The 72089-nt window shown below is 37.6% G+C and overlaps 5 protein-coding genes and 1 pseudogene across 6 annotated transcripts; all 6 read right to left on the bottom strand.

The window, feature by feature from the left end:
- Window positions 1-36806: 36806 nt before the first annotated feature.
- On the bottom strand, window positions 36807-44636 carry LOC147482884 (uncharacterized). Its single transcript, XM_086576466.1, has 2 exons — window positions 43435-44636; window positions 36807-37370 (listed from the first exon to the last, which is right to left on the bottom strand). The coding sequence occupies exons 1-2, from the start codon at window positions 44146-44148 to the stop codon at window positions 37182-37184; spliced, it is 903 nt and encodes a 300-aa protein (XP_086432592.1). The 5' UTR covers window positions 44149-44636; the 3' UTR covers window positions 36807-37181.
- Window positions 44637-45128: 492 nt separating this feature from the next.
- Window positions 45129-47061, bottom strand: LOC147482883 (uncharacterized). The gene is made up of 2 exons (XM_086576467.1): window positions 46059-47061; window positions 45129-45517 (listed from the first exon to the last, which is right to left on the bottom strand). Exons 1-2 carry the CDS (start codon window positions 46794-46796, stop codon window positions 45329-45331), a joined length of 927 nt encoding a protein of 308 aa, XP_086432593.1. The 5' UTR covers window positions 46797-47061; the 3' UTR covers window positions 45129-45328.
- A 985-nt stretch (window positions 47062-48046) lies between these two features.
- On the bottom strand, window positions 48047-50623 carry LOC147482882 (large ribosomal subunit protein uL1). The gene is made up of 5 exons (XM_086576468.1): window positions 50484-50623; window positions 49989-50208; window positions 49272-49437; window positions 48691-48896; window positions 48047-48311 (listed from the first exon to the last, which is right to left on the bottom strand). Exons 1-5 carry the CDS (start codon window positions 50486-50488, stop codon window positions 48258-48260), a joined length of 651 nt encoding a protein of 216 aa, XP_086432594.1. The 5' UTR covers window positions 50489-50623; the 3' UTR covers window positions 48047-48257.
- Window positions 50624-51308: 685 nt separating this feature from the next.
- On the bottom strand, window positions 51309-52056 carry LOC147482881 (glucosamine 6-phosphate N-acetyltransferase pseudogene; annotated as a pseudogene). Its single transcript, XR_015203998.1, has one exon. The product of XR_015203998.1 is annotated as a glucosamine 6-phosphate N-acetyltransferase pseudogene (transcript).
- A 7582-nt stretch (window positions 52057-59638) lies between these two features.
- LOC147482880 (uncharacterized) lies at window positions 59639-63437 on the bottom strand. Its single transcript, XM_086576464.1, has 3 exons — window positions 62707-63437; window positions 60107-60902; window positions 59639-60011 (listed from the first exon to the last, which is right to left on the bottom strand). Exons 1-3 carry the CDS (start codon window positions 63148-63150, stop codon window positions 59947-59949), a joined length of 1305 nt encoding a protein of 434 aa, XP_086432590.1. The 5' UTR covers window positions 63151-63437; the 3' UTR covers window positions 59639-59946.
- Window positions 63438-64126: 689 nt separating this feature from the next.
- Window positions 64127-69106, bottom strand: LOC147482879 (ubiquinol-cytochrome C reductase UQCRX/QCR9-like family protein). Its single transcript, XM_086577659.1, has 3 exons — window positions 68918-69106; window positions 68800-68847; window positions 64127-64421 (listed from the first exon to the last, which is right to left on the bottom strand). Exons 1-3 carry the CDS (start codon window positions 69047-69049, stop codon window positions 64371-64373), a joined length of 231 nt encoding a protein of 76 aa, XP_086433785.1. The 5' UTR covers window positions 69050-69106; the 3' UTR covers window positions 64127-64370.
- Window positions 69107-72089: the final 2983 nt, after the last annotated feature.

Here is a 72089-nt window from a genome sequence, read left to right as displayed (position 1 = left end):
GCTTCAGAAGATTCAATTTTTTCGCCAACACCCCCAAGAATCCTTTTCAGAAGCATGCTCGAATGTCCCCATCATCAACTAATCTGCTTCTCGAATTCGTCCCATCATTAATTGTCGACACCATCAAAAGGAAACATTAGATATTATGAACGGCTCATTCTTTAATTGTCTACACTTTCCTTGACCAATAGGCTTCACAAACATTAGATATTATGAAACGGCAGTTGTTTCATGGACTAAAGACACTCCTACCAAAGTTACATCTTTCCTTCGAGGTCAAACCCAAAAAAAAACCCATTGGGTCCCTAAACAAAAAGGTCGATTCTTCGGATCTTCTAAATGATCATCCTACCAAAGTTACATCTATGTTCGAGGTCTACCAAAGTTACATCTAAAGGCACTCCCTAATCTTCTGAAGAGGCTTGTGCTTTTAACATCCCTAATGCACCTTGGCGACAACATCCGAATTTGGCTTGGGCACCCTCTGCCCAACAACAAGCTCTTCCGGGTGTCAACAACACTCCTGTACGACCACCCGCAAACTATAATTCCTACCATCAAGGAAATCCTCCACAATTCCAGCAAAGGCAAAATAATTTTCCCAACAACGCAAATATAGGGTACCAAAACAACCGCAACCTTGTTCCCGCTAATCAAGGATATAGCTACCAAAATTAACCTGTAAACAATAACCGTGAACTTGTTCCTACTGCTCCACTGGTACAATCCGCTGCCGATAAAACTGCTGAAACTTTTCTGACTTACATGAATCAACAAAATCAAATCTTAACATCTATCCAACAGTCTCTTCAGGTGTTAGCACAGGATAAAAGTCAAAAGGGCGTGTTCCTTGGCCAAGCAAATCCAAACCCTAAGTCTACAAACACTGCCTTTGAACTCAACAATGCACCAGGATCTAGTAATCTAAGCCAGGGTAAGGTAAATGCCATTACCACTCTTCATTCTGGCCGAACCATCAACAATAACATACGTATACTAGACAAAGAATCAACGAAAGCCACGGCTAACGTCCTTCCAACTCCTACCTCGCAACCTATAACGGACGAAGTTGTTCCTTCCAAATCTACACCCACGTCCCTAAGGAAAGACGCCACTAATCCTTATGCACGATTCCACCCAAAACCTCCGTTCCCTGCCCGTTTGGCAAGGAACAAACGTGACGAACATTTCGATGAGATCCGTGAAATCTTCAAAAATTTGACCATAAACTTACCTTTTCTAGATGCCCTTAAGCATTTGCCCAAGCATGCCAAGTTTTTGAAGGACATGTCCACCACCAAACGACATACGAATGTTCCTCAACAAGCGTTCCTCACTGAGCAGTTTCCCTCAATCACTACTACCAATGGTGTGGTTAAATACAAAAACCCAGGTCGACCAACTGTACCATGCACGTTGGGCGACAAGTATACCGCTATCGCACTTTTAGACCTAGGCGCCAGTGTTAACCTACTTCCCTACTACTTATTTAAGTAGTTAGGTCTTCATGAATTAAAACCTACCAATATGAATCTACAACTCACGGATCGCTCCATCAAGTACCCAAAGGGCATAGTAGAAAACGTCATAGTCAAGGTCCAAGATTTTTACTACCCCGTTGATTTTGTCATTCTAGATACCAAAGTGGCCAGTGACTCCATTCCTATCATCTTGGGACATCCATTTCTTGCAACTGCTAACGCTCTCATAAATTATCGGGACGGTTCAATGACGTTGTCTTTCAGGAACCTTTCTGTCGAACTCAACGTGTTCAAATTAATAAAACAATTTTCCGATCCAATAATGGAGGGTGAGATTAGCTTGGTTGATAGCCTGGCACACAATTATTTCACAAACTTTTTTCCCGAAGACAAGGTACATCAATTTCTTTCTTTTGATAATCCTGAGTTTGACGATGACTCGTACATCAAGGATGTCCACGCATTATTAGAGTCAGTACCACTATTTGATCCTACTACTGCGGTGCCAACTGATTTAGAAGAACCAGACTCGATCTTTTCCATTGAAGAGACGGTCGCTCACAAATCCTTAATCCCCAATCCTCCAACTCCAGATTTAAAACCTCTACCCTCTGATTTAAAGTGCATCTCGATCCCGATGGTAGTCACCCTATAATAATTTCTGCTCACTTAACTATCGACGAAGAAGCACGTTTGATTCGTGTCATTCGTGAACACCGCTCTGCTATCGGTTGGTCCTTAGATGATATCAAGGGAATAGACCCCTAGCGTATGCACGCATCGTATACATCTCGATGATGGCTCAAAGACATCGCGAGAACCGCAATGTCACCTTAACCCCGCCATGAAAGAGGTGGTGAGAGAGGAAGTTTTACATTTACTTGATGCGGGTATCATATACCCTATCTCTGATAGTGACTGGGTTAGTCTTGTCCACGTTGTTCCTAAAAAGTTCGGCATTCAAGTTGTACAAAATGAAAATGGTGAATGTATTTCCACTCACAGTCCATTAAAATGGAGAATTTGCATTGACTATCGCAAACTTAATGCCAGAACACGTAACTTCCCTCTCCCATTCATTGACCAAATGCTAGAATGTTTAGCCGGTCATGCTTACTACTATCTTCTTGATGGCTATTCCGGCTACTTCCAAATTGTCATCAATCCCACCGATCAAGAAAAGACAACTTTTACATGTCTCTTTGGAACCTTTGCATACAGACGAATGCCTTTTGGTCTTTGCAATGCCCCAGGCACCTTCCAACACTGCATGCTTCACATTTTTAGTGATATGGTGGAACATTATATGGAAGTCTTCATGGATGACTTTTCCATTTATGGAAATTCCTTTGACGACTGCCTATCCAACCTTTCTAAGGTGTTGACGCGTTGTGAAGAGAAAAATCTGGTACTTAATTGGGAGAAATATCATTTCATGGTTACCAAAGGACTTGTTCTAGGTCATATTATTTCAAAAGATGGGATAGAGGTTGATAAAGCTAAAATTGTTAAAATTGCTTCGCTACCTTTCCCACGTACAGTTCGTGATATCCGTGCCTTTTTAGGACAAGCTAGGTTTTACATGAGATTCATTCAGGATTTTTCTAAAGTTGCTCGACCCTTAACCAATCTCCTGCTTAAGGATGTGGTATTCGACTTCAATTACAATTGCAAACAAGCTTTTGAAACTCTAAAAACCGCCCTGACTACTACTCCTATCAGTCAACCCCCTGATTAGTCTCAACCATTCGAACTGAAGTGTGACACTAGCGACTTTGCTATTGGCGTCATACTAGGCCTACGACGTGATGACAAACCCATTGTCATTTACTACGCTAGTAAAACTCTTAATGATGCTCAATGTAATTACATAACAACTGAGAAAGAGTTCCTAGCTATTGTCTATGCTTTGGATAAGTTTCGCCCTTACCTAGTTGGATCATCCACCATCGTATATACTGACCATGCCGCACTTCGATACTTACTCGCGAAAAAGGACGCGAAACAGCGATTGTTCTGCTGGATCCTTCTCTTGCAAGAATTCACCCTGGAAATCAAAGATAATAAAGGAACCAAAAATGTCGTGGCCGACCATTTATCAAGGCTGGTTAGTGACATTGATAATGATTCTAAAGCCATCTGTGATTTCTTCCCAAATGAATATTTGTACTCTATTTTTTCATCTCCATGGTACGCGGATATCATTAACTACCTAGTTACTGAGGAAGTTCCTTCCTCTTGGTCACGTCCTGATCGTAAAAAGTTTTTATCCACTATAAAATATTATTTCTGGGATGACCCTTACCTCTTTAAGTATTGTTTCGACCAACTCATTCGTCGCTGCATTCCCGACTGGGAGCACACCGACGTATTATCCTTTTGCCATGAACAATCTTGCGGAGGTCATTTCAGTGGAAAGAAAACTGCGGCCAAAGTGTTACAATGTGGTTTTTATTGGCCTACCCTTTTTCGCGATGCACATGAACATTGCATAGCCTGCATTCGTTGTCAGCACTTAGGTCGAATTACAAAATGCAATATGATGCCCCTAAATCCTATCTTGATTGTGGAAATTTTTGATGTTTGGGGCATTGATTTTATGGGACCCTTCCCTATTTCTCAAGGTTTTCTCTACATTCTAGTCGTTGTGGACTATTTGTCCAAATGGATTGAGGCACTCGCATGTCGCTCAAATGATCATAAGACTGTCGTGAAATTTGTAAAAGAAAACATTTTCTCTCGTTTTGGTGTCCCCAAAGCTATCATCAGTGATGGGGGTACACATTTTTGGAATAAAATTTTTGGGTTTTTAATGAAGAAATATGGAGTTACTCACAAAGTTGCTACTCCATATCACCCACAAACGAGTAGCCAAGTGGAAGTCTCCAACAGAGAGATAAAGTCCATTCTTGAGAAAATTGCCAATCCATCAAGAAAAGACTGGTCTCTCCGCTTATCGGATGCCTTGTGGGCTTACCAAACAACATTTAAGACACCTATAGGGATGTCTCCTTACCGCATTGTTTTTAGAAAACCTTGTCATCTGCCAGTTGAACTTGAGTATCGTGCCCTTTGGGCCATCAAAAGCCTCAACTGCAATATCAACAAGGCAGGCGAGAAGCGCAAACTGCAATTAAATGAGCTTGAGGAGATTCGGAGTGATGCTTATGATCTCTCGAAATCCTACAAAGCTAATATGAAAAGAGTGCACGACAAGCATATTTTGCATAAGGATTTTAAAATTGGCCAAAAGGTTTTACTATACAACTCCATATTACACATTTTTCCTGGTAAATTAAAAACACGATGGTCTGGTCCTTTCATTGTGTCAGCTGTGACACATTATGGGGCAATCTCTTTGTTTAATCCATAAGATAACAGCGAATTTCAAGTCAATGGACAACGCCTAAAACATTACCACAAATTACGCTCCCCAGATGTTGAACAGACTCTTCTTCAGGACCCGGTCTATATATACTAGATGTTTCGTTTGGTGTACTCAATCTTGTTTCTATAGAGGGTACGCCATTTTGGTAGCCGTGCCATCTTCTATTTTATGATCTCAAAAGTTCTTTGAAATGTGTGGTTGCAAGTGCTCTGGAACCTTAGTCCACAAAAACTCTATTTCAGAACTGAGTATAAATGTCTTCTGCAACACGAGCAAACGTGTCTACCGGTAAATGATGGGTACCTAAAATTTCACTTCCTTCCTTCCCTTCTCTTTTCTACTCTCTGCCTCGCGAACTTCAGCTAATCATTTGGTGTAAGTCTCACTCATCACGAATAGAGAATGGTCATAGTACTTTTGCTCATAAACGACGCGCGCGAAGAAAAGGGTGGTGTATGCATTGCCAAACACCCTTCTATCACGGTCTTGACTTCCTATCTGATACTAGCTAGTTTAAGGTATACTTTTGTCTGACACCAGCTGCGCAGGATAATCTTTGGGAATCGTCTTGAAGATCTGATGTTAAAAGACTCACCTTGTAGATATGTATATATTGTTGACAAATTCCCTGTGCTTTAAGTTGTACACATAGAGATTTGTGTTCAACCTCAAATGTTGCATACTTGGAACACAAATGGGCAATGGATTCCACCATACCAACCCCTAGAATTGGTTACTTTGAGTTCCCTTTGGGGCTGTTTGAGGATAGACGTATGTAATAAGGGCAATATTATTAGACCATAGCGCTCACGGTCTAGGATGGTACCGTCCTACCCCTAACCCCATAATACATAGAGGTAAAGCCACAGTCTAGCTGGATTAGGTTCACTCCAGAGCTAACATGACAGTTGCCTATGAATTTAGATGTTGACTCTTCTGGACGTCCTGTGTGTTTCACGTAATCTCCCTTGTATATAAATAAAACATTTGTTTATAAATAAAACACCCTCCTTTATTTTCAAAACTCTTGTGACCTTTGAGAATGACTCATATAATTGGATAGCATTTTTTGTGCCGATCATTTCGATATCTCGTTCATCCAATTCGGAGTCCAAACGAGTCGTGGGTGAGCGTTTAGATTTTTTAGGCTTAAATCGGGATTTAGGCTTGATTTGGGCTTGGGAAAATTTTTGGCCCAACCAAATCTCGAAATCTCGGGCCATTTAAACCCGACAAACTTGACCACACGCGTCACCATCACAAACTTCGTCTTCCCCAATATCTGGATCTTGTCCCCTCTCGATTCAGTCTCGCACGAGACAGGCCCATGTTATAACCAGGTCTCGCGCGTGACTCCTACCAACTCCGATTTCAATTCCCTTCCATCAGCAAGTCCCATTTCTCCCCCTCATCATAAATCAATAGCCAGCCTCTCCCTAAGAGCAGTAATGGCTGGAAACAGGCGAATTTGTGTGGAGAAAATTTTTGGAAATTTATTGGAAAATGGGATGTTTGCTCCATTCTTTGATAATGAAATTCACTCTAGAGGATGGGAATACTTGTTATATGCTAATGGCGGGCTTTATTCAAAGGATTTGGTGATGAAATTTTACGACAATGGGAGCTTTAATGGCGACCATTTTTGGGTTACCGTCGAGGGTGTGCGCCACGAAGTCACACCCGTTTTGATCTCCGGGATCACGGGCATTCCTCTAGTCGACCATGTACTGACTCAGCAGCAGTCCGTGTACCCATGAACTTACAACCTAATGTTCGACACGCTAATCGAGGGAGAGTACAACATAGATGGGAAATGCGCGTATCAACGCTCGGTGAGACGGAACCAGCTGGATGTGACTCAATGGCTGGGACTGAACGTCATTGGCACCTCAAATCCCTCGGACATCAACAAGACCTTCCTCCACCTTCTCTAGATCCTCCAGGGGCGAAAGGGTAACTTCTGCATGGTTACCTTTCTTTTTTATATTATTATGCATGCCACTCTTAGGTCAGCCCCTCTTGTCATTCTTGTAACGCAAGTTATGATTAATTTGGGTTTTCTGTCCACCACCCCGCTACTCCCTATACTACTATATGAGAATATGTTTGTCTTCAAGAAATGCATACTGACCCCTTGGGAACCCACAACACTAATGGCTGTTGAGCACGCTAACGTAGGCCCATCTCACCCACCCTACTTTGATGAGACTGCTATGAGTAAGATGAGTCACCCTATGGATGCCTTACGTGCTATGAACAGTGGCATGAGAGACATGTACACTCACCAGGTATCGATGAAACATGCCTTGGGCGAGTTAAGGACGAATATGACCACTCGCCACGGGGCGCTGACAGACAGCATGGGCAAATTTTAGCAAGAAATGCGAGCTTCCATGAATGCATTTCAGGACCAAATGACTACTCGCCATAACAAGTTCTAATGAATGTTCATGGCAAACCAGCATCAGTTTCAGGCTCAGGTGTTGGATACTCTGGATGATATCCAGGAGCAGTTAGCCTCCATAGGAGCTCGTCCTACACGACGTCGCAGGACTCCTGGTTCTTCTTCTGCAGCCCCGAGGATTCTCCTGCAGCCCCCGAGGATTCTCAATAGACAGTTTATTTTCACCGTTCTTGTATATTAATTATGTCGGATATTTTATTTACGTGTTTGCATTTTTATTTTCTAACTTAGGATGTCTGTCAATTCCTACATTCTCCAAAATTTATGCCTTGTTAAATAGTATATTAATTATTTCCAATATTATATTATATAGGTAGAAACATATATAATAATATTAGTAATAAAAATATATATAGATATATAAAAATATATACATATATTTTTAATGTCACAATTAACGACAAAATTTTACCATAAACCAACGTTTTGCAAAACGGTCATGAAATCGCATCCTAAAAACTGTCAGAAAACGGTCATGAAATTGCATCTAAAAACGGTCAGAAAACGGCTCAATTTTCTTCTATAAATAAGTTCAACACATTCTTCACATTTCACTTCTTTCACTTTCTCCCCTCTCCACTTTTTATTCTAAAAATCATTTTTAGATCACTCTAAGTTTCAAGATTCATGGATGCACTAGAAAAATTTGAGTAGCAGCAGATTGAATATGCTACTCAAGTCTTCATGCTCAGTTGTTTTATTATAGTAATGTTGTTAATGTGGCATATAGTTCTATCTAATATTTAGGTTTGTATTTTATTTCACGTATCATTGTGATGTGTTTCCACTCCTCTGTATGTTCTTACATCTTATTGTAATAATATATTTACATCTTCATTTGCCTTCTACTTACGCTATTTCTTTTTTTTTTTTTCAAAAATGGGCACTCCTTATAGTCACACGCCCCATTCTTCTCATCCACACTACATCTTTTGCATCATATTTTAGAAAATACACGTGGTCTAACTACCCTGTGACACCTCGATCCGTATTTTCTACATCTTCGGATTGGTGCCTATTTATAACAAGGATAGACACCCTTAAATACCAACTTCCCTTTTTCCACTAAAAATTTTCTTTACCACTCCATCTTTAATGGCCCTCACTCGAATTTTTGTGCCCAAGCAAAATTTTATGGAAAATTTCCAAAACGGTCTTTTTCATCCATTTTTTGACACATAAATTTTACGTCGAGGATGGTACCCTCTTATACATCATAAGCAGGCATTTTTTTTCTAGAGAATTGGTCATGTTGTTCTATAAACACGGTTATTTCCAAAACAGGAAATTCTTTGTCCATGCAAACGAATGCAAGAGTGAATTGACTATGGAAATTATCTCTGAGGTACTTTGTCACAGCCCGAATTTCTAAACAATTACAAAGTAAATATTTGAAATATAAATATCTCAAACATCACTATGTTCAATTGTCTAAAAACCCAGGCTATAACGGGGTGGATACAACACAGGCCAAAACCGAAAATACCACATCATAACAGAATCAACTTTATTAAAAGACTATCTTCCGTTCAAAAATCATCAATATAAAACTCTAAGAATAATAGGTCTTCAACATCGTATTCTCATGTCATATGAATATGCAACTACGTTATTACATACTTCCAAAAGGATCAGACCTATTAAAAATAAACTCCCGAACTGCTCCAGAAACAAATCCAAATCAAACGCCGCGGTTCCACTACCTTCCACCTATGTTCCCAAGAACACATCCACGTTGCCAAAACAAAGCAAACATAGGTCAGCAAAATACAATTTGCTGGTATGAGTAGATTAACCATATATAACCATTTCCATCCAGTCTTTACTTATCATAACTAACACTTTAAATATCATAATATAATCATTCTCAGCTTGGAAGATAGGTAGTTCCGTCATCTCAACCGGCATAGTTTCTTCCCAAGAAAGACTCCCATTTTATTAACTCGTTATAATAACTTGTTTTAATAACTAAGTAATTGAATTAAAACTTACCGATATCCACTGCTATATAAGGGTAGGACTGGGTCCCTGCACAAAATATTATTAAGTCCTACCCTCCTGCAAAAGAAAGTTAGAAATTTTATATAACATATGTAGATATCCTATAGGTATTCAAATGCAAGTCCAAGCACACCCGTACAATCAAAGAATACAACTAACCCACAAGGCGAATACCTTAGTTCCTCTCTAGGGCAGTCCAAACAATCTGGTCATTCATGGCATATTCAATGAATACCCATATATAATACTAACGGACCATTTATGGCGCATTCAATAAATGCCCACCTAACATATGACATCATCAGTCATAAAAATCAAATCCAAAACTTGAGGCATGGAGAGTTCTAAAAGGGTGCGGTAAATTTGTTTACGCATTATTGAATTTTATTGCATATATTATTTCAAAGAACGTAGGAGTATCTTGTTTCATGTATTTTTGGTTTACGCGTTATTAATTAGATTGATGTCTAAATGTCATAACGTTGTATATCATAAAATACTGAAATATCACATAGTAGTTAATACACGTACATACGTATATATAGAAAGGTCTTAACCTAAAGCCAAGCATGCTAATAGCCCTAGACCTATCCTAATAGACCGAATCATAATCCGAGTTAAAAGGTCAAATTTGGTCAACTGGTCAAAGTCAACCCTAGTCAACAGTCAACAGTCAACCTGCCAAAAGTCAACATTAGTCAACCAGCCAGGTTAACAGCAGTCAACCAGCCCCAAACTCTTCTAACCCAAAAGCCCAAAGACTAGGGTCCAAAGGCTAACACTTAAGCCCAAAAGTGAAATCTGAAATTTAAAACACTCAAGCCCAATACTGAGTACGGCCCAAGCCCAACAAGGAACAATGAACAGGATCGTCTCTGTCCCTTCTTCTTCCTCTACTGCGCACCTCCACCACCGATCAACCACCACAACCACCAACCTAACTCCAATATAAATCCCACGGTTTGACTCATCATAAAAACCCCAATCCACCGATACCCTCAAACTTCAATTCCATTATACTGTACAAGTCGCGATTGACCCGCCATTAATGGTTTATTCGAGCTTTAATCGCCCTCTCTCTAGCACCCAATCAACCACCAACAATCCACCTCAACCCAACAACATAACCTCACAACAAAATCAGACAAACAATCAATTAAACAACACAAAAATTCGGACGGTTTGGTTCTTGCTTGAACGCCATTAATGGCTGTTCAAAGCTTCACAACTTCACAGCTCTCATATAACAATTCCACTACCACCAATCAGTAATCAACCAACACAATCAACATAATAACAGTTCACAATATTTTTTAGGATGATGTTTGTGCGAGCCACCACCATTAACACCTGTTCAAGCTTCAACAGCCCGTTTGACAACCTCCATTACCCAACCAAACTAACATTAAACACATAATAAACATTCAAACAATATATAGGTTTTTAACTCCTTCAGAGACGATTTCTCTATCCTGTGGGCTTAGCTTGCGCAGCCATTAACTCTTTCCGCCCAATCAAATTCAATACGTAAAACCGTTTTTAACAATAACAAGTAGAATAATCATAGGCGAGAGGAAGAGTAGAAAAATAAGCAAAGAACAACATTGTACTACAGTAAAACTTAATTTTTTTATCTATGTATAGACGAGAAAACTAAACTACTCACCCGTGATTAGCTCCGACTGTCAGCTAGCTATTCGTAGATTTCCAGAAAAACTTCTCTCCTCCCTTTTCTCTCTGTGAAACTCTCTTTTCTGTAAAACTCTCTGTTTTTGGCCCACCCTATTTTGTTTCTTTTCTGTTTTTAAAAAAAAACCCCGAAATAGGGAAGAAGGTTTATCCCATAAACCCACGTCTCCTATTTCCACTAACACTTATCCTATTTTATTTTATCTATTATCCATTATTATTATTATTAGAAAAAAAAAGAATAAAACACGAGGTGTTATATACTTCAAATTCCCATTACAAACCGAGGGATACACCTTCAAGATTCACCATTCGACAATATCAGGCATCTGATGTTTGTAACTATCCTTCACGGTGAATACAACAGGAAAAACCGTGTTGTTTATCAACGATCCTTGCAAAAGAACCAATTATCTGTGATCCAATGGCTGGCTCATAATGTGCTCGACATGTCTAAGACTTCCGAAATAACAAAACCCCTCCTCCATCTACTATGGGTCTTGCAGACTAACTACAATGATTTTTGCATTATTAAATTTATCTGGAACGATATCGCACTTGCCAGGAAAAAGGCAGCTCCTTTGCTTACCATTGTGACACTTATCATGATGTGTTGGGGTTTTTCTAGTACTTCTCCTAATACACCTCTCAGAACAGCTAATATTCTTACCATTCACTCAGTTTGCAGGAACAGTTTTTGGAATCCCGACGTTGCAAAGAAGTTTGCCAGTCACAACATGCACGATAGTGAGGACGTACTTCCCACATTTTGCGGCCACCTTTCAAGACTAGGTTAAGGTCGACTCTATGTGTCCAATGATAAGCACCCAAAATTGGAATATGAAACCCCATTGAGACATATAAATTTGGTTAATTATGTGTTTAATAATCATGAAATAAATATATTTTCATACTTTTACAGGTATTCGCAGTAAATATGAAAATATTTGTTAAACCTACGTTAAAGCACGAAGAACGAAGTATATACAATTCTTCCAAATCAGCCATGTAAAGCCCAACAAATCCGTACAGAAGCATCAAACTTCCCAAGCTCCTACCTCTTGAACCAGGACTCCGAATGCGACAAGTAAGCTGCTCAGACAATCAGGGCGATGAACTCTACGCATAGGCGGGAAGTTATAAAATTGCCAAAAGACCGGACCACCACTGGACTGCATATGGACCCACTATACGGGCCCACAAGATTTGATGAGTCATCAATCATGGAGCATGTCAAGACAAAAATGCCAAATTATTGGTGCAAAGTTGACACCTTGCATGTAATTAATTAGATTAAGAGTTAATAGTGAAAAAAAGGCAACGTGTCACTTTGTTTTAATGTAGTGGATAAAAATGAAGTAAATGTGGTTTGGTATTTCACGTGGGAGGAAATGAGATTTCTCTCAAATGGAGAAGAAAACAAAACAAGGGGGGGGACAATCCATTTACTCCCTTGACTTCTTTTCCTTTACCATGTATTATTTTAGTTCCTTAGCCTTAGTTTTTATTTAGTTTTTAGTTTTGGTTGAAAGCTTGTAATAGTTTTAATGGAGGTAACCTTGTGTTCTTCTTGTTAAAAACAAAATATAAATGCAAGTGAGTTCATCTATATATTTTCTTCTTCTTTTAGTTCTCTCTTCTTTTAGAATTATAAATTGTACTTCTCATTTTTTTAGCCCAAGGATCATGAGCTAAACCTTCCCTTTGTGGGGAGTTAATAATACTCATGTGAGGGAAAATCTTTGTTATTTGGTTTAGTGAGTTGTTTAGGAAGAACAACTAGACCTACATCCTATCCCAAAATGATAGTTGGTGTAGTGTCTAGTTAGGGATCAAAGTGATGAGCTTAGAGATAAGTCATTGCTTTGGTTCTACATGCTAGCATGTATGAGCTTAGAGATGAGTCATATATGTTAGGGATCAAGTTTTCTTTTATTAGGACTTGTCTAAAAGTTCTAGGAAGATTAGATGCACTTACTAAAATCAAATAACAAAAGTTATCTTCACATGAGGAGAATTAACTCTCCACTTTTTTTATATTAAAATTTTATCTTGTCTTAATTGCATGTTTACGTAACTTAATGTTTTAAATTTTTGTGTAGTAAAGAAACCAAGTATTTAGTATTTATACAAGCATAGTTAAACTTACTCACTAGTTTCCTAAAAGAGTAAAACCAAGTTATAAGTGGTCCTAGAATTTAGGTTAGTTCGAATCCCTACTCTAAATTATATGAACACGAAGATCGTGAGTAAGGAAATATTTGTTTCGCATTTTGGCCAAGGAAAAGATTCAAATCTCTAACATAGTAAAATGGTGAATATCATCCAACCAACAAGATCATTCGTTCTTTGCGATTTTGGACATGGCGACGCCCTGCAAGGTATCTAAAGAAAGTGCGTTCCTTCCCTAATGATGATAAAATGATAGCTCATCTGGACACTGCAAAGAAGAGGAAGTGGAGCGAAGTCTGGAAAGCTATGATAGATTGGCGTGATGCAAAGGAATGGCATTTCTACAGGGACGAAGCAAGGATGGACTATCCCCCAGTTCTTGGTTGGGGCATTGTGAGTTGATGCATGTACATATTTGTTTTATGTTTTGATGTGAGATAAATAAATAACCTAACAGTGTGCCAATCTAACAGTGTGCTTTCACTTTTATGATGTATAATATATAGTGTGTTACAATAAATTTCTATGGAAGATGTCAGCTATATTTTTGCTCAAGCCTCTCAGGTATACTCTTTCTTCCTCTTAACACTTTGAGGACACACAAATCCGATTTGTTTGGGGTGGTGAGAACCTTTCACAAAAAAATTAAGCATGCATAGTTGTATATAGTTTACTTTATGTCTAAATAAACGTGTTTAGTGACAAATTCTCGTTTCCTTTTCTCGTGATGAAAAATATTTAGAAATCTCACCCTAGCATCGAAATTAGGACTTGTTCTTAAAAACTTAATTTACTACGTATGCAATAGTTTTTACATCTTTTCATGAGCATTCATGCACTGACTATCATTAAATGTACACAGCAGTAAGTTTCTGGGACCCACGGTTAGACAACTTAGTTTCCATATCCTGTAAGAATCTAACCAAAAAGCCTCAAAATGTGTGATATGTGAGTAATGACACAGAGAAGTAGTTTTTCCGAATAGAGAAGTTCACACGTCTACTTACTTGATCACTACCCAAATCCTAGGCGAGAATTTAGGCCTTCTTGGATCGATATAGCCAAAAATTCACACCTGTAAAAAAATTTACCACTAGTCGCCCCACTGAACCTTTCATTAACCCTTTCTATTTCACCAAAAATTCATTACCCATCTATTAACCATAAATAAATAAGCCTACCTAGATGATGAGTATGAGAAATAGGATGAAGTGCAGAAAAATGAAGAGAAAAACCTTATCACAAACCAAAATCAGTTACCTATTTCAGAAGAAAAGAAAAAGAAAAATAAAAATAGAAATATGTTTCCAAAAATCAAAAGAAATATCAAAGTTAGAATTCCCCCCAAAATCAAATCAAAAGGGAATACAAAAGCTTGAAAAAGCCAAGTATGGAAACCAATGTTAGAAGCAGGAAAGAAAAAGGATTTGTCTAGTATAAATATCTCGAAGACCTAATTCTCTCATACTTATCAATTTTTTGAATTTTCTATTCCATTTTCTTCTACACTACCTCCTAAGCCCCATAACACCTAATAAATACTTCTAGCTCAATTAGGAGTAGGATAGTGGGATAATAAGTAGTTGTTGTGACTTATTGACCTCGGCACCTCTGATTGTCATTGAGTATGTGAGGAAACGTGTGCCACTGCACACTGGAGATAGCAAAACTTGAGTGGAAAAATAAGAGAGAAATTGTGTTTCGACATATACCTGCGAGAACCTACTTAAGGACACTATCCAAAGGATCCATAAACGGCCCTGCTCATACATTTCATTATAAGATCACTGCATGCATGCTCACACGTAGATGTTTTGATTATTGTATGTATATTAACTTGAATTTCGAAAGAATTAAATCTTTGTTTCCCCCGCTAGTGAGATGTCTAGATACATGAGATTTATTAAGGAAACAGGCCTTTGTTACTGAGTCGTTGTAGTATAAATGAAATTTGTAAGTATCTTCTCTGGAAAACTCTCACGAGGCTATAACTCATCCACTAGGAAATTCCTAGTGGTTCAAGGCCTTGTTGCATACGGTCAATGCAAACGCACTCTGCGAAATGAGATTTAGCTTAGGACAACACATTTTTTATCACTTATCATTTTAATGTCTTTTCTTTGCTTGAGGACAAGCAAAGTGCTGTTTGGGGGTGGTGTGATAAGCACCCAAAACTGTAATAGTAAACCCCGAGAGACATAGCATTTTGGTCGATTATGTGTTTAATAATCATGTAATAATTATATTTTCGTACTTTTGCAGGTTTCTGCAGTTAACATGAATATAATGATAAAACATGCATCGAAGTACGAGAATACTAGAATATTTGAAGTTTCCCACTCAACCCCAGTGAAGCCCAACAAAGCCTGACTAGAGCCGAAGTTTCCAAAAGAACAAAACCAGTGCAAAACGGGTCCACATATAAAAAAACAGGAAACTTTCGAAGCTCACATCTGATAAATCTAGATGTTGATGTTGGCTAGTGAACTGCCAGAGCGACCAGGGCGACCAACTCTACGCAAAGACAGAAAATTGTAAAAACGCCAATATCAGCGCCGCCACTGGACACACTAAGTGGACCCACTCGGGGTCCCAAAAGGCATGACGAGTCAGCATAGGTAGGTGGCAAGAGATGGTCACAAATTTTTGCCACCATGCAATGTGAGAAGACACGTACCTGTTCAAAGATTGAAATGAAATTGACATAAGGACAAAATAATAAAACATAAGGTACAAAAGACAAAGGACCAATTTAATTCACTTGGAGACAAAACATCAAAGTTTTGAACGTCTCAATTTGATAAACGAACAAAACACAATTAAATCCTTCTCCAGCCATCCAACCTATATATATTCAGATATTCTGCTTCAGCATTTTCATGCTTTAGCCTCCGCTTAGCAGTTAGTTAGTTTTCATTTTAGCACTTAAATTCTGTCCTTTCCATTTCAGCAGCTTAAATACTGTAAGTCATTTTCTTCTTAATAAAAGTTATTTCTTTTCAAGTTTAATTCCTGTCCTGCATTTATTTATTTAATGTATACATCAAATTTAATTATTCCTTCAATGACCATGAGCTAATCCCCCCCCTCCCTCAGGGGGAGGGCTATGCTGCTTGTGTGAGAATCCGGATTGACTCTTTAATATTCTAGAATCACTACTTAGGAATTAGGTGTAGATTAGACATCCGGTCCCAAAATGACTGAGATTGTACAAATTTGGAGTGTTTATGCTCCAGAACACCCCGCGCGTGACTCTCTGGTGTCAGACAGCTCTCCAATTTGTCTAGCTAATGTAGAATCGAACCAGGAGCTAAAATTATATTCCAGAGATGAAAAATTAGTTCAACTTCTTATGCTAGTGCGATGAGGCTCAAAGATGAGGGCATTTCGCTAGGGATCAATACTCGACGTCGTCTCGGATTTGTCTATGAACTCGAGACGAATTAGAGCTGTAGTGATGTGGTAATATAAACTGTTAAAAAATGATTCTTGCATGAGTATGATTAACCCTCTCCCTGTTTCTCTATCTTTGTTTATTTACATGGAAATCACCGTTAGTAATTTATATTATTTACATTTTCATTAAATTAATTAAACCAACTAAAAAACCTAAAATCCTACTCACTAAAAGTTGTAATTCCAGTTGTGAACCTTGCCGAGGCCTAATGTTTGGATGATCCCTTACTCGACCTATCCTACCAAACCTACGTGAGTAAGGTAACTTGACTAAACGGACTTTGGACTTTGGTCTTCGGACTTCGGACTTCGAACTGTGGACTTCAAACTTAAGTAAAAGAATAAAAACCAAAGAAAGGTAAAAATTAGTGTTTTATCAAGAGATAAAGACTTAGCTCTTAAGTTAGTTAATTTTTATCTAGTTAATTAGCATCAAATTACTTTTTAGAACAAGATTTTAGTTTTTATAATCAAATAATTAGTTTATATTTCAAGTTTTAGTTTCTAATTCAATACTTAATTTATAGATTTAGTTTGTCTTAAATTGATAATTAGTTATTCATAATCTTAGTTTTAAATTCAGTTTTAATTCATTTTGAATCATTATTCTTTTGTTCAATTAGATTAATAAAGTTTAATACTTATTCAATAATGACTTGTTCTATTTGTTCTTGTGTTAGAAATGATAGTTTAATGATTCAAGGCTAAAACCTCCATTAGCGGGGTTTGAGGAAATCTTGATGAAACTTGATTTCGATTAGCGTAGAAATGGTCGTAGTAATCTATTCCATTCTAGAAAGTAATTAGTTCTCCATGAGAATGGGTTTGATTGCTTCACATGCTAATTGTTAGTTAGTAGAGATTACCATGAACAATTAGGGATTAGATAGACCCAATTGTTATCTCGAAAAACATAGCACCGGATTATTCACAATTCTTCGTTAGTTTATTAAGTTGAATTAAGGTGGAATCAAATTCCCCTAATTCATTCTCATATCGTCAATTTTGTATTGAATTGCCATCATTTCATTTATCGCATCTTGATTAGTTGATTTACCATCGTAGTTAATTTCAATTCCATTACTCTCACGACTTTGTTAGCTTACACAAACTAGGAAACTTTACATCTAAATGAGCTAGGAGTGGAACGAATTCTCTACTCTAAACATATTGCATTGATAACGAGAGTAGAAAACTTTTGATATATAAACAAGAAAATAGTTTTAGTTTTACTTACATTTGAGTTTCATCACTTATTCGTTTATCGTTTTACCTATTATCAAATGGCGCCGCTGCCATCTTAGTTGTGTTTAGTTTCATTTTCTTTAGTAGTGATAATCCTACCAAAGTCTCATTAAACCCACCCACCCTTGTTTGGTTCTAACTGTGGTTGTTTGCTTTAGAACTATTTTTTTTTTTTGCAAAATACACTAAGCACGCCCCGCAGCCCGCGCCTCATTGGCCTAAATTCAGAGCGCACCACGCACTTACGCCCCTAGAACTCGAGATAGGCACGAGCTCACCCTGCGCCCATCCAAGGCAAATTCAGAGCGCATCCCGCGCTGAAGCCCCTGGAACTCAAGATAGGCACGAGCGCACCCTGCGCCCTTCCAAGGCAAATCCAGAGCGTACCCCGCGCTAAAGTGCCTGGACCTCAAGTCAGGCAAGAGCGCGACCCGCGCCCTACCTAGGCAATTTTTGAGCGCACCACGCGCCTTCTTCTAAACAGCCCGATTTTCACAGGTTAGTCCAAATTTCCATTTCTTCAAGTTATTCGGTGTTTATAACTTGTTAAATACATTGAGTTCGCGTATACAAGACGTTATTCATAAGCGAAGCAAGGAGGCATTCAGGTACTTCTTTCTTCCATTCCTCGCATCTCCTGTTAGAGGATTTATACTAGCATGTCAAGGTTGTTTTGACTATTGTCGTGTTTCTTTAATATTGGACTTAGCCTTGCATGAGATTAAGGTCAAGTAGAGAAAAAACAACTAATGTAATCTATCGTGAACGTCAACACACACACCTATCTAGTATACCACACACTACACCTAAAATAATGGCTAAAGAAAGAGAGTCTCCTCTCTCTGACTTTTACAAAACCTTGAACGATAGCCCAAAATCTTGCATCGTTCTTGCAGACCTAGTGGGGGATTTCTGAATCCCCCTGAATATATTTAATTTGTTACTAGTTTTTCATGGGTTAGACCATGAAAAACCTTATCAGCATATGTGTAGGATTGAACAAGTTCTTACCACATTCCATCATCCTACGGTAGGTGCGGAACAAATTAAACTGAGGGTGTTTTCTTTCACCCTAGCCAATAAGGCGGCGTCTTGGTTAACTGCCCAAGCGCCTAATTCTGTGGACTCATGGGCCAAACTTGTTCAATTGTTTATGGAACATTTTTACCCACCACTGAAGATAGATGACATGCTTTCCAAGATTCATTTTTTCTGCCAGAATCCTCATGAATCCTTTTCAGAGGCTTGGAATCGTTTCACTGATCTTCTTATAGAGTGTCCACATCATAACCTTGTAAAAGACAAGTTAGTTCGTGCCTTTTTCAAGGGACTGTTGCACCACCATAAAAAGGTCCTTGATATAATGAATGGGGGCAGTTTCCTCAGTAAAGGAGCCTCAGAGGCTTATATATTTTTAGAAGATCAAACAAAGCGTAATAATAACTGGGGGGTAGTGATGATATCCCCCGATTCGCTAGTTCTTCTTCAATAGTTAAGGCTACCAGTATGTTTGAGGTTAAATCCGATCCTGAGCTTAAAACTTTAATTGAATCTCTCACTAAAAAGGTAGAAGCTATTTCTGTTCAACAAAAGTATATCCCTATCATGAATGTCAACTCTAATCCATGTAATTTCTGTTTGAGTCCTGAGCATCCCGACTCCTATTGTCCTCTCGCCTACGAACAACAAACATCACAACCAGATAATGTTTGCTCCATTAATAGCTATCCTATTCCTAATGCCCCTTGGAGACAAAATCCCAACTTCAGTTGGAGAAATAATCAACAAGTTACACCTCCAGGGTATAATAATCAAAATGTTAGGCTAGCAAACAATTACAACCAAGCTCCACCACAACAAGGACAAGGACAAGGGAATTATAATAATTATAACAATAATAATTATAATTATAATGCTAATAGAGGTATCATGCTGGTTAATCATAACTATCACAACCCACCTGTTAATAATCAACGTGACATAGTTCCTGTCACACAACCTGTAACAAACACTCCTCCACAACCGGATCGTTTTGACGCCTTTATGCAAACCCAATAACAGATTTTACAGTCCATCCAACTTTCCTTACAGCAGTTAACACAAGAGAAAGTACAACCAAAAGGTGTATTTCCAGGTCAAGCGATACCTAATCCTAAAACAACAAACACAGCTTTTGAGGTAAACGGTAATACTAGTAATGAAAATGGAAACGTAGGTGAGCTAAATGCCATCACCACTCTCCGTTCTGGCAGAGTGGTTGATAACGCCAAAACTATGCATGTAGTTATCCCACCAGTAGTCCCTACACCTGATATTTTACTAGATACCGACATAGAAACTGAAGATCCTACCCCTGTAGAGGTACCAGTTAAACCACAACCTAAGAAACAAAAAGCCAATGTTAGACATCCTATTGATCCATACGCTAAATATAGAGAGAAACCACCGTTTCCCAAGAGATTACCCATGTTAACCAAGGATACAAATTTCGATGAGATTAGGGAGGTTTTCAAAAATCTAACGATAAACCTACCTTTTCTGGAAGCGATTAAAAAGTTATCTCACCATGCTAAGTTTCTTAAAGAGTTGTGCACTACTAGGCGTAAGACAAATATTCCTAAAGACGTCTTTTTAGCTGAACAGTTTCCAACTTTAACCGAACATAATGGAATCGTTAAGTACAAGAACCCTGGTCGTCCTACTGTACAATGCACCTTAGGAGATTCCCATACGACGACCGTGCTATTAGACCTGGGGGCGAGTGTTAACTTACTCTCTTATTATTTATTATCCTAAGGGTGTGGTTGAAAACGTGCTTGTTAAGGTTCAGGATTTCTACTATCCTGCTGATTTTGTTATCCTCAATACAGAAGTCGCTAACGACTCTATTCCGATCATCTTAGGGCATCCTTTCTTGGCAACTGCCAACGCGCTTATAAATTATCGCGATGGTTCGATGTCCATGTCTTTTGGCCATCTTTCTGTTAAGGTCAATGTTTTTAAAATGATGAAATAGATACCAGATTCGTCTGTAGATGGGGAGGTTAGCATGATCGAAAGCTTAGCTCAAGACTATTTTAATAACACGTTTCCAGAAAACCAAATGCATAAATTTCTTTCCTTTGGAAGTTCAGATTTTGAGGATGACTCCTACGTAGAGGAAGTCAATACCCTCTTCGAGTTTACACCTACCTTAGACCCTTCTGTTGCTCCATCTACAGAATTTAAAGACCTGCTACCTAAACAAGTCTTCACTACTCAAGATGAAGACCCTCCAGAAGCATTTATCGACATTCCTCCCACCCCGGTGCTTAAACCTCTTCCTTCTGAGTTAAAGTATATTCAACTTGATCCGGATGGTAGTCATCTGATAATTATATCTCTCTGTTATCTGTGGATGAAAAGGCACGGTTGATTAGGGTAATTAGAGAACATCGTTCAGCGATTGGTTGGTCCTTAGACGACATTAAAGGGATCGACCCTAATGTTTGCACTCATCGTATCCATTTGGAGGATAATGCAAAGACTTCTCGCGAACCTCAACGTCACTTGAACCCTGCCATGAAAGAGGTGGCCAGGGAAGAACTCTTACATTTACTCGATATAGGTATCATATACCCAATCTTCGATAGCGAATGGGTAAGTCCCATTCATGTAGTTCCTAAGAAATCGGGAGTTACCATGGTATGTAATGCTAAGGGTGAATATGTTTCCACACGAGTCCCTATAAAATGGAGGATCTTTATTGATTACAAACGTTTAAATGCCATGACACGAAAGGATCATTTTCCTTTACCCTTTATCGGTCAAATACTCGAACGTCTAGCTGGTCACACTTATTATTGTTTTTTAGATGGCTACTCTGGCTATTTTCAAATTATTATTGATATTGATGACCAAGAAAAGACTACCTTCACATGTCCTTTTGGAATGTATGTCAATAAACGAATGCCTTTTGGCCTTTGTAATGCTCCTAGTACCTTCCAGCGGTGTATGTTTCACATATTTAGTGACATGGTAGAGCGCTTCATGGATGATTTTTCTATCTATGGAGACTCTTTCACTAACTGCATGTCTAACCTGTCTAAGGTTTTGACACGGTATGAAGAGAAGAGTCTGGTTTTAAATTGGGAAAAATGTCATTCCATGGTGAAAAAGGAAATAGTGCTAGGTCACATTGTATCTAGTGATGGCATCGAAGTAGATAAGGCCAAACTAGATAAGATAGCGTCCCTACCTATACCACGGATTGTCCATAATATTAGAGCATTTCTAGGCCATGCAGGTTTTTACAGGCATTTTATAAAGGATTTTTCAAAAATAGTTAGGCATTTGATAAAGGATTTTTCAAAAATAGTTAGGCCTTTAACTAATTTCCTTTTAAAGGATGCCATCTTTGATTTCAATTATAATTGTAAACAGGCTTTTGAAACTTTAAAAGCTGCTTTAACATCTGCACCCATTATATAGCCTCCCGATTTGTCTAAACCTTTCGAACTCATGTGTGATGCTAGTGATTATGATGTTGGTGCTGTGTTAGGCCAGAAACTAGATAATAAGTCCACTGTCATTTATTATGCTAGTAAAACTTTAAACGATGCTCAAAGGAATTATACAACTATGGAAAAAAAAATTATTAGCTGTCGTTTATGCTTTAGATAAGTTTCGTCCTTATTTGGTTGGTACTAAGACTTTAGTTTACACAGACCATGCAGCCCTTAGATACCTTCTCGCAAATAAGGATACTAAGCAGAGATTAATCTGATGGATTCTTCTCCTGCAAGAGTTCACCTTAGAAATTAAAGACAAAAGAGGGGTCAAAAATATAGTTCCTGACCACTTATCTAGACTAACAAATGACGATGGTAGTGATTCTGGGTCCATACCTGACTCTTTTCCTGATGAGCATCTGTATGCTATTTTTTCTGCATCATGGTATGCTGACATTGTGAATTATTTAGCTTCTGATATTATTCCTGATGTTTGGTCAAGAAATGAACGTAAGAAGTTCTTAGCCAGAGTTACTAAAATTAAATCCAATCATTAAGAAGTTCTGATATTATTTCATACCATTTTAGTGGTATGAAAACAGCTACTAAAATTCTTCAATGTGGGTTTTATTGGCCTACCCTTTTTAAAGACGCCCACATGCATTGCAAGACGTGTGTTCATTGTCAACAACTTGGGCGAATCACTAAGGGTAATATGATGCCATTAAATTCAATCATTGTGGTAGAAATTTTTTATATATGGGGCATTGATTTCATGGGTCCTTTTCCTGTTTCCCACGGTTTTATATATATTCTAGTTGTCATGGACTACGTATCTAAATGGATAAAGGTCATGGCTTGCCGTAGTAATGACCATAAGACAGTTGTGTTTTTTGTTAAGGAATACATTTTCTGTCGGTTTGGCATTCCTAAAGCCATCATTAGTGATGGTGGAACATATTTTTGCAACAGAGTTGGTGCATCTCTAGTTAAAAAGTATGGAGTTACACATAAGGTGGCAACTCCTTATCATCTATAAACTAGCGGCCAAGTAGAAGTTTCTAATAGGAAAATCAAAAAAATCTTAGAAACAACTGTAAATCCTGATAGGAAAGATTGGTCTAAGCGTCTAACCAATGTCTTATGGGCATATAGGACTGCTTTTAAAACTCCTATAGGTATGTCTCCCTTCAAACTTGTATTTGGGAAACCTTGTCATTTTCCCGTTGAATTGGAGCACCATGCTATGTGGGCTATAAAAAGCCTTAACTTTAATTTTGATGAAGCGGGTGTCAAGCGCAAGTTGCAATTGAATGAGCTTGAAGAAATCCATAGTGATTCTTATGATCTCGCGAAGGATTATAAAGCTAACATGAAACATGTTCATGATAAGCAAATCTTGCGCAAAGAGTTTGTGGTTGGTCAAAAGGTCTTGCTTTACAACTCCCATCTGTATATTTTTCCCAGGAAATTAAAAACCCGTTGGTCTGGTCCTTTTCTGGTTACTGAAGTCACCCCTTACGAGGCAATCACCTTAGTAAATCCCAAGGACAACAGTACCTTTCAAGTCAATGGCCAACGGTTAAAATATTTTCACGAGTTAATGTCCCCTGATGTGAAGAAAGTCCTTTTACAGGACCCTGTCTATGAGGACTGACCTTTGTTGTTTGGTGTACTTTCTTTCACTTCCATACATTGGTAAGTGCACCATTTAGGTAACCGGGCCCTCCCTATGGAGTGTGTGGCTGTAAGTACCGGATCCTAAGTCCACGTTTAACATAATTCACGTTTTCCACTCTCGCATGTTTTCTTGGTTTTTGAGTCATGTTTATCTATAGTGTGAATTATGTCCTTATTGCTTTAATATTTTTTTTTCTTATATTAATCTGTATTCATAAAAAGTAAAAAAATATTAAAACCATAAAAATAGTAATCTAGCAAGTATGGGGAATCTGACTTTAAAATACCCACATTTAAAACAAATTTTCTAAACTCTGTTCTATAAAATTTGTTTGGGGGTGGGGTGTTGGTCTTTCCATCCTTGATTGCTTGACTTTTTATTTTTGTTTCTTATGTCGTTTAATCGTATTTTGATTCGGGTTGACATTATCTATGAATTTAGATTTCATTTGTTCGCATAACTTACGTCATTCACGCACTTTGAGGTATTTTCTACCTTTTTAGATGTCAACTACGGTTAGAATAGAGTGTTTTATGGATCATTGGATTGGAAATTCTCTCCTGATCTTTTTCATATCTCATTCGCAAAAATCGGACCTATAACGAATCAAGAAATTTAGTTTGAAGTTTGCACGCATAAGGACAAAATGGGTATTTTTCAAAATTTATTGGGCTTGGGCCCAAATCTCGCACGGCACATGCGTCTTCTTCACACCCAAAACCAGTTCGTGATTTCTCTTTCACGCCTCCATCAGCCTCCATTAAACCCTAACAACAAAAACCACCACGCCAAAAGGTTTCCCCCACTCCCATTTCGCTATTTGTTTTCACATTCATCTTCTACACATCTCCATACCTTCATTAAACCACCAAAACACCACCAAAAACAAATCACCACCGATTCCGACCACTCCACTCAACCTAAAGTTCGATTCCTTGTTCCATTTACTCTCCCCCACCTTATTCAAACCCACATTTCGAATTCTAATACTCAATGGCCCAAAAACGCAAAATCCTTCCGGAACAAGTTTTCAAAACGAAACAGTTTGCACCGTTTTACGATGACAAGATGAAACGTAGGAATTGGCAATGGTTGTGGTATACGGAGGATGATTTTTACCATGAGGATTTGGCTTTGAATTTTTATAAGAAGCGGTAAATCGAGGGTAGGAAGATTTTTATGAAGTTGAATGGTGCGAAGAGAGAGGTGAGTGCTTCAATTATGACTGATGTTCTGGGCATTATGCCAAAATGCTAGCTTGTAGCCACCACACAGGAATTCCAGTATGGGGTGGTAGAGGCGTTGATGAAAGAGATTGTTTTGGAGGGGCCGGTCTGATCTGCGAAATCGCGATTCGTCCGACGATCGTCTCGAGGACCAACCAGGGGTCAGTAGCTTCGGTGGGTTGGTAAGAATGTCATTGGGAAAGAAAAGTTGAGTGACATCAGTCTGAACTGTCTGCACATACTCTGGGTATTACAGCAACAGAGGTATGATTTTTGTATCATTGACTTCTTGTTAACTATGATTAGAGGAGTTGGAGTAAGTACCACACCCTTTCTTGCTTTAATTACTAAGATAATGTTGTCTTTTGGTGAGAAACCAAGAACTGAGCGGACTATGTTGAAGTTGCATGTAAATGCAATTGCTTATGCGGACTGTATTCATAAGGTGTGGAGATTGCCTGGAGATAGGGTTGTGGAAGTGGTTAATTTGGATGATGAGGAGGAAGACACGGCATGTTTTGATGCCAATGCCTTGGAGAGATGTAATTCGGATACGGAACACATGTCAATGCTGCATCGTAGTTTGCGTTCCCTGAACCATATTTGTGAAGACCTGCGGAATAGGCAGGTTGCCATTCATGATGAAAATGTGAACCTGCAGAAGACTGGGGATGAGCGTTGGGTTGAGATGAGGGAATTTATGGAGGGACAGCGGCGGTTCCAAGACGAAGTACTAAGACGCTTGCCACCTTATCAAAGTCCTATTTCTGACGACTCTGACAGGCATAAGCGTCGTCGATGCAAGACTGACGATGCTGGACCATCTTCCTCTCATGGCGAGTAGTCTAGTTGTTTGGTATTTAGGAAGTTTTCCTGTTTTCGTAGAATTTTATTTCGAGTTATTTAGTTTATTAGTTAGATTTGGATTATGTAATCGTTTTCGGATATTTGATCGTTAATTGAATTTTTAATGCGATTTGGTTTTTGTCCAAGCATGTGATGATTTTTCCATGAATCCCACCTTCCCAAATTGTTTGGGGGTGGTATTATTATGTTTTGCATTGCTTTTATCTTATCCACCATTTTAGACGTTAAATTTTGCAAAATGTGGAAATACGGGTATTTAAGAATGTTGCCGATATTGGCGTGGCTAAGATTAGATATTGTTGTAGAATGGAAATTCAATTAATAGAATTAGGAAGTTGCTATTTTGAATAAAACCAAAAAGTTATTGGTTTATATTCGGAATATGCACCTAACTTGTTTCCGTTTTGGTTTTATAATATTTTGTTTCCGGCAATTGCCTTAAAAATTTTGGCAACTTGTGGATATTTTTTTAGAAACTAAAACCCTATAAATACTTGATTCACTCTACACTCACAACCCACACCTCTCACCTTGCACTCTCACCCTTAACTCCTCACTTTTCTCTTAGTTTTTCACTGCAGAGCACTCAAGTTATACCGAGCGCACCCCCCTATATAGGCTAAATCCGAGCGCACCCCGCACTAAAGCCTCTGGAACACGATCAAGTCAAGAGCGCGCCCTGCGCCCTTGTTAGACAAAATTGAGGCGCACCCCGCGCTAAAGCCTCTGGAACTCGATCAAGTCAAGAGCGCGCCCTGCGCCCTATATAGGCTAAATTCTAAGCGCACCCTATGCTGTAGTGTCTAGAACTCGACCAAGACAGGAGCGCACCCCGCGCCTTGCCCTTCGAAGCCACTTAAATTTCTAATTTTTTTGTGAGTTTTTCCAGGGTTGTTTGCAGCACTTCTAGAGAGTATTTGTTGTGATGACACCGCCTCGTATGATACCGGAGCAGTCTTTTGAAGATTGGTTCCAAAGCGACACCTATGGTGCTTGGTTTCGCAAGGTGATCATACACATAGGCTGGGAACCGCTAACGGTAAGACCTTATGAACTTTATTCTCCTACACTTACATCTTATTTTTATGATAATTGTAAGTTCTTTGATAGACCGGATGGAGAACAAGTGTTCTCCATCACCATTGAGGATGAACCGATGGAAATTACCAGGTTCTAGTTAGTCTTTGCTCTCGGACTTGCTATGCCCACTGAAATACAAGACCCATGGGGCTATTGGGTAGATAATATGTATATCTACACCTATGAGTTTTTGCATGAGGCTTATGGGGCATGAATTTTCCGTATTATGCCTGCTTTAGTTTGCCGTATTATGCTATGTTTCTTTCATGTTTTTTGTACCCGCTTCACGAATTGGGTTGTGGTCGACATTGTGAGACCCACCAATTATATTATTCAATCTTTCCGTGCAATGACTTGGCAAAGGTGAAGGATACAACCTCATCAAGTTGCATCTTACACCCCATCCGACCAAGTGGCGCTTAACAGGTTAGCGATCATAGATGATAAATGGCGTAAAGCCTGGCAAATCACCATGGCGTGGCAGGATGCGAAGGAACCTCATTTCTATGTAGAGGAGGATGATGACACTTAAATGCTGGATAAGAGATAAGTTTTTATTTTTGTCCGTGTCTACTTATGTCCCAAGCAATTTACTCTTGTTAACCCCATAACGAGTGGAACTCATATAGAGTTGTGTCTATTTTTATTTATCTATATTAGTATGTTTTAACTTTGTTTTGCAGATGTTCCAAAATTTTACGCATTTCCATGGTATTTTTCTACCCTTTTTATTTCAATACTTTGAGGACAAAGCATGTTTTTTGTTTGGGGGTGGCATAGAAACACGCGTAATTTAAGGCATCTGTTAGGATATAGATATGTACAATATGCACTTGTTTTCTAGTAAAAATTTCAAAAAAAAAAAAAAAAAAAAATATATATATATATATATATATATATATATATATATATATATATATATATATATATATATATATTTTTGAATTTATATATATATATAAAAAGTTTATGTTATACACTTAGGAATATTGGTATTGTTTCTTTCTCTATGCTCTTAATAATCTAGAAGTTTCACGTTAGCTTTTGCATTATAATAGTTTTTAGAAACTTAGGTTAATATGTAGGTAATAATCTTTGCATCTTTCTATAAATATATTGCATGAGTATCTATGTTGTATTGGCAGTAAGTTTCTGAAATCTAGACTAGAGTATTTATTCTACAAATCCTGTGAGAATATAGACTAAAACCTTATATGAATGAAATATTTGAGAAATGATCCAAGGGAAAAGTAAATTCCGGATAAATAAATCACACGTCCACTTGCTTGATTACTATACCATATCCTAAGCGAGAATTTAGGCCCTCTTTGGATCGATATAGACAGAAATTCAAACCTTATGAATTATTTTTCGCTAGTCACCCCTCTGAGTCTTTCATTAGTCTTTCATAACCCGCAAATCCCTTACCCTTTTACAAAACAAAATAAAAATCAGCCTACCCATCTTTGAATGAGTCTGAGAATAGAGATGAAAAATAGAAAAGAGAAAGAACTTTGAAATCAAGAATTTGTTAGTTGCTTCAAACATGAAAAGAAAGTTTCCATCCAAAAAAAAAAAAAAAAAGTTAGAACTCCAAAAACATAATCAAAGGAGTCAAAAGCCAAATAAAAAAATGGCTAAAGATGGAAACAAAGTGTAGAAGCAAAGAACAAGGTTTTCTCTAGTTACATAATATGAAGACTCTATTATCTCAGACTGGTTCTTTTTTAATATCAATTTCCTTCATTCTTAAACCATCACCTAATCCCCGCAACACCTAATAAAACTTCTAGCTCAATTAGGAATATATAGGTTAGTGTGATAATAAGTGGTAGATGTGTTTGATCAACCTCGGCTTCCTTGTGTGTCATGAGATTGTAAGGTAAAATGTGCCCACTACACACTAGAGTAGCGAAACTTGAGTGGAAAAATCAGAGTGTTTTTTTCTTGACATTTATGTGAGGACCTACTTAAGGACGATATTCCAAAGTTTCAAAACTAACCTATTAGTGCATTTCATAATATTACTTATTGTATATATGTTTATTCGTAGATGATTGATTATTATGCATATATTAGCTTAGGTTTCAACTTGATTATTCTATATTCATTTCTAGTAAGATGTATAGATAATTGAGAATAAATAAGGAAACAATAGTTTTATTTTTTAGTCGTTATAGTATAGATGAAATTTGTGAGCACTTTCACTAAAAACTCTCACGAGGCTATAACTCGTCCACTAGGGAATTTCTAGTGGTTTAAGGCCTTGTTGCATATGGTCAATGCAATCGCACTCGGTGAAACGAGATTAGTTAGAACTTCATTTTCGGTCACTTATTCTAATTTCTCATATTTGCTTGAGGACAAGCAAAATGTTGTTTGGGGGTGGCTTGATAAGAGCCCAAAACTGTAGTTTTAACCCCTTAATAATGTTGCTTTTTGACCAATTATATGATTAATAAGTAAGAGTTAGTACTGTTATCGTGTTCTTATATATTTCAGGCATTGGAGTCGAATATGTGCAGAAATGTGCCCCTTTTGTGAGATAATGGAGCAAGGGTTGGTTACTAAGAAGTTCTATGATCAAAGGCCAAGATTCAAGGAGAAAAACCTTTTTAAAACCCGATCAAAGCTGAAAAGTCAAAGTCAACGCGGGCAGAAATAGCACACAAAAGTTAGCAGAACTTCCGAAGGCCGTATCTTTGGACTCAGTCCTCGAAATTAGGCCCACTTTATGTCAAAACGACCGGCTCAGAACGAGCTTTCTAAAGATCCAAGCCATTACCCAATCAGAGGAGCAGAAGTAGAGAAAAAGGCTGTTGAAATCATTTCAGCTGAAAACCCCTTTGTGGACTGAAGTAATAAGGTTTTGGGCTCGATTTTCCGGCCCAAAACATGGCTCCTCAGCCCTTGCACAAAATTGTGGATCTAGTCTCTTCTATATGAAGAGACAAAGACTTGGCTCTTAAGTTAGTTAGTTTTTATCTAGTTAATTAGCATCAAATTAGTTTTTAGAACAAGATTTAGTTTTTAGAATCAAATAATTAGTTTATATTTCAAGTTTTAGTTTCTAATTCAATACTTAATTCATAGATTTAGTTTGTCTTAAATTGATAATTAGTTATTCATAATCTTAGTTTTAAATTTAATTTTAATTCATTTTGAATCATTATTCTTTTGTTCAATTAGATTAATAAAGTTTAATATTTATTCAATAATGACTTGTTCTATTTGTTCTTGTGTTAGAAATGATAGTTTAATGATTCAAAGCTAAAACCTCCATTAGAGGGGTTTGAGGAAACCTTGATGAAACTTGATTTCGATTAGCGTAGAAATGGTCGTAGTAATCTATTCCATTCTAGAAAGTAATTAGTTCTCCATGAGAATGGGTTTGATTGCTTCACATGTTGATTGTTAGTTGGTAGAGATTACCATGAACAATTAGGGATTAGATAGACCCAATTGTTATGGGAAAACATAGCAATTCGGATTACGACAATTCTTCGTTAGTTTATTAATTCGAATTAAGGTGGAATCAAATTCCCCTAATTCATTCTCATATCGTCAATTTAGTATTGAATTGCCGCCATTTCATTTATCGCATCTTGATTAGTTGATTTACCATCGTAGTTAATTTCAATTCCATTACTCTCACGACTTTATTAGCTTACACGAACTAGGAAACTTTACATCTAAACGAGCTAGGAGTGGAACGAATTCTCTACTCTAAACATATTGCATTGATAACGAGAGTAGAAAACTTTGATATATAAGCAAGAAAATAGTTTTAGTTTTATTTACATTTGAGTTTCATCACTTATTCGTAAGTAAAACTATCATTTTCCCTGTTATTAGTTCTCAGCGGACATGATAAGGAAGCACTGATGAGCTCCTAAATGCAGGAGGACAACATTAAATCTTGAAGCAAATAGGTATCTAGCAAAGGGCATGCTCATCCACTTATTTAAGGGTGTGTAACCTTCTTCATGTAGGATTTCCTTCATCGCATAAAAAACCTCACTTTGATTGTACAAAGTACAATAAAAGGGGAGGTTGTCAATAAGCTCTTTGTACAAGTCCTTTCTTATCTGCGGCCATTTTTCTTGACTTCTTTCTAATGCAATGCAGAATGCTCTATAACCGCAATTGCCATCGCCAACAGGATCATGGACTCTAACAATGTATTTATGCATTTCTTCAGGAATATCCAACTGTAATCCTTAGGACCCCTCGTCTTTCCAAAGTCTAACCCATCTCTCACATTTCGTGGTGTGGCTATTTTTGGAGAAAGCTTATTTCTTGGTGTGGTTGTTTTTTATGTTTTTGGAGAAGGCTTATTTCTAGGTGTGATTGTTTTTGGAGAAGCCTTATTTGTTGGTGTGGTGGGTTTTTGGATTTTTTTGGAGGGCATATTTGTTTGGTTATTTTGTGGTCGGCATAATGTTTGGTTACCCACACTCCTCATGGTCACGTTGAGAATGTTCAAAATGAGATGGATCTCGCTTTGAAGAGTTCTCATCTCCAGTTGGAAGCTTTCTGCTGCAGCTACCTTTCGGCCGACATTTGGTTTTTACTTCCTCACGAGGCAAAACTAGCCATGTACTTTCTAGTACGGCAATCTCCATAAGCTTCCTAATCATAACCCTCTGCTCTTCTTCACAAACCATTGCAAACCTATTCATGAACAAGTCCATCGAAGGTGTAACATCGGGACCAACACCCACTGACACATTGGGAGAAGCAGACAATGTTTTCCAAAAGGGTTTGATAGCAGTCAAAGGGATGGACCGCTCTTGCTCTTCAAACTCAATTAAGTCATGAGCACATGGCAGTCCATGGCTCGTGCACAAATAGCACCAACACCTAATATCTCCATCTTTAACACACTTTACGCTGGTATCTATTTCTTCAAATAGCAAGTCCAAACACTTGCATAAGACAAGGCCTCTGAGTTCACAAAACAAAGGAATCCGGTGGTGGTGCTGAGTTACAATTACACTTCTCTCGAAGGTAGCTCTAATCTCGGACATCTGGATCTCTAGAATAGGGTGGATTAAGCTAAACATACTCAAAAAATTATGATAGTTTGCATTTCCTAGTACATGCTTCACCTGAGCATGAGACCCTTCAACTCTATTGGTCGTTGTACTCCCAAAGTAAATGTGTTGGTCAGTCCAACAACATACGAATCGATCCCTGTGAGAAAACCAAGTCTCCCGCAAATAACTAACAAAATTGGAGTACTCAACCCTGTAATATTTTTCCAAAGCATCCCATCTACGCTGAAAAATAACATTTGTCTTTGATTTGACTACAGTGTTCCACGAGAACTAGGCCTTTTCTACAAGTTTTGTAGTTGGAAAAATATCGTAACATTTTGAAAGGACGCATGTAGCGATATGCCATCTACATAGATGCTTGTGTGCGTTAGGGAAAACTTTGTCAGTAGCACTCATCAAGGCCAAGTCCCTGTCAGAAACGATCACGGATGGACTTATATCACCAAACAAGCCACTAAAATGATGCAAGGCCCACTCATAGTCGACTGTTGTTTCAGACTAAAGCAGCACCTGACACACGGTGAAAGACTTCCACGTTGAACTCACCCCCAACAAACTGTGCGAAAGGCCACCGATACCTGTTAGTTTTGTAGGTAGCGTCTAACATGAAAAATGTTGGAAAAGTCTGAACCAACTTAACACCTTCTGGATGGGCCCATAACAACCCCGTTATCTCCTCGGTATTCTCATCATGTCTCAACTCCTCAAAATAATGTTCTTTTGCTAACAACTCACGCAATCTTTGCAAATATGTGAGACCGTTCATATCCAATTCTCTCACCTTCTGCCTTGTAGTGTAGACTTGGGATATACTAGATATATTTTCATGATACCTATTCTTGATGGAATCCAAAATTTGTTTAGGCTTTATTCCACACTTACTCATCTCTGACAAGTACTCGAACTCTGGAACGGTCAGACGAGTAGCAAATGCATGTCCTTCAAGGGTTTTCGCCAATACATGGTTGTGAATACCATTTCTAACTTCTATTTTCCAAATATCGACAGTCCCGCGTTGGAAAACACCTTTTAACTTAAATGGACATCCCGATTTCTTGGTTCCCGACCTTCTCTTATTAGCCCTCCCTTCACCTTCCTTCTTGTGTGACCGATACACACCCAAGCACTCACAAGCCAAATTCAATCTTGCTACTCGGTTTCCCTTGGCACACTCCGACTTTTCAATGACCACAACAACATTAATTTGTTTTCCTCTAGCGGTTGCCCAACCGATTACCTTGCTACGTGTATGAAAGACCTAAACACATAAAAAACAACAACTATTATTAATACACTAATAAAATTACATTTAGAAAATTTAAAAAAAAAATGAAATTAATACCTACTCAATCATACCTCTTATGTAGTAAAAATTTCTGTTGTATCACTTAAAATCGATTGACAATCCACGTCATTCAAGTTTGCAGAGGATCGGTCCCCGGATTACGGGGCAAAGAATCCTACATATAGAAAAATAAAACAAGAGTCTCAAACAATTTGCATTTAGGTAATGAGGGATTTCAAAGTCACAAAAAAAATGAACTTCTAACTAAATTTAGTCCAAACGACCCAGCAAAGTAGTTTTATAGTGTCCCCAAACGACCCAGCTATATGTCGTTCCATAGTGTCCCCAAACAACCCAGCCATGTCATTCCATAGTGTCCCCAAATGACCCAGCCATGTCGTTCCATAGTGTCCCCAAACAACCCAGCCATGTCGTTTGGCCTAGGGTTTTGCATTCATTCATTCATTCATTCAATCAAGTGTTTTGTATTCATTCTAATCAAGTGTTACCTCATTATTTAGGTTTGCACTTTGTCGTCGATGATTTCTCGGCATCTCATTTACTCGACTAGTCGTATCTTCAAATTCTTCACCTTCACCTTCAACATTTTGTGCCACTTCTTCACTTTCAACATTTCTTCTATTTTCTCCTTCTCTAATTTGTTGTTGCACCTCAAACATTACCTCAAATGCTTCTTCTTCATTTTCATGTTCCATTTAGAAAAACTTGAGTATTCTAATATATAGAGAAACTTAAGTATTTAGAGAAACTTGAGTATTCTATGTAAGGAGTAAGGATTTTGATGAAAAAAGGAGTAAGGAGGAGTAAATGAGAAACTTGAGTATTCTATGTAAGGAGTAAGGATTTTGATGAAAAAAAGAGTAAAGAAAATGAGTAAATGAGAAACTTAAGTATTCTATGTAGAGGAATTTGAAATTTTGATATATTTCAAATTATTAAGTGAAATATGTTTGTAAACCCTAAACCCACCAAACCCTAAACCCCAAATCCCAAACTATTTTATTATTCACAATTGAAAAAAAATAGAAAATAACAAGTTTAGATATAAAATAAATTATTATTTTAGATTTGGATAATTTAGTAAAATATGTTTGAAATTAAAATTTTTTTATGTCGGTACAAAATTTGTAAACCCTAAACCCTAAACCCCAAACCCCCAAACTAGTTTATGATTCACAATATGAAAAAGAAAATAAAAAATAACAAGTTTAGATATAAAACAAATTATTATTTCGAATAATTAAGTGAAATATGTTGGTACGAAATTTGTAAACCCTGAACTCCAAACCCCAAACCCCAAAATAGTTTATGATTCACAATTGGAAAAAAAAAATGAAAAATAACAAGTTTAGATATAAAACAAATTATTATTTTAGATTTTGGCATGTTTGATTACATTATTTTAGATTTTTGCATGTTTGATTACATGTTTTAACTTGGTTATATAGATACTATGTCATAACATATAAATAGTACATAATGCATGTAATTGTGTTGGAGTAACTAATTATGTTGTTCCTAACCCAATTTTTTAAATCGGATTTCAATTTTCCTAATTCAATTGGGATGTGTTGATAATTGATCATTACTAATTCAATTTTGGAGATAATTGTTTAAATGAATTATTGTACAATTACGATCGATTAATGATTTGTAGTATAAGAAAAGTGTTCGGTGCTTATGTATGTATAAGAAAAGTGTAATTGGTGTTTATATAATCAATTTTTATTGGTTAATCCGGGCAAATCATTGGTTAATCAGGAATTTCCTTGGTTTTTATAACTTCTCAATTATTTTAGTCCAAACGACTTCACCACATCGGCCCATAGAAGCCCTAAACGATGTGACCAAGCCATTTACATGCACACTCAAACGATGTGACCAAGTCGTTTAAGTGCACACTCAAACGATGTGGGCAAGCCGTTTGAGTGTACACTACACTCAAACGGCATGCTCCACTCAAACGGCTTGCTCAGACCGTTCCATGGAATTCCAGAGAGCCAAGTTTTAAACGGCAGGCTCAGACCGAGTTCGTGTACTCTTAACCGATGTGGTGAAGTCGTTTGCATGCACACTCAAACAATTTGGTCAAGCCGTTTGAGTATACACTCAAAGTACACTCAAACGACATGGCGGGATCGTTTGAGTGTCATGTCATTTGAGTGTATACTCAAACGACACGGAGGGATCGTTTGAGTGCACACACTCATACGGCCCCGAGGGGTTCATTTTGGCGAGACCAATTGAATTGGTTGTTGGGCCTAGACTTTGATGGCAAACTTATAATATGACAAACTCGTAAAAAAAAAAAAAAAAAAAAAGGTTGCCCAATCTAATTTGATGAGTGGCCGATGGAATCACCTCTTTTTTTGGTAACAAATTCGAAGTCAAGTGCAGTAATTATGCCATTGCTCGCCTAAAACTAATGGGGTGAGAGTATGACATTTCACAACCCCAGCGTACAACCCGCGTACAATGCCAACATCTGTCAAAAATCACTAAACTCGGCTATTGAAATTTCTACCAAACGATTAGCGAAAATAAATAAATAAATAAATTCTACCAAACTTCTTTCGAACAACTAAATAATGTCTCGTACATTTGTTATTTTCATTTGTGAGGGTACTCTCTTTGAACCTTGCTGATTTCATCAAAGATCGAAACTGAGTCAAAGGAACCAAAAAGAAACTGTCTAGTTGCGCACCAACTAAAATGTATCATTGGAGAGAGTAGTCTCTCCCTTGTAAAATGTCGGTCCCAAGTCAACAACTATACAACAAGTTGCTTGGCACCATAAATTGCCTAACAATGAATTATGAAATACTTGAGAGGCACCATAAATTGCTTGGCACCACGTACTCATACCCAATTTATCATCTACGTTGAAAAATTATGAAATAACTAGAAAAACACAGCAGCAGTATTATCAGAAAAACATAACATTAAATATCTGGTTCTTTCCCAAGAGATAACATTGTAGGATGACTAGTATGTTATAGTATGTATGTTAGGCTTTGAAACCGGTCCATATAATGTCGTTCCTCTTTTTAATGATCTAATTGTTAGAGAGGTTTATTTATAAGGTTTAACTTTTTACAAATAATAACATGTGGGGGGTCTGCTTTAACTTCAGCTTAATTTTTCAAAAAAAATAAAAACAAATTCAGAAAATGCTCCACGATTGTATTACCAAACAAGTATCAAAGAAGAGAATCAATCATCAGATCGTCGATCAGCAGCAGCTGTGCTGTCATAACATGTGAACTTCTCTGTGAAATTATATATTCATCGAGTTTTTTGATAGATACAACAGGAGACGTTGTATATGCCTCACAAGCTGGTATCATAATTTTGACGTATTCTAATTATAAGCCCACTCTATTCAAAGCACTATATATTTGACTGGGAGCGCATACCAGTACAACTTTTTTTTTGGCAACTGCATACCAGTACAACTGAACAAGTGTAAACTGGTCAGAAAGTTCAACTTACAGAGCCAAGGACTGACAGTTCAATAGCTCAAACATGTATATAAACAATAAATAGAGGCCGGCTATGTGAACGTACACCTTGTGTTAAGAGTTGTTACGTTGCAAAAACTCTTCTATTGCTGACCGAAGAGAACGATTGGGTGTGAGATTCCGATGTTCAAGCTCAAGGTTTGTCATGGGAGAGGTATTGTGGCCACTGTCCAACCATCCATTCAAAGCTTCAGCTTCATATGTGAATCCATCAGCTGCTACTTGAGGATCACGCATTGTTTCCTGCAATTTGGGAAACAACCACTACATCAATAAGATAAGAAATATGTTAACGACGTGATTCTACAATATGCTCTTAAAAACAGCCATGTCGGGGCGTCAGTGAGTTCCCATATGACTAGAATAAAGTTCAGAGCAAGTTACAAATTAATGCAGTCCATATAGAGGCTTCAGTGAGTTCCCTAGCTAATGAGAAAGAATAGGTTAAGTAATTAACTAGCTTTGCGCAGTTCCGCTCCTTGACATCTCTGAAATTTCTGGAGTATTATTAGCTGATTACTTGTGGTTTAGATTATGTTAGAACCCAATCTTATAGGTAAGTGGAACCACCATAAGAGTGTTGGAGTTATCCCTCACATGCGGAGAGAAACTGAAGTTCTGTTTGCGTGAAGAAGTCGGAGCGCGCGCGTGTTCAGATTGGTCTTGCCCAAGGCGCGCGCCCATGCCGTGAACAATTTCCAGTACTTTTAGGGCGCGCGCGCTCAACATTGGCCTTACCGAGAGCGCACCCGCGCCCATGCCTATATTTGCATTCTAATTCGCTACAGTAACCACAAATTTGGAAGGGCAATATATAAACAGAAATAAGGTTTTGAAAAACCTAAGCAATACAATTGAAACCCAATCTTGAAAGCAATCAAGATTGAGAGATAACTTTTATAGAGAAACAAGTCTGTAAAGAGAGAGGAGTGATCTAGTAAGGTGAGAGACTGAAAGAAGTGATTGTAATCTTCCTTCCCACTTTATAAAAGGATTAGCTCTTGTGGAAGTAGGCATCATTGGCCGAACTACGGTGTATCTTTGTGTTGTGGTATGCTTGTTCTTCTCCTTACATTATTATCTATTGTTAATAGTTGTTTAGAGAGTTGGGCATGTTAGCTAGGTTGTAGTTAATATTTAGAATTGTCTGGAGATTGTTGTTGGTTCAAATACAAATTATCTATGTAGTGGGGATCGATTGGTATCGGTATTAACCCCAACAAGTAGTATCAGAGCCTTGGTTAGATTAACCTAGGGTGTTATCCAAACCTAGCCCAAAAGGTGTTTGAACAAATTCCTGAGAAGAGGTTTGAGTTGAAAAATAACTTGTAGAGATGGACAATTTCGTAAACACTCGCATAACGAGTCTGAATAGGAAGAACTACACTATTTGGAAAGTCAAGATGGAAGATTTGCTCTATTGCAAGGACTTGGCACAACCTATTGAGAATGGAAGAGAAAATTCAAATCGGTTGTTACGACTGAGTGGAGCAAGCTTAACAGAAAAGAAATTAAGTACATTCGACAGTGGATTGACGACAGTGTCTTTCACCATGTATCCCAAGAGACTATAGCTTTTGGCTTGTGGAAGAAACTCGAAGACCTCTATGAGAGGAAGTCAGGCGAGACAAAGTGTTGCTCGTTAAGAAGTTTGCCAACACGAAGTACCAAGAAAGTTATTCAATGTCTGAACATCTTAATGAAGTACATAATACCATCAATCAGTTGCATTTGATGAAGATTAATATGGGAGACGAAGTTGAGGCTTTGTTTCTATTAGGCTCTCTACCCGAAAGTTGAGAGACGTTAGCAGTTTCTTTACACGGATCAGCTAAGGATGGAATCATTTCCATGGAGATGGCTACCGCGTCTTTGTTGAATGAGGAGACTAGAAGGAGTTCAAGAAGCAGCTCCTCTCACACAAAGATCCTTGTCACAGAGAAACGTGGGAGAGATAGAAGCAAAAAATCATCTCATTCTAGAGGTGATGACAGAAGCAAATCTAGGGGTGAAGCTAAAACTCCTAAGGCAGAGAGGCAATGTTACTACTGTACCACCAAGGGTCACTTTAGATATGAGTGCAGAACACTGAAGAGGGATGAGAAGAATAAATGTATACATGAAGACATGGAAAAGAGGAACGAAAACTCAGGCAGAGATACTACCGCACTAGTCGATGATGGTCTAGTGGGAATTGTGTTAGATTGTGGTGAGTGCTATCTTAGTACATCATGCCAGGATACAAAGTGGGTGATAGATATAGGAGCATCCTATCACGTCACACCGCACAGGGGATTTTTCACTACCTACAGTGTAGTGAATATGGTGAAGTAAAGATGGGCAACAGTGGAGTCTCGAAGATTGCAGGCATTAGGGATGTTCATATAGAAACCAATGTCGGATACACCTTGACACTCAATGATGTAAGACATGTCCTTGACATTCGACTAAGCCTAATTTCCGTTGGGAAAGTTAGATGATGATGGCTTTGTAAACTTGTTTGGCAATGGGGTATGAAAATTGAGCAGAGGTTCCATTGTAGCAGCCAAAGGGAAGAAAACTTGCTCTCTTTACAAAACATAGGCTAGTTTGTGTAAAGCAGAAGTAAATGCGGCAGAAGAAGAAGCTTCCTCCGAACTATGGCACAAGAGACTGTGTCATATGGGCGAAAAAGGCATGGAAGTTCTTGCTAAGCAAAAGGCCTTGCCAGACATCAAAGGTACACATTTCAATAGATGTACTCATTGTTTGGTAGGAAAGCAACACAGGGTGTCTTTCTAAAGATTCTCGTCTCACGGGAAGGACAATGTCCTTGAACTAGTGCACACAGATTTATGTGGTCCTATAAAAGTAAAGTCCCACGGGGGAGCTTTATATTTCGTGATCTTCATTGATGATGTATTGAGAAAGGTATGGGCATATAGTCTGAAGACCAAGGATGAAGTACTTGGCGTGTTTGAAAAATTCCATAGCATGGTGGAAAGAGAGACAGGGAAGCTTTTGAAGTGTATTCGCTCAGATAATTGGGTCGTTTGAAGAGTATTGCCAGAGTCATGGGATTCGTCATGAGCAGACCGTTCCCAAAACTCCGTAGCAAAATGGTATAGCAGAGAGGATAAATCATACTATTGTAGAGAGGATGAGATGTATGTTGTCTCACTCTAAGCTACCTAGAAGCTACTTGGTCGAAGCAATGTGCATAGCCGTACATGTGATCAACCTATCGCCGTCGAAGCCTCTGAATAGTGATTATCCAAAGAGAGTATGGTCAGGCAGAGATATTGACTATGGATACTTGAGGATATTTGGGTGCAGGACATTTGTGCATATTCCGAAGGATGAGAGATCCAAGATTGATGACAAAGCCAAGCAGTGCATTTTTCTGGGTTATGGGGATGAGAAGTTTGGCTACAAACTCTATGATCCGATTAATAAGAAGATAATCCGAAGTCAAGATGTTGTGTTCTTAGAAGACCAAACCATAGCAGATTTCGAGGAGGGTGAGAAGCTAGAAGCTTTCACTAATGATCTTATTGATTCATAACCAGAAGTTCCTACTATGAAAAGTGTAGAAGGCATTGAGAATGCATAGAACCATGGGCTTGAAGCTCATGATGAAAATCCTATTGCTCATGATGGAATAGAACCTATTGATATAGAAGATGTAGATAAAGTGCATGAACCACCACCAGAGCAAGCAGAAGTGCATCCTCCTGAGGCACTAGCATATAGGGCAAGGAGGTCAAACAGAGAGAGACAAGCTTCAATCAGGTATTCACCACATACGTATGTTTTACTATCAAGAGGCTATGTACTATCAAGAGGCTCTTGAAGGTACAGACAAAAAGAAATGGTTGAAGGTCATGCATGATGAGATGGATTCTTTGCATAAGAATCACACTTATGACTTGTTATGAGTTAGTTAAGAAACTGGAAGGAAGAAAAATTTTCAAGAATAAATGGATCTACAAAGTCAAGCATGGGGAGAATAATCCACACTGCACCCAAAGCACAAAGCTCACCTTGTTGTGAAGAATTTGGTCAAAGGAAAGGCATTGACTTTGATTAGATTTTCTCTCCTATATTGAAGATGACTTCTATCCGAGTGGTATTGGGTATGACAGCAAGTATAAACCTGGAGGTTGAGCAACTAGATGTTAAGACAGCTTTTCTTCATGGAGACCTTGAAGAAGATATCTACATAGACCAGCCAGAGGGGTTTGAGGTCAAAAGCAAGGAGCACCTAGTATGCAAGCTGATAAAGAGCTTGTATAGGTTGAAGCAGGCACCGTGACAGTGGTACATAAAATTTGATTCCTTTATGGCGAAGCAAGGATACAAGAAGTCTGCTTCCGATCATTGTGTGTTTGTTCAGAAATTTCCAAATGGGAATTTCATAGTGCTTTTGTTGTATGTGAATGATATGTTGATAGTTGGCCCGAACATCAACAAGATATCCAAGCTGAAGAAAGACTTGAGTAAGTCCTTTGAGATGAAAGATTTGGGTCAAGCAAAGCAAATACTTGGGATGTGGATTACTCGTGACAGAAAGAGTGAGAAGTTGTGGTTTTCTCAAGAAAGCTACATTGAGAAGGTGTTGAAGAGATTCAACATGGATCAAGCAAAGCCAGACAGTTGTCCGCTTGGTGGCCAGTTCCATGACCAAAGAGATGTGTCCAAAAGGTGAGCATGAGCATAGTCAGATGGAAAAGATTCCTTATGCATCCGTAGTGGGCAGCTTGATATATGCAATGGTGTGTACAAGACTAGATATTGCTTTCGTCGTTGGTGTTGTAAGCTCGATTTCTGTCAAATTCAGGTAAGGAGCATTGGGAAGGTGTTAAGTGGATATTGAGATATCTCAAAGGCACTTCCAAATCGTGTTTGTGTTTTTGTGGAAGTAAGCCCTTACTTGAAGGCTACACTGATGCAGACATGACAGGTGATGTTGACTTGATGAAGTACACCTCCGATTATTTGGTTACTTTTACAGGGGGAGCAGTTTCTTCGCAATCTAAGTTGCAAAAGTGTGTTGTTTTCTCTACTACAGAAGTCGAGTATATTGCAGCCACTGAGTGTTGCAAAGAGATGATATGGATGAAGAGGTTCTTCGATGAACTAGGGCTAAAGCAGAAATAGTTTGTAGTTCTATATGACAGTCAGAGCGTCATCCATTTGAGCAAGAATCCGAGTTTTCATTCTAGATCCAAGCACATACATATGCGTTATCATTGGATTAAAGAAGTACTCGAAGACAAGCAGTTGTATATCGAGAAGATTCATACCGACAAGAACGGGTTGGATATGATGACCAAGGTCTTACCGAAAGGTAATTAGTTTGATGTTTGATTTGCTACCGCTGGAATGGTAGCACACTCCTCCTGTTGATTTGGAAATTGCATGGAGGTATCCCCCCTCACTGTTCGGGAGCGAGAGATTGTTGGAGTTATCCCTCACATGAGGAGAGAAATTGAAGTTCTGTTTGCGTGAAGAAGTCGGAGTGCGCACGCTCAGATTGGTCTTGCCCAAGGCTCGCACGCCCCCATGACATGAATAACTTCCAGTACTTTTAGGGCGCACGCGCTCGACATTGCCCTTACCGAGAGCACCCACTCCCATGCTTATATTTGCATTCTAATTAGCTACAGTAACCGTGAATTTGGAAGGGCAGTATATAAACAAAAATAAGGTTTTGGAAAACCTAAGCAATACAATTGAAACCCAATCTTGAAAGCAATCAAGATTGAGAGATAACATTTACAGAGAAACAAGCCTGTAAAGAGAGATGAGTGATCTAGTAAGGTGAGAGACTGAAATGAGTGATTGTAATCTTCCTTCCCACTTTATAAAAGGATTAGCTCTTGTGGAAGTAGGCATCATTGGCCGAACCACAATATATTTGTGTTGTGATATGCTTGTTCTTCTCTTTACATTATTATCTGTTGTTAATAGTTGTTTAGAGAGTTGGGCATATTAGCTAGGTTGTAGTTTATATTTAGAATTGTCTGGAGATTGTTGTTGGTTCAAATACAAATTATCTGTGTAGTGGGGATCAATTGGTATCAGTATTAACCCCAATAAAGAGAACAGGGACTAAGTGTTGTGGTGGAAATTATCCGAATCAGTATTAACCCCAACCCCAATAAAGAGAACAGGGACTAAGTGTTGTGGTGGAAATGATCCGAATTTCAATTATTAGCATTCGGATCCTTGAGAAGTTGAGAGGAGTGTCAAGGCTTAGTTTTAGGTAGCATTGTGGTGCTACAAAGCAACATGTAAAAGGAGTAGCAGTAAGCTCATTACTCACCTGGAGAATTGGACATAAGAAGTAGGAAGGAACCTCACGAAGCTCCTCTTCTCTTTCCCTTATTCCCTCAACTTCTGCAACAGCAGAGTCACGCTCCAGTTGCAACCTATCTCTTTCTTCTTTCAAACTTACCACCTCTACCTGCAGCAAGCTTTCTCGTTCTTCCACAAAATTCGCAAAAATTTCACTTGCCTCCTCTTCTCTCCTTTCCCTCATCAGTTCCTCATCTTCTTCCAACAGCAACCGATCACGCTCTCCTTCCAAATTTACCATATTTTCAAACTTGATGAAAAGCTCACTAGCCTCCTCTTCTCTCCTTTTCCTCATTTCCTCAGCTTCTCTAACAGCCTCGTCACGCTCCAACTTCAAACTGTCGTGTTCTTGTTTGAAATTCAGCAAGAGCTCAACAGAAGTGCCAATATTCTCTTCCAGATCATTTACCATCCGACCAGAGTCAACTATCTGGCTTTGAAGCACAACGTTTTGATCCAATGCAGAGATGAGTATATTTGTAACTTCTTCTAGCTGTGCATTCATGACCTTGTCCACAGCAGTGAGAATCTTCTCTGCTAACCCCTTTACTATCCGACCAGATTCAACAATCTGGCTTTGAAGCACAGTTTTTTGGTCCGCTGCAGTCATGAGTTTCCTCGTGACTTCATCTAGTTGAGCATTCATGAGTTTGTCCATGAATTCATCTAGCTGGTTTTCCATCTTTCTTTCTTTCTTTTATTTTCCTTCACCTGTTTGTTATCGATCTTCGATCGGGTATAAGCTTTCTGCTTTCATGATGCTCTTCTCTCAAAAAGGTGATATCATTGCTTGACCTTCGAGTTGACGAGAAAAGAATACTATTAAGTATGAAGAAGACTTTGTTGGGATCTTCGAAGCAGTTTCTTCAGGCCAATGGATTAAGTATGACACAGAGAAGACTGGAAGACGCCGGGGGAAATTACAGTCCTCATTCCTAATATTCAAAATGCTTTTATTTGCAAAAAGCCAACAACTTCCAAAGACAACTGGTAGGATTATGCTAACCTATTAGCAATGGCGCAAGAGAACAAGTACCCCCATACAAGACATAGTGCACAATGTCAGTATCTGTCAAAATTTCTATTAGAACTACTCAAAATTTGTTGAAATTGGAATTTGTCATCATTTTAATGATATTACTCGAAACGATCTGCTTTTCTATTTTTGAATGACCCATCAGTCTCAAATTCTCACTGCTTTTCTATTTTTGAAGTACCCATCAGTCTCAAATTCTCAATGTGCTTCTCCGAAACTAAATGCATTGGTGTTTGTCACGACCAGAACCATAACTGGCATTTTATTTGGTTTTATTACTTTACACATCGACATTCGACTAGTGCATTCTCAAAACCAATTAAAGAAAGATCAAAGCTAAAAAATTAAAAAGATAATTTCTAGTTGCACACCATCTCTTAAGTATTCGGGTACTAGAAGCCTATCATTGGAGAGCCAAGTCCCACACCAGTAAGACGTCGCTTTACTGGTCCCATGCATGTCCCAACACCTGTGCAGCTGATGTGCTGTCATAACGTGTGAACTTCTCTGTGAAATTATATATTCATCAAGTTTTTTGACAGATACATGCAACAGGAGAAATTGTCTGTGCTTCACCACCTTAATTGTATGCATTACTTTGACGTATTCTAATTATAAGCCCACACTATTTTAAGCACTGCATATCCTGATCGTAACAGGGGAGCGCATACCAGTATATATAAGCATATTGTGAACAGCTGGTGAACAAGAGTAAACCAGTCAGAAAGTTCAATTTACAGATCCAAGGATTGACACTTCAATAGCTCAAGCATGTAAATATTTACAATAAATAGATGCTCATACATATGTGAACATACACCTCATGTTAAGACCTATTATGTTGCAAAAACTCTTCTATGGCTGACCGAAGAGAACGATTTGGTGTCAGGTTGCGATGTTCAAGCTCAAGGTTTGTCATGGGAGAGGTGTTGTGGCCACTGTCCAACCATCCATTCAAAGCTTCAGCTTCATATGTGAATCCATCAGCTGCTACTTGAGGATCACGCATTGTTTCCTTCAATTTAGAAAACAACCACCACATCAATAAGATAATGTTAGGACAATAACATGCTGTTAAAAATAGCCATATAGGGGATTCTGTGAGTTTCCTATATGGCCAGAATAAGCTCTGCAGCTTTCCCTTTCCAGCCATAAATGGAACAAGGGGGGATGCAAGTTAGAAATGCAGTCTATATAGGGGATTCACTGAGTTCCCCTTCCAATGAGGAAGAGTAGATTAAGTAATTAACTAGCTTCCTGCAGTCCCGCTCCTTGACGGCTCAGGCTATTCAGGATTATCAACTGGTAACTTACCACTTGGTATTATGTTGGCATCCAATACTGATAGGGTAAGTGGGTAGAGTGCACAGGGACAAAGTGTCGATAGAGTGGGAGGGGGACGACAACAATTTTGACTTGTGAAGCGTAGTGGAAATTATCTGAATTTCAGCACTTAGCTTTTGGCTCCTTGACGAGGAGTGTTAGGTGCTTAATTAACATTGTCGTGCTACAAAGCAACAAGTAAAAGGAGTAGTAGCACTAAGCTCATTACTCACCTGAAGAATTGGACATAAGAAGTAGGAAGGAACCTCACGAAGCTCCTCTTCTCTTTCCCTTATTCCCTCAACTTGTGCAACTGCACAGTCACGCTCCAGTTGCAGCCTATCTCTTTCTTCTTTCAAATTTACCACCTCCAACTCCAAGATTTCTCGTTCTTCCACAAAATTCGCAAAAATTTCACTGGCCTCCTCTTCTATCCTTTCCCTCACTTCCTCATCTTCTTCCAACTGCAATCGATCACGCCCTCCTTCAAAATTTATCCTATTTTCAAACTCCATGAAAAGCTCACTAACCTCCTCTTCTCTCCTTTTCCTCATTTCCTCAGCTTCTCTAACAGCCTCGTCACGCTGCAACTTCAAACTGTCGTGTTCTTGTTTGAAATTCAGTAAGAGCTCAACAGAAGTGCCAATATTATTTTCCAGATCATTTACCATCCGACCAAATTCAACCATCTGGCTTTGAAGCACACCTTTTTTATCCAATGCAGAGAGTAGTATATTCATGACGTCTTCTAGCTGTGCATTCATCACCTTTTCCACAGCAGTAACAATTTTCTCTTCCAACCCCTTTACTATCCGACCAGATTCAACAATCTGGCTTTGAAGCTCAGTTTTTTGGTCCACTGCAGTCATGAGTTTCTGCATAACTTCATCTAGCTGGTTTTCCATCGTTCTGTTCAGTTCTTGTGTAGCTTTCGGCTTTCCTAATGCTCCTCTCTCTAAATGTCTTTTCATGGCTTGACCTTTGAGTTGACGAGTAAAGAAAAACTATTAAATATGAACAAGACCTTGTTATGGTTTTCGAGGCAGTTTCATCACGTCAAGGACGAAGTCACAGGATAATCAAATGGTTTTATTGTGAAACAAACTTCAATAATCACAATTTCCAAAGTCAAGTAAAATGACTAAAACAAATGCCTAAAACTAATGATAGACATTGATCAAGGTTTACTGTTGGTTTCAAGTCAAGAATAAACTATGCTTTCAAGGATACGGTTCTGCGATTTCTGGGCTGGTCTACTGTGATTTTGGGGACATAACTCTGTTAAACTCTTAGTAAGGGTCTAAACACTGCTTTTACTTTCCTATAGCTTAGGGTGAGGATCTCACTCACCTTCTATAACTATTTCTATTTCACTCTAATCAATTAATTTTAAATTATTAACAAAAAATTGATCAAGGTTTACACAAAAGAGCCACGCCTGAAGCGGGTAGGTTTCTTCAGAATTATATTCTGGCATTTCAAACCGAAATTTCTTTGAGACTTCCTAACATTTATTTTTTTGTTTTAAGAGAGTGCTCTCTTTTTATTTTTAACTTTTCTGATTCATTTTCACAAAAGATCCAAACTGACTCAAGAAACCAAAAAAAAACAACCTAGTTCTAGTTGGGCACTAAATAAAAAATATCCGAGAGAGTAGTCTCTCACATTTAGTCAATGAGCGGCCCCATGTTCCAACAACCATACAAGTTGCTAGGGCACGAAAAATTGTCTAACAACAACTTCGGGAGGGTTTCAACTTTAAATGGGGTTGCCACAATGAAAGATTCAATAAGGTTTGACACAAAGGTAACAATGGCCAAACTGACTCAAAATATGCTAGTCGGCAAGGACAATCACATCATGGTTACTTTTTCAAACTCCCCATTTTTGTCACCATTTTATAATAACCCCTCCTTTAAATATTACAATTTCTAATTCCATCCAAATTCCATTAGTATTTTATCTAATACCAAAAATACCTTTTAATTTGGAAAGTTTAGACAAAATAAAATACTCTTTTGAGAGTTTAAACAAAATATAATCCATTTTTGGGAGAGATACTTTTGGTATTAGATGAAATACCATCAGAACAAAAAGAAAATCATGATGTTTACAAATGTAAAGGGTTTATTATAAAGTGGTGACAAAAATAGAGAATTTGGACAAATTTTCTCAAATTAATCGTACCCAAATTATAATCTGCACTTCACAAATTATGATATAACTAGAAAAACACAACATAAGTATTATAAAAAAAACAAGACCTAATATTTTTGGTTCTTTCCCAAGAAAACTTCCAGAAATCGCTCCAAGATGTGTTACCAAACATAATATCAAAGATGACATTAACAAAAATTTCCACAAATTGTTCAAAACTTTTGCTGAAACCAACTTCCACTACACTGCGCACATATAACAAGTAAACAAACTTCTTAGAAGATGCGGTAAGGCTTTCCCATGGAGCTCTTCAGGTACAAGCACCTGACCTGATATCAACAATAAACAAATTAATGTTCAAATCAAAATACTAAATAATTTCATTTAAAGCATGACAGCAAAAAGATGTAATCTTCCAAGAGAATTCCTTGAGATAAATCAGTGCCGGCAAGTATATAACAGCAAATTACAGGATACAGTAAATTTGGCCATCACTATTATACGCACAATCCCCAAGAGCTGTGACAATTGAGTGAATGTCAATTCAGATTTGAAATTGCACTACGGGCATCTCCTCACAGTTATATTCATCATTGAGAACTAATCAATAAAACTTGATAGGAGAGAGAGAGAGAGAGAGAGATATGTATAATTCAAAAAGAAGAAGAAGAAGAAGAAGAAGAAGATATGTGAGTTTTCGGAACTTACATTTTGCCAGTTCTTCTTCAACAAGGACACAAGGAAGTTCACACTGAGTTGCACATTTTGGAAGATCTGCTTCTCATCCATACCAAGGTTCCCCACAGCAACTCCCATGCATAGAACCTTCTTCAGTTGAAACTTCACCATTGCCTTGGTCTCATTAACCTTTGACTCCAGCGATTCCTGATGAGTAACGAGAGTCGGGAACTTCCCTGCAGTATATAACAAAGTGTAAGAAATACACAACTAAGAAACTAGCAATTATCAGTAAGACAAAAAATACTATAATATATAGTAAGCAGTTGGCCCAACAATAAATAAGACACAGGTATTATTAGAAAGAGAGGTATCAGTGGCATGCTTATGACAAATACAATGATACACAAGTATATCCTACTTATGCATCAGTAGCTTCATCACATAATTAATGATCTGAATGGTGAATTGTTCTTATGCCCAACTGATAAGGTATCACCATAGCAATTGAATATAAAAGATGTAACGCAAAAATAGACAAATGCCTGAAATATCAGATAAAAGCTAAATTTGCCACTCCCACAAAGATAAGATCAATTAAAAAAACTTGCCTGCCTTGTTGAGACCAGGGCCAAGAAGACGGGGAATCTGCTTGATCACTGCTTCTGAAGCAAGAAAAGCATGGTACTTCTTTGCAAGCTTCTTGACCAGCTTTTTGTTCTTGTTGAGCTTTTTCAGTCCTTCGACATCCATATAGTCCAGTCCCATCTTCTCAGCCTGCAATAACAATCAGCCAAGGCGCATAAATAATAGCACTCCAAGTGATACTAACAATACATTCTTCAATTATGATTATATGGATTACAGGATAACAAAATTTAACTAGCATATGTCAAACCCAGCATTTCTCTCTGATATTATAACGGTAACTTTACAGAGTTGTCAATGACAATGAGAATAATCTCCTCATTCAGTAATATGGAAAACTTGTAGCATATCTAGGTCACTACAGCAATAAGGAAAAGTGTAAATTCAGTAGGAAATAATTAAACTTAATTAAATCCATGATTACTTTTTTTAGCAAACAAAAGAAATCCATGGGTCAAAAGTGCCTATATTTAAGTTACAAAATTTTTTATTCAGTAGCTAAAGATACAAAATTACTCGGGACAAAAAATAATAAAAAGTAAATCACTTGTGATCTTAATTTAGAGATTAGACAAAAATTCAATGGAAGCACTCAAACAATTTGTCTCACAAGTCATAACATACACATGAGAAATTTACTTCTGTATAAAAAAAAATATTTCAAGTACACCAATACTTACTTCTTCAACGTGTTGAGCGTCACCAAGCATGCAGACCTTCATCTTAGGCCGAGGGATATGGGGAAGCTTCACAGAACCACTGAAACGCTTGTCTTTCTGTGGGTCATAGTTCTTCAGCCCAATCTGAAGTTCAACTGTTTCCACAAATTTTCGTTTCTTTTCCTTTGCAGCAGTCACAATCTGGGTGATACCTTCTCTCAATACATCACTCTGAAGCTTACTGAAAATGTAGAAAAGAAAACATTGAATGACATCAAGCAACTTATGCCATGCCACAACCTGTTTTACGTACTACCTAAGTATTACAGTGTTCACTTGAGTTATATTCATCACTAAAAAGGCTTACAAAAGTCACAGCTAGTTTATGACTGCAAATCTTACAAAAAGTTAACATTTTTCATAAGCAAATTTATTTATTTAACATTTTCCAACTTATCCATTTACAAAAACTGAAATATATAACATTTAGAAACTCGAAAAGATCAAATAAATTACCTCATTTTGAAAAACCTGAGGAGAAAACCAAACAAATAAAAAATATTAGTAAAGTAGATCTAGTGTTGTTGTAAACAGATGGATGAGAAAATGAATCGTGGCTTACTCTGATGAGTGTGACCGAAAACCCTAAACTAGGCTTCTCTCTCTTTATATATATATATAAACCCTAAATTCTTCGCGTGAATTGTCCTTTTTATCCTTGGCAATCTGGTTGGACTTTTAGGTCTGGGCCGGCCCATTGTGTACCCTGGAGGCCTGGACTCTCTCTCTATCTTTGTTTTCCCATTTCATGAAAACTCTTTTCTAGTAGAAGAAACGAAAGGCATTTCCATTGTCATCGATCTCGTGTTGATACTTGATAGACGGATTGAGTTTGCCGGTTTGTCGTTTAATAAATGCTAAGGTGGTACTCATAATAAAACTCCTTTACAGTGGTGATTCTTTGAAAAGCTAGTATGGTGTAGTGCATGATCGACAACAAAGCCAAACCATGAGACTATATTACCAATACGGTGGAAGTGTGGAACTCACTTGAGGTATTAGTTATGCGTGAAAACTGATTAACAATATTCTGTCTGATACACAATTGCTGAAGCGTTTAAATTTGGTTGATTGCACTGGTATGGCAAATCTAAATATCACTTCTAACTTTCCTCCTGTCCCTAACTTCTCCATCTCTTTACACTGTCGAAACCCTCCCTAAATTGAAAACCGAGACAATAAGGACCAAACAAACAAGCTCACACCAAAACAAAGCACCAAGCTACAGCAATGGAACCAAGCCACACATCAGGAATACATAGCAGCAGCCAATGGAACATAGATGCCAAATTTTAATCAAATGCCATTGAAATACAAGTGTTAACACATACAGACCCATCTCAAAATTAATATAAAAGGATAACAGAACAAAGTGATTTCCCTAGTTCTCATTCAACACAAAATGCTACACCAATGAAACTTAAACAAATTAAACAAAAATATCTCAAATTTGGATTTGCATTTCAAAAATACAAAGCCATTTGAATCTCCTTCTGTTTAAACCCACATTTCTCATAAAACACTTTATTCTCAACACTACAGTCAAGAATCACCTTATAACACCCCATCAATTTTGCATGATTCGTCAAAAACTCAATCACCTTTTGTCCTAATTTCATCCCACGTACATTTGAATCCACAACAACATCTTCAATATGCCCAACTTTCCCACAATTCCTCACAAACTTGTTTTCCAAAAACACACTTCCCGTTGCAACAATTTTCTTTAATTCAATATCTTCAATCACGCAAATCACGTGGTCATCACCATATGAACTTATCTCTTCAAACCTTGCATTAAACTCTTCGTCAGACATAGGATTGCATACTGTTAACTGTTGGAGCGATTCCAAAAAACCCTTTGACTTGTCTTGTATCTCTAACTTTCGTACCATAAATCGATTTTCTTCTGCCATGATCGAGTGTGAAAGAAATAGAATGGCTTATAATATGAAGGCGTTGTGGGCCTTGGATATGGGCTTTATCCAAAAGCCCTGTTGAAGTCCAAGAGTCCGGCCTGTTGCCCGAACCAGACGCACACCTGAAAACTGGGGAACATATTGCCTTCTGATCATATATGGTCTCAACTTGGCGTCATTGTAGACTTCATAAACTGCAATTGTTTGTTGACAATTTGGCATGCTACAAACATCTCAACCAGCCTCTAAAGAAAGGTACAAATCTCTTTCTGAATTAGTTAATTGTTTGATATTGCTCAAGTTGGTTTACCATGAGCATCCAACAAATTAAGTCCAACTACTTTCTATTTCATTTTTAATGACAATTACTCCATGAAATTAGTAAGACGAAATCCAATTGTCAATTAGTAAGCAAAACTGTTTATTTCTTTCACAGGGTGAGCAAAGATTTGGAGGATCTTCTAAACAGAGATACAGTCAAAACTGATTCGGGTGCTTTTCAAAGAATGCTCCAAGAAAGTTTTAAGACGGTGGTGAAAGCAATTGATAAAGAGCTCAGAAGTAGCGAAACAAATGCAGCAAATAAAAAGGAATTGAAAGACGTTCCTCGACACCAAGTAAGAAAGCCATTGGTGAGGAGCACCCAAGTAGTGAAACAAATGCAGCAAATAAAAACAAGTTGAAAAAACATTCCCCGACACCAAGTAAGAAAGAAATTGTTGAGGAGCTCAGAACTAGTGAGACAAATGCAGCAAATGAAAAAGAGTTCAAAGAGCAGCTTAAGGCTTCCTTTCCCAAAGTGGTAAAACAAGAGAGTTTGAAATGAGAAACCTTTAAGGATTGGTACGATGGAATTTCAAAGGCAATTGGTCTATCAACAGGTTGTGCTTGACAAGCATTGAAAAAGAGGATTGAACTTAAAAACAGAAAAATGAATTGTATTCAGTTACATTCTCTGAGCTCACATGCTCTATATATACAAGAGGTTTTCACAGTTGCACAATCAGTTAGTTTGTTACAGAAAACTGTTAGTTTGTTGTAACTAATCTTGCTGAGTTGTCTTCAAGTGTTGAGTTGTCTGATCTTCTAGAACCTTCGAGATGTTATCTCCATTATCCTCCCTCAAGCTGAAGGGTGATTTGCATACTGTAAGCTTGGAAATTAGGAATTGAAATCGATTACTCGACAATCCTTTGGTGAAAACATCAGCCAGTTGGTCTTGCGTGCACACAAACTTTATATCAAGTAGCTTAGCAGTTACAAGTTCTCTGACATAGTGATAATCCACTTCTACATGCTTGGTTCTGGCATGGAAGATAGGATTATTGGCTAATGATATTGTGCTGATGTTGTCACACCACAGAAGAGGTGGCTGTGATATTGGAAAGTGAAGATCTTTGAGTAAAACTCCTATCCAATAGAGTTCAGCAGCAGTGTGTGCTAGGCTTCTATATTCTGATTCAGTAGAACTTCTAGAGACTGTGGTTTGCTTTTTAGCACACCATGAAATGAGATTTGAACCTAAGAAGACACAATACCCTGTAGTTGATCGTCTGTCAGTAGGATTTCCTGCCCAGTCAGCATCAGAAAAGGCAGTTACTGTAGTGGAACCTTTTGTGAAGTATAAGCCTCTGTCCAAAGTCCCTTTGACATATCTTAACACTCTTTTTGCTGCAGTGAGATGAGTTGTAGTAGGTGCTTGCATGTATTGACATATTTGATTGACAGAGAAGGACAAATCTGGTCTTGTCCAAGTGAGGTACTGCAAAGATCCAACTATAGATTTGTACTCTGCTGGATCAGATAGAAGTTCACCACTGTATGGGTCGAGTTTTATTGAACTGGAACAAGGTGTCGTACAAGACTTGGCTCCAATCATGTCTGTCTTAGTTAGAAGATCAAATGCATACTTAGTCTGTGAGAGAAACAAACCTTGAGAGTTCCTTTTGACTTCCATTCCGAGGAAAAAATTTAATGAACCAAGGTCTTTAATAGGAAAGAGTTTGTTGAGTTGTCTGATGATTGTGGAACAGTATGATGGGGAAGAACTAGTTAGAAGAATGTCATCAACATAGATGAGCATGTAAGTGAGAGTATTATGTGATGCTTTTATGAACAAAGAAGGGTCTGCTTTTGAAAACTCAAAACCAAGAGATAAGAGAGCTTGTACTAACTCTTCGTACCAGGCTCTAGGGGCCTGTTTCAACCCATAGAGTGATCTCTGCAATTTGCATACATAGTTAGGCTTATCAGGATCTATAAAACCAGTAGGTTGTTGCATATATACCTCTTCCTTGAGATGGCCATGTAAGAATGCATTTGAAACGTCCAACTGTCGAATATCCCAATCTCTTTGCACTGCTATGGATAGAATCATTCGAATTGTGGCAGCTTTGGCCACTCTTTAAATGTGTCGAAAGTCAACACTGGACCTTTGATGATACCCTTTAGCAACAAATCTGGCCTTGTGTTTGTCTAAGCTCCCATCTGCAAATCAATACCCACCTGTGTCCAACCATGTTCCGGAGGGATGTGGGGGTACCAATATCCAAGTTTTTGCTTTGATTAAAGCATTGAACTCTTTCGATCATAGCAGCTCTCCATCCTTAACAGACTGTGAATAAGAAGTAGGAGTTCTTTGGAATATCTTGTAAAGAAACTGTGAGAGCAACTCGTAAAGGATGCTTAGTGGCATAGTAAGCTTTTGGTTTGTAAACTCCACACTTGGATCGTGTCTTCATTGAATGAGCATTTGAGATGGAATTATCAGAAGAAAGAATTGGAGTAGTAGAAGAGATTAAGTTGTCAAGAGGTGACCATGGAAATTCATGGGAGAATCATGTGTAGAAGTAGAAACAGAGGATATGCAAGATGTAGTGCTGGGATGAGATGCATGATTTTTAGAAAAGGATTGAAAAAATAGAAGTGATGGAGTACTAGAAGACTTATTTTCATTCAAAGGAAAGAAAACTTTTGTTTTGAATGGAAATTGATTCTCATTAAAAACTACATGTCTGCTAATGTAAATCCTTCCAGTAAGAGGATCAAGACACCTATAACCCTTGTGGTTTAAGTCAGAAAACCCGAAAACACACGTACTTCTAAAATCAAATTTGTTTTGGGCATATGGTCTTAACCATGGGAAACAACTACAACCATAGGCCTTTAGAAAAGAGTAGTTAGGTGTTTGTGTAAAGAGTTTTTGATATGGAGAAATATTGTTGAGAATGGGAGTAGGTAGCCTGTTGATTAGAAAAGAGGACGTGTTAATGATTTCAAGCCGAATTGTCTTGGCATGTGAGATTGGGCTATGAGAGTTTTACATATCAAGTAAATGTCTCACTCTCAACAACCCCATTTTGCCCCAGCACAAGTGTATTGATGGAGAATGCCCGAGATTCGTCAAAAGATTGACTAGTGAATTCACCACCACAGTCAGTTCTCACACACTTTATTTTGTAATCAATTTGATTTTCGATCATTATTTTAAATAAAACAAAAGTAAGATGAAACTCTCACTTTGCAGTAAGAGGAAGTATCCAACAATATCTACTAAAATCATCTACAACAGTAGTAAAATATTTGAAACCACTTATGGATGCAACTGGAGATAGTCCTCACAAGTCCACATGTAACATTTGTAAAGGAGTTACTTTGACTATTCAATACAAAAAAAAGCGACACGACTTTTGCCAAGTTGGCAATCAGTACAAAAAATGGAAGTAATGTGCTTAGACTGAATATCTTCAGAAATCACGTTGTTCCTTGTAAAAATTTGATGCAGAATCTGATGAGATGGATGCCCTAGACATTGATGCCATGTGAGTGTAGAAGCTTTAGCAGCTATGAAAGCAGTAGTAATAGGAAAAGAAGTTGATGCACAGTTCCAAAAATGGATATAGACCATTAACCGAACTACCTCTTGTAGAATCCTCTGAAGCATTGTCTTTCACGGAAAAACCGATAGGATCAAAAATTAATGAATCAGATTATTATCGGTAACAAATTTGTTAACGATAACAGTTGTGTGTCATTTTAGGAACATGTAGAATATTTCTTAGTTTAAAAATGGAAGAAGAAGTATGAGGAGTTACTAAAGAGGATCCAAGGAAGTATGTGCAAACCTTGTCCATTAGCAACCATGACTTTTTCCTTTCCTTTGTAGTCCAAATGAGAGATGTTAGAGAGATCCAAGAATATGATGAGAAGCACTGTCCGCATACCAATTGGTAGAAGCATTTGCATGAAGCAAAATAAGCATTATTGTTGGATGAATAATAAAAGGCTGGATCATAAGATGTAGAACCTTCTGTTGTTGTTTACATAATTGTTGAATGGTCTTTGAGTTGTTGTTATATGATGATGGTCCATAAGCTTGATTGACATAATTTCTGAAGGATAGCTTGGTGAAGCATTTTTTTGAAAGGTTGCCATCATTGCAAGTTGGCATGGAACTTTCCCAACATATGAATGGTTCATACCTATAATGAAAGTGACCGGACTTATTACGAGATCCACACATGGTTTGTTACCTCTTCCACTTCCATTTGTGTTAGAACTAGTATTCTAATAGTATGCTTTAACCATTTCTACCACGACCACCTCTATTAAAGTTATTTCCTCTATAACCACCTCTTTTGCTTGATAACCTCCTCTATTTGATATATTATTATTTTGAGATGTTGCCACAAAAGCATGAAATTTCTGAGGTTTGGATATGAGCATTTCTCGTTCTAAGGCCAATTCTTCACTTAAAAGTAAACTATGCAATTCATCTGTTTTGGATCATTATTTGATCTTACACCTAATGGAAGTAGTAAATGGTCCATAATCATTTGGATCCGGATAATACATAAACAGAGAATCCTCATCCTTAAATCACCGCCAATGATATCCGAAACTTGTTTAATAGAATGTAAGTATTGAGATATAGTTGAGTTACCTTTCTTGATTGTTTGAATACGATTTTTCAGCTAATTGTTATGAGCTCTAGAGAGTGTAGAGAATCTTCTTTCAAGAATAGACCATAGCTCTTTTGATGTGGAGATACCAACCACATAAGGTAAAAGATCGCCAGATAAAAGGTGGCATTTAACCGGATAAGTAGGTTTCGTTCTTTTCACCCAATCATAAAACACCGATTTTCTTGTGTTGTTAGATTTCCTTTATCATCAACAATAAATTGAGATGGACACTCTTCTCTTCCAAGAACAAGTTCAAGCATATTAAAATTTCGAAGAATAGGTAAAAAGATCGATTTCCATAACAAATAGTTATCTCGAGTGAGTTTGATTGGAACTAGATTTCCAATATTTTGAAGAATCAATGATGAGTTTTGATTTGTTGTCTGGTTCAGTTGAACTGATGAATTCTGATTTTAAGTTGTTTGGTTTTGAGATGTAGTGTTGGTGGTCTTTGAAATAGCCATTTGTAGTTAAGGTTGATGATGAAATGATCGAATCAAAGAAACTTATGAAATTTGAAGCTTTGTAGTGAGGTTTAATGGTGGAAGCTTTGAAAAGAAGAGGATGATAGCCATTTGGCTTTCATGGCTCTGATACCATGACAAGCATTGAAAAAGAGGATTGAACTTAAAAACAGAAAAATGAATTGTTTGAACATTCTCGAAACATGCCTCTATATATACAAGAGGTTTTCACAGTTGCACGATTAGTTTGTTCTGATTTTTGTTGTAACTAATCTTCTTGAAGTTGTCTTCAAGTTTGGTTGTATCTTCTAGAACTTTCGAGATGTTATCTCCATTAGTGCTGATGTATACGAGGGATTGCAAAGGGAGTCGTTTCAAGATATTGGATGAGGTCCAGAATATAAAGGTGATCCGTATAGTGAGCAATAATGAGAATGGATTGATGATGATTACTCCCCATATTATTTTGTTTTGTTGGGTATTCACTGCCCATTTTATTATACTAGCCAAGACGCAAAAAAAATTACGTGAGGAGAATTTAAAAGTTTTAGAGTTGGCTTGCTTTTCGAATGCTTTCAGAACTTCAATTCATTAGGTAATTAGCTCCAAGCCTGTCTGTGTCAGTGTGCTTGTGTAATCTACTGAGTTCATATTCTTTTGAAATCCCTTTTAAGTGAACTATACCAACATAGCGACTGCCAATATCACCATGAAACGAATGCACTTACTTATCCATCACATGCGATCAATAATGATAATTCTAACATACAAAAAAACAAAACATGAAGAACGGACAAACTGACTTAGAATTAATCTCTAAATAATTGTACCAAACCAAACACGCACAGGACATATTAAGTGATATGATGTTCCCTAGAGAAGGTAACACCTATAAAACATCTACTGTGACTGTCTCTGTAACCTGTAGGAATACTAACAGGTGAAAGAATAACTTGTAACAAAATATGTAAGAATTCTTTTAACCTATAAAGAAGAATGCACATAGAAATTGCATACTCACAAAGATAGGAGTGTCCAATACTAGCCAAACACAAGGTGCTTTCACTGTAGCTACACACCTTTAGATTCGCATGCCATGCCGAAACTCAGAGTCTTTGTGTTTCCTCTGTTACACTTGTTACCTGCAGATAATGAAAGGAACATTGGTTTTCGAAATAGATTTTGATCGATCAACTGAATAGCTTAAACTATTCAGCTTTCACCAACTGTTTTACCTGAACCTTTTTGTCGTTAACTTTTGCTCGGTGATACTGACACATTCTCCTCTGGCTCTTCCATACTGAACTGTACTTCTTTTGCCTTTTGCATACTATGATTGCAATCTATAAATTGTTGTAGAAGCTCTATGAACCCTTTAATTTGTCTGAAATCTCTAATTTTCTAACCGAAAATTGATTTTCTACAATCGACATGATCAAAAGAATGATAATAGGGAGCGAGAGGGAAGTAGTTTTCTTGGTTATGTCATGAAGGGGTTTGCGCTAAACGTGTGGAACAATAATTTGAAGTGGACGGGATTGACTGACCTAAACGGCTAACAGCCATCTATCCAAGCATCATTTTATTTAAACACCTTACCATTCAACATAGAATCACATCATGCATAAAATATTAAATTTGAACCACTGTTTCTGTTGATTCTTCAAAAAGTCTCGTTTTCAGCTATACAGTATTTTGTGGTTTACGATATCAAAAAATAGGCAAATTTTTAGAGATAAAACCCTTTCTCAAATATGTCAGCTCTATACAACATATCTTGTAGTACCTATGTTACAACTAAAGAGATCAATCGATACACCAGGACAGTTATATAACTGAGCAAGAGAGAGAGACTAGACCACAGTTGCAAGTATTTTATTGGTGCTCTTTGTTTGATCATTACTTATCCAAGTGTAGAGATCATTTCCTGAACTTCATTAAATCAGCTTTTAGCTCCAAGCCGGCCCGTGTGGCTGTGTCAGTATTAGTGTGTGTGTGTGTGTGTGCGTGTGTAATCTGCTCAGTTCATACTATTATGAAGTCTCTTTCTTATGCCCTTAAGGACACTATAAATCAACATATCGGCTCCAGCATTGTCATAAAATGAAATTATGCAATGCATTTCCAGAATAATAACGATAATAACACAAAATTTAACGCCCTTCTAACACGGAACTTGTAGTGTGATATAATGAAGTTCTCAGGGAATTTAACGCCCATGAACTCCATTCAAAATGGAGAATAACATCTACTAGCTATATCTGTTTCTATTGGAATACCAACACATAAAAGAAAAAGTTGAACGCAATTTTGTTCAGTTCTGGCCAACATAACCGGTGGCCCTAACTGTTGAAGTTTCAAAACCCAAAACACAAACATGGATCTTATGATAGAAATAACTAGAGCAAATAAGAACTTCACCAAGTGAAGAATGTTGTAAAAGTAACCATCCAGATCAAAATATGTACGGGCATGTTCTTTACAGTAGAGGAGGAAATGCACAAAAAACCCGCAGACTGATAAAGATAGGAGTGTTCCAACACTTTTCAAAGATGCGGTGCTTGCATAGTAACTACCCACCTTGCGATTCCAATGTGATGCTGAAAGCCATAGGCATTTTTTTATTATACTTCTTACCTACAATATGCAAAAAGGATATCAGTACTGAATTAGAATTTCTGATCGACAAAATAACTTAAACCATTCAGTACTGCTTCAGCGACACTTTTTACCTGAACCTTTTGGTCGTCCTCTTTTCCTTTTTGATACATTCCCCTGATTGTTCTCGGTGTACCTGTCAGATGAAGTGCTTAAAAAGGATTCAGAGGAAACTGGGTTTTTATATTGAACTGTTTTGCCTTCTGAATAAGTGGAAAAAACAGATTGTGCTTCTACATCAACATGGTCTTCGGATGAGATTCCTCTCGCATGACATGTTTCTATGGACATGAGAACTTTTGTTGATTCTCCTTCCCCCACCTTCTCGAAATATCTCGAAAATTTAGCATCAATATGGTCTCCGCTGGATGTTCCTTTCGCATGGCATTTTTCTACGGGCATGAGAGCTTTTGTTGCCTCTCCTTCCTCCACCTTCTCGAAAGATCTCGAAAATTCAGCATCAATATGGTCTCCGCAGGATGTTCCATTCGCATGGCATTTTTCTACAGACATGAGAGCTTTTGTTGCCTCTACTTCCTCCACCTTCTCGGAAGATCTCGAAAATTCAGCATCAATATGGTCTCCAGTGGATGTTCCTCTCACAGGGGATGTTTCTTCGGTTGTGAGAGCTTTTGTTTCTCCTTCCCCCACCTTCAGGAAAGATCTCGAAAATTCAGCAACAATTTCATGAGTTGACTGCTGCATAATCCCTAAATCAAATTCATTACCCATCCATCCACACATATTTCCAGAAGATGACAGAACTTTCTCCCAAAAATTGGCCATGTCAGCACTTGAAATTATTTGAGTGACTATATTAGTGCTAAGAGATTGGACAGTTCCTTCATTTGGTGCTCTGGCTGCAGTTTCCTGAAAGAAATGCCCATAAATATTATTGTCGATCATGCGCATAGTTTGCAAATTTTGCATGTGAAAAGAGCAGCATTCTATTTTACTTCTTCTTAAATGAGTCATAAACAATGCTCAATCAGGCAAACAGCAAGTACTTGCACATTAAAACCAGAAAGAGAAATTGATAGTAAAACAGCAAAGGTAAGACGCTAACCAATATAAACTGAGCAAACGTTTTACGAGATGTGAAATACCTAGCAGGCTAGCAACATAATCTGTGAGATCATTACTAGGAAGCCATGATTTATCCTCAAGAGTCAAGAGACCTATGCAACAGAATTCATGATTTATACAACAGCTCATGTTGTCAAGGAGACAAGGAGACTAGTCAATGAGTGCAACCAATACAGGAGAGAAGAACACCTCTTTCATTCTTTATCCAAAAGCAAAAAAGAAAAAAGAGTCAATATGAGAAGACTGACTTTGACAAGAGAACCTTTGGGGCAAAAATTACAAATAAGAATGACAAAGATGAAGCTAAACATTAGTTATTTAGTCATCACCTAACACTAGACTATACAGATAATTACAGGTAGCTAAACATGGAGACTGACCAAGGATCATACTACGGAATCAGAAATTCATTTGCCATTAATGCAGTCCACACAAAGTCTTAGGTCAGGTTGATCAAAAAAATTCTCTTTGTTCCAATGCTTGAAGAAGACAATGTGCTTGTCATTGACAAGACTTGAGTGATCACTCCACCACACCAGCCAAAAATATAAGCAGTGTCCAATTTCCAAACAGATCAAAATATTTGCATCCAAATTGTGTGGAGAAGGTTGAAACTGTATAGAATCCCTAATGTCTGTGAACTGCTCGACCTCATCACCAAAGGACAACTTTTAGCCAACCAGGAAAGAAGTATCTGGGAGCCAACCACCAAGGCAACTTCCATCCTCAAGGCTAACCTATATTCGGCCATATGTTCCTTAAAGCTCAAAGGAAACAGGAATTGCATATCTCAAGAAGTAAAACTTGAAAGTTGCACCATGCAAATACCTCCAACTAGACAATCTAAATATAAGTTCCAAAGCACGAATCCTCGGTGCACAGCCACGTGAATGAGACTAGAAGTACCAAAAGTGCAATTACTAGAGATCGCAATAGCTGGTTATGCAGGAATTCTTACATCATTTAAGGATCTCCTACACCAAAAAGTTTACCAGGCCCCAGCAACGTACTGATTCAACTAAACATCCTTGGGGTCTATTGTGATGTTTAATCAATGCTGGTCTTGCTATACCATCGCAACATTGGAACTTTGTGGCTAGCTAGAAAAGAAATGTTGGCACAGACCTAAGCCCAATCACATTCCTTATTCAAGGTTGGGCAACTAGTTGCACAACTCAAAACTCAGTTGAAGCATAAGCTCAGGGTTTTGAGCAGGAATTGCAATGCTGTCAAATTAGTCGCAATTGAAAACAAAATTACACAAACCCCAAACCGCTAAAACTAAGAATAACCAAGTACACAACCCATTATGCAAAAGTTTGAAAAACAAATATACCCCAGGACAAATTAACATAGAAGGAACTAGTGAGTGTGTAGTGATGTTAGAAGACTTCAGCATAACAATGTGCAACAAACTAAATTAAACCCTCTCCGCAAAATCGCAAAATCTCAAGCACCCTCATTACAAATTCCATGCTACATTGGTACAGAAAACCCATATTCCTAAATCTAAAAATAAAGAACACCCATGTTATAAAAAAATCTAAAATAAACAAGCCCCTTTGTCCAACAAAAAAAAAAGGGATACCTGGTGTTGTTGAGAAGTATTAACCCATTTCCCATCAATATACTCCAAATGAAGCCTTAACTGTGACTGATGACAACTCATCTCTTCATCTGTAGTTTTGAAATAAACAATATACTTTGACTCTTCAAGAACCTTAACAATCACACCTTTCCACCACCCATCATTGCAGTATACATCAACTTTTTGGTTGAGCTTGAAAACCGTTGTTGGGGTTGTTTCTTTTGGTTGCCCAGGCCTTAAATGTGAAACATGTACATATTCTTCCAACGGGTCTACTCCATTTTCTTCCAATAAAGTATGGTACTGAACAAGAAACTTGTTGTCGTTGTTTAATGATGGGCTTATTATAGCTGCTGTAAACCATGATCCTTGGAATCCTTCTTCATTGCTTGAAACTTCAACTTCTTGACCCTTGCTGAACTCTGCTTCTGCATTCATCGTCATATCATGCTTTTTCTTTCTTTTTTGACTCGGGTTAATAATCAACTAGAGAAAGAAAAAGAAAAAAAAAAATAGGTGGTACTGTGCCCACTGTACTACTGTGTAAAGTGAGGAGAATAAATACCATAAATTTTTGTCTTGGGCTTGGTTTTAAGTGGGCAAAATTAAATATGTTAACAGTTTCCCATAATTTCACTTTTCTGTTCGATCTCCGCAAAAATACCCTTGATTGATTTTAAATTCAGAAAAGAGCAAGTCAAATGGAGAGTTGACAGCACAGTTTCTGCCGTCCGTCGAAATTTAATACATATACGGTTGTCCGTCTCCGTGTCGGAGTGATATATATTAGACTTGTTCTAATGAGTCTACTAAGGGTGTGTTTGTTAAATTTTAACTCATGGAAAGAAAAAAAAATAAGAATGGAAATAAAATAATTTTAAATAGTATGTGTTTAATAAATTGGGAAAAAAAAAAAAAACTAAATAAAAGAATAATCATGTTTGTTTGCAAAAGTCATGGAAAGAAATAATTGTATTGTTGAGTGTACTAATAGTAAATCCTTTGACTATCTATTTCATTTAATTTTCACAAAATTTTTAAGAGTTACATAAGGACACAAAACCTTTTCCATTTCTATAATTTTGTTTATATATGAAAAGCCTGTTTGGGTTGATATGATCTCTTTACCACATACACCCAAAAAGTTGAAAATGTGTGAACGAGCCAACTTTTCTGACTACATAGTATTACAATGATATCACTTATTTCAAATCATTTTAGTTATCATTGAGATCGAATTTTCTCTAAGAATTCGCAAACATAGAACCTAGCAAAAGTGGAGATAGAAAATAACATATTCAGAATTCATGGCAACATGTCTTATCCCATGTACAGACGATAAAAGAACCTGACATCCATGGATAAAGAAAAAATTAGGAGAAAGAGGTACGAAGCCTCTTATGGTTCCTCACAAACCGAATTGACGCTTGGCACAAGAAATTTCAACCATTCCTGAAACAGTATTTTGAAAAATTACAAAGCTTCCCCAGGATGAAATGAAAAACTTATTATATCAAAATGACATGTTTCACCGACTGCCAAGATAGCATTTTCATCACATCATTCCTGACCATCAAAATAGTTCACTACCTGATACATAATGACCAAACAAATTATAAAAGTCTGCAACTCATGGAGATGAGAACGCTAATGGTTCATATTCTTCACTCTTCAGCTTGCCTCGTTCCAAGTACTGGAATATCCTCGTACCTCTTCTGCATTACAGAAAACAGGAAAGTTGATTAACTAGAAGAAAAGGACAAAAGAAATAAAAGAAAAGTAGACGCTCTCCTACTATTATTAGATAAGGCAATATCGATCTGCTACTTGATGTTTTGGCAACCAAAAGACGAGTGACACCAATAACTATCCCAATTTTAAAAACTTCTACAGTCTATTGATTATTAACAAAAAGTACAATCATTTATAAACCTAACAAAAACTTGTGTTAGCATATACAGTTGATTAATTTAAATATGATCCAACAAAATAGGGTATCAACCTCCACGTCTCACCAAGAAACTGAGATAAGACAATAGTAGGACATCCAAGAAGGATTACTTCTCCATGATGGTCGCTGCCCATTTAGCCCCTTGAGCGATTGCCCAATGGCTGGCCCAAACCAAATAACCAAAGCAACCAAACCGCCTAAATTTGTTCCATTTCATATCGGTTTCTACTGAACAACGGTTCAGTTTTGGTTATGAAAACTTGAAAATCGACATTTGGTTTGGTTTGCAGTTTCTACAAGGACCGGTAAGAACCGAACCATGAACACCCCTACAAATAACAATACAATCTTGGTGGCCTTATCTTCATGTTTAACTTTGCAAGCACCACTCTGTCCTCGGACCTGTTGTATGTATTGCCCTTTAGCCCATCATTCCTCATACTGTAACCATTTTCTAATAGCTAGCTTGCATTTAGCTGGAGAATATCTTTTACCTCTGTACACAACCTTGTTTTGAGTTTCGACCCTTCCACAGTCAGACCTCTGTCGCCAAAATCCCAACAAGCCATATCTCCTTGATAAAAGGGCTCAAGCATCTAGCCTCGTCCTTAGCTTGTAGCAGGTCCACAAAGTCATGTCTGAACTTAAGAATTTCAGTGAGCCTGCTCCAACTCTCTTTACTTACTCTACATTCCCAATTGAGATGTGCAAGACTCTATTCCTGCACTCCACATAAGTAACATCTAAATGCAAGGCAAACTCCTTCAGTTTGAACCGCTAAATCAACTGGTACCTTACCATGACATATCCTCCATGCATTCCCAACAAAGCTGTACAACCAAACATTATCGTTCTTCTTCCTCATGTGTTCCCAAGCCCATGCAATAGTGAAATACCCTTGTTACTGGGTACATAATTAATACAGTCCTCTGCACTACACCTCAAAACAGGTATCCCATTAATTTCAATTTCAACAAGTTGTGTCAGGTTCAATTTGCAACATCAGATAAGTGCAATATACTCTGGATAGAATCACCACACCAATTATCCGTCCACAGGTCAATATATTGACCTGAGCCCACAACCCAACCTGTATAAGGCACTAAGAGTATAAGACTAGTTCTAGTGCTATTCCAAAAAGATGATTTCTTTAAACACATTCGAGTGGATCCTCTCCATTTAGATATGACCACGCCATCTTCATCAGTAGGGCTTGATTCACCTCCTTCAATCTTCTCAACCCTATCCCCCCTTCAATCTGCTTACAAGTAGGGGCCCAAGTAACAGTCACCACTATTCTAATTGCAGGATTCCAGTCCACATAAAATTCAGTTAAATTTTCTCTTCTTGTTTAATGATGGCAACAGGCCCCACTTGTACACACTGATATTATGAATTAGAATGCTTGCTAGAACAGATTTAGCCAGGGTGATCCTTCAGTGGAGAGATAACAATCTCCAAACTGAAGCTCGTTCTCTGATCTAATTAATGAGAGAGGAGGAGTGTATCTTCTTTACTCTACCTTGCACTAGGGCAGCGCCTAAGTACTTACCTGGGATAGTGCCAAATCTCATATCAAAAAGCAGCTCAATAGTCTGCTGTATTGTCACTTGTACACACCCCACGAAGAGTTTGCTCTTGTTCTTACTGATGCATTGCCCAGACACCATTTGATATTGACTTAATAACCCATTCAATACCCTTAGCCCTCTTATACTAGCATTAGCAAAGATAAAAATATCATCCTCTGAGGGGCTTGGCATATCATTGATGAAACACTTAGGTTGCACACAATTATCTTCTCTAAGATTACTTAATACCCTACTGAGAACCTCTTCTGCGGATAAGATAGCTAACTTCGCACTCCAACAAGTACATCCTTTTCAAAAAACATCCCTCCCTCCTGTAGAGTTGTGTGGTATTGTATGTTAATGTAGTTGGGTGTTCCTACCCAAGAGTGGTTTCCACTCTTTATGAATGTAAAACTAGAATTTTTACTTAAGTAAAGCTCGGTTTTGTTTTGCAGGAAGAAATAAAATAAAATAATAATAATAACCACTAATGACATGGGGTCTCCTTGCGTAAGGCCTATTCCAGGTCTGAAGTACCCACATAGCCACATGGAGCCCCATTGATCATAACAGGTAAATTAGCAGTAATGCAGTACCAATAATAGCCAGAAACCAAGAGGCACCACTTAGAGCTAAAAAGTTAACATTAATTCCATTGGGCAACACCGCGTCACAAAAAATGCACTTAACTGCTAAACATGCATCACTCGGCATGATTGACCAGCATTTCTGATAAAACCACCATGATAGCCATCAGGCACTGGTGAACTATCCGCATTTAACTCAAAAACCCCAGCAGCAATCTCCTCATCTTTTATTGTCATGATCATCTACAGGTTGTGGTACACTGGTACCATTTCTATAAGCTTAGAGTCAGTAAATACCTCCTGGTACTCAAACTTGCTTCGAAAATGAGACACTATGTGATGCTTTATCTCCTCCTGATCTGTGAAACTGATTGGAATCCTCGTTCTTAATCTCTACAATAGCTCTCTTGCTACTTTGTACCTTACATAGTGCATCAAAGTAACTAGTGTTCCTCTCCCCACAATGTACCCACTAAGCCCCACTGTTCTGTTTCCAAAATGCCTCCTGCTTCAGAGCTTGGTGAAGTAACTGCTGCTTTTAAATAACCACCCAATTAGTGTGGTCATTCTCAACATCTTCTTCAGCAAGAAATTGTCAATCTAAGAGTTCTATTTCGCTTCCTTCACATTTGTTTCCAGAAATACTTCCTTATATTCCAACTTTTAGGAACCCGTTTCAGCCTATACAGCTTTTATCGGAACCTGAAAATTGGTGCACCTCTAATTGGTAACAACCAACTACTTCTCATTGTCCTACATGTCCTTGTGTGTGTGTGTGTGGTGTGGTGGTGGTGGTGGTGGTGTGTGTGTGTGTGTGTGTGTGTGTGTGTGTGTGTGTGGGTGGTGGTGGTGGGTGGTGTTGTGTGTGTGTGTGTGTGTGTGTGTGTGTGTGCAGAAAAAGTTTAAATGCAGAAAAAGTGTCAACGTTACCTTGAATCTGCATAACTTGGTTCTCAAATTTGAACGATGTAAAATAGCAATACTTAATACTCCATTGATACATCTCGACAACCTATACCATAAAACTCTAACAACTATCTTTTTCCCTGCAGATCTCTTACTTGTTCTTCCAACAGAATATATATATATATATATATATATATATATATACTGCACATAGAGAAACTATTTAAAAAGTCTGCAACATCGTCCATTACATTGCACGTGATTATTTTGTTGCAAAGAACGTAAAACATGGCATAAGAATAAAGAATATACGGCAATACGCTGACCAGTAACAGCAGCAAAAAATATTGAGTCCATAGTTTCTAACTTAAACTATTGAAGTAACTTGGATATGTTTGATACATATGATGGGTGCCCAAGACCATGTGCTAAATAGTACACAACCCACTAATACCAACAGCAATGTGCTTCAACCTATTAGAGACTGGTTAGGAAACTCGTTTTCTCTTTTCACGGGTTCTATCTTCCAGAACAAAGTGAGTAGAAAACTAGATCTATTACTAACCTACCGAGCAAGAATATAGAATAAACAAGAAACTAGAACAAATAAATTAAATTAAGTTGTTTCAGTGCAATCAGAAATTTCTCCTAATCAATTTACTGGGAGACTGGATAAAGGAAAAAATAAGTAAAGCATTCAAAAATAATGTATGAAGTCACGTAACTTCAGAAAGAACATCAATATATCTCAGTGGTGAATGTAGAATAAAAATCGAACAAACAAAAATGCAACTGAGTGTATGTATATTCATTACTTGTTCCTTTTATTAATCTTTGGAAATACGTTACCAAATAAATCACAAGAAACTAGGGGGTCGCATATATAACACAAACTTGGTCCTTAGTGGTTCACTTCCAAATTATATCGATCACAATGAAGAGAGTGTTATCCAAAAACGATATAAAACAGTATCGATATATAAACAATTAAACATTATAGAGAACCTAGCACCAATCAGAATCAATAATATTATCAAACACGCAAGAGGGCTTATAATAGATTAAATAAGACTAGTACCCCGATATTGTTGCGCTCCCATAACTTATGAACACCATAATCCACTGCCTGCACAAACCAAATTAATTAATTAATTAATTGATTGAAAAATGGATCTAATAGATTAAAGAGGGCGTACCCGTTCACCGAAGAAAGCGCCAACAAGGACGAAAGTGACGTAAATAGGAGTACGGCGCATGACAAGTCTGTATACTCCTTCAAGCATTCCCGTTCCTACTGCTCCACCGCTTCTTCGTGCTGCTGATGCCATTTTCTCTCTCTCTCTCTCTTCTGTCAACAACAGAGGCTGCTGTCATTTCAAGGTATTGGCTTAAATAGAGTCGTTGGGTTATCGGATACGGGTTATGGACTCATCCAGATTCTAGCCCGGCCCTCAAACCATAAAAGCCCTCGGGTCACCCTTAACCCGCCCATTGACCCTCATTTTTTAGGGCCGGGTCAGGCCCGGTTGAATTATACTTTACTAGTTTATTTAATTTTTTTGGTGATTTTTTATTTATTTTTATCATACTTTGAGTCTTTGATTATGTATATCGATTTTAACTAATTATACAAAACTAATTCTTATGTCTTTAGAAAAATAAAGATAGAGATGATACTCTTAAAACGTCTACATTTTTCATACTTAACAACAACTATGTTGTTAGGTTTGATTTGTTTTTCTGTATGACTTATATACCTATATTTCAATCAATTACAAAAAACGCATATGTTATGTTCTAATCTATCCCCTATTGAAAACTAATTTAGTATGAAACAAAAAATTTGATACAACATAGATAATTAAAGTATAATATATAAATGTAATGTAAAATAACAAAAAAACGTATGAGGGCCAAGTGAGGGCTTAATGAGGGTCAGGCTCATGCTTCAGAACCTAGGTCCTAACATGCCCCTTATAAGCATGAGGGTCGGGCCGCCTCTCAAATATGTGAGGGCCAACTTTTGAGGGCTCGAACATGCGATTTTGAAGGTCGAGTCGGGGCGGGTTGAGGGCCAAATTATCACCCCTAGATCCAATGCCCGGTTGGTATAACTTATAAGTACGAGTGTAATCTCATGTAGTGAGGGGCGGGCCTATGAGGGCCAATGCTAAAATTGTGAAATCCTAACCCTCACCTCAACCATCTCTTTAGAGAATTGAGGGTCGGGCTAAAAGGTCAAGTTTGATTACTCTCTTAAACTCTTTATTTACAGTATAATATTGCTAAATTGCTACGCGATAAATTAATTATCACATTTAAATAATAGTTTTTATCAATCTTGACTTTGGTTAGTGTACTTAATTAATAATTTAGCTAAAATTTGTAAGATAATAAAATTCAAAAGTTTTGTTTGTAGGTTTTATGTGCCGATATATTTCATAAATCAATAAGAAATGTATAATGAGACAAAAAATATGATGTGGTGTTATAAGTTGTAAAATAACTTGTGTTTGATTAGTTGAAGTTGACCATCAACATTTTGAAATTTGGTAGGATTTTGTAAATAAAAAAAGGGAAATGGAATATAAAAAACACGTGGTGCTATTTTATTAGTTCATTAGCTGTAAAAGTATGATAAAAAATAAATAAATAAAAAAATAAAAAATTGTGGTTAGAGAAACAGAGAGAGGACACGCGGTGGTTTTCTATTTGTGCACTGCCCTAAAAAAGAAATGGGGAGGGAAAATTGTATGTATTAAGTAGTGAAACAGAGAGAGATAAAAGTATGTGTGCATGTTTGTGCAAGAATCATCCATCATCCATCTTTCACCTCATTTCATCATCATCCATTTTTTATCTTGTTTTACTACTATTTCACCCTTCTTCGTCACAATGGCTCCACAAGTGACTCAACAAATGGGAATAAGGTGAGTGAGTTTGTGAAAATAATATGTGGGTTTTCTTGTTCATAAGATTTTTTTTATTAATGGTGACATTTTATTGTTTTTAGGAGGTTGAAAAACCAGGTTGAATCATTGACTAGAGTTGTAGCTGCACAGAGACAAAGTGACCATAATATTCAACATGTGAGCATGTAACCTAGTGATCGGTTTGAGTTTATTAGTGGTATTTATCATCAGTTTTTGTTTCAATATAAGGTTTTTGTTTCAATATAAGGGTCGAGGGCTTGAGGACCTTTTTTACACCCATAGTTATAAGGTCTTTCGGTCATTTGATTGGCTAACCACATAGACCATATATACACACAGACTCTGCAAATGCACTTCTAAATTATATTCTAAGGCTAATAAGTCCAACAGTGGTAATGCACTCCCTATCTCTAAAGCTGAAAAAATTAGTGTTTTGACATTAGAGAGTACATTTTTTTTTGTCCAATGGTTTAAACCATATTAAACCACTTCGACCGGCGCAAAAATAATAATAAAACCCATTGTACGGCAATTCAACCTGCACCAAACGACATGTTTTTCTTTATGCGCCACTTAAAGTGTCCAAAACCTGGTGTATATATATAAATAAATGTTACTTACACAATAGTCTAAAATCTAACTCAAAACAAGAACGGTGGTTCTCACATACTTCTAATAGGTCTAAGTCCACTTTCATCTATGTGCAATTTTTTTGCAGTTGTTGTTTTTGGATCTAACACTCTTCTAATATCATCCCATATTTCATCAAACTTTTCCCAAGTTTCCTCCCAACACCCAAAAATTTAACTTCAATATCCATATAGTTTTCATCTCTCTTATTGAGATATTTTTTTCCCCCAACTTGAGTTATGTTAGACATTCATGCTTGGTTATATATGCTCTCCATAAAATGACCATGCATTCTTAAGATCATTAAACCTTATAAACGTGTCATCATTAACAGTAAAACCATCATCCATGCTGACTAATTAAAAAAATCATTTTTCTATAATCCTTTTACACTTACTCTCCTCAATTATAGTATCTTTTTTCAGTCATAAAACTCTCATTATATATTTTTTCAGTCATAAAACTCTCATTGGTTATTCTTTAATTTGATTTGTAAGTTACATTTGCCGCATGAAAGAAACTTTTTCGTCAATTTCTGCATCCGCTTGATATATTACCCTTTTATTATAAATATTTGTAAAGGATTATCATATTTTGTTGTGGTGGGCATAGATTTTGTAAGTCCTATGACATTACAACATGTGATGTATCTGTTAGCAATGACTTGTATTATTGTATAGAGAAACTGCAAAAGCATTACCGACGTGACTAAAATCATAAGTTTATATCACTTGTTATACGTAAGCTCGAGCCATAAAGTATATAAAAGGACATAAAACTCATAGTCGAAGGTTGCCAATGCTAA

This window comes from Coptis chinensis, chromosome 8 (genome assembly GCF_015680905.1).
Source record: "Coptis chinensis isolate HL-2020 chromosome 8, ASM1568090v1, whole genome shotgun sequence".
Lineage (NCBI taxonomy): Eukaryota > Viridiplantae > Streptophyta > Magnoliopsida > Ranunculales > Ranunculaceae > Coptis > Coptis chinensis.
The sequence above is the reverse complement of the archived record's forward strand: the minus strand, read 5'-3'. Positions and strand labels throughout refer to the sequence as shown.

Bases quoted from the DNA above. Each gene is read 5' to 3' on its own strand.
- LOC147482882 (XM_086576468.1), bottom strand. The intron at 49,438-49,988 runs GTAAGTATTGGT...TTGTTATTGCAG, and splicing joins ACGCTCAACACGTTGAAGAA to GCTGAGAAGATGGGACTGGA. The intron at 48,312-48,690 runs GTAAGTTCCGAA...TGTTGATATCAG, and splicing joins TGAAGAAGAACTGGCAAAAT to GTCAGGTGCTTGTACCTGAA.
- LOC147482880 (XM_086576464.1), bottom strand. From the start codon at position 63,150: ATGACGATGAATGCAGAAGCAGAGTTCAGCAAGGGTCAAGAAGTTGAA. The intron at 60,903-62,706 runs GTATCCCTTTTT...CATTTCTTTCAG, and splicing joins ATACTTCTCAACAACACCAG to GAAACTGCAGCCAGAGCACC. The intron at 60,012-60,106 runs GTAAAAAGTGTC...TGCATATTGTAG, and splicing joins AGGACGACCAAAAGGTTCAG to GTAAGAAGTATAATAAAAAA.
- LOC147482879 (XM_086577659.1), bottom strand. From the start codon at position 69,049: ATGGCATCAGCAGCACGAAGAAGCGGTGGAGCAGTAGGAACGGGAATG. The intron at 68,848-68,917 runs GTACGCCCTCTT...TGGTTTGTGCAG, and splicing joins GCGCTTTCTTCGGTGAACGG to GCAGTGGATTATGGTGTTCA. The intron at 64,422-68,799 runs GTACTAGTCTTA...TCTGTAATGCAG, and splicing joins GGGAGCGCAACAATATCGGG to AAGAGGTACGAGGATATTCC.
- LOC147482884 (XM_086576466.1), bottom strand. From the start codon at position 44,148: ATGGAAAACCAGCTAGATGAATTCATGGACAAACTCATGAATGCTCAA. The intron at 37,371-43,434 runs GTGAGTAATGAG...CCCAAATTGCAG, and splicing joins TCTTATGTCCAATTCTCCAG to GAAACAATGCGTGATCCTCA.
- LOC147482883 (XM_086576467.1), bottom strand. From the start codon at position 46,796: ATGAAAAGACATTTAGAGAGAGGAGCATTAGGAAAGCCGAAAGCTACA. The intron at 45,518-46,058 runs GTGAGTAATGAG...TCTAAATTGAAG, and splicing joins TCTTATGTCCAATTCTTCAG to GAAACAATGCGTGATCCTCA.